We start from the raw sequence: 72089 nt of genomic DNA, 5'->3' as shown, positions 1-72089 counted from the left end.
TGGGCCTATTTTGTTTCATTTCTTGGCCCAAACCGATTTTCCCTACTCTTTTGCTTTTGTTTTCTTTCTTATTATTTTTTCTTTTCTTTTAAACAAAATAAAAATAACAAATAATAAGGTAACGGAATTAAACAACAATGCAACATTTTAACACAATTATCACAAAAATATTTACGTAGGTTAGCTAAGAGCCTAGGGCGAACGGTGCACATATTTTTTGAATTTTCTTTTACTGACCGAATTATGGTTTAACCATCCTAATACATATATTTTGTATTTTGTTTGTTAATGATTAAATGCAAAAAAAAAAGAATGGACAGATCCACAAGTGACTAACAACACATGAAAACTCGAACAATTGTACAACGAAGCCATTTGTCACTATTTTTATTTTCTTTTGGAGCGAATGTCCGTAAAGCAAAAATCACGTGCTTACAGCTGCCCCTCTTTGCACGGAGACACGAAGGGTTTTCGCGCAAAGATAAAGCGAGCGATTTTTGCCCGTCCGAATACTCCGTGTGAAGCATTTTTGAAAAAGATTTGACCGAACCTTTGCTTCGGAGGTTTCCTACATATCCTGGGCTGAACAGGAATCAGGTCAATGTAGTTCGGGAAATTTTGGTAGCTGGGACTACCATGTGACTGTATTGCTTGCTGTTGTTGTGCGCTGTTGCATGCTGCTGTAGGATGCTACTGCTCAACCGATCTCCCTATTACATTGCTCTAAAAGGAAAAACAAGAAGTTAAGCTAGAGTATGAGGTCTCATCTATCTCCCACTTGTTCTTGTTGTCTTGCTTTCTTGTCGGCTAATGCTTTCCTCTGACGCCTGTATTTTGTGAACTTGGAGATGATGCTGATCCTTCGCTGACGTTTGAATGCCAGTTTTCGTCACTTTGCTTGACCCGCTGGGGATACGACTTTCTTCTTTAAATCTTTCAATGGTTTCCTCAGTGGTATGGCTTTTCATCAGAATTGTTATGTTGGGCATGCCATAGCGTTCCCAAACTGCTCTTTTGAGACGCGTTCCTTCTTCCCTTTGAATGTGCGCTTGCTTTTGCAGTTGTCTGCTTCTTGGTGCTGAGGATTTTATTGTTTCCCGTTTGGGGATCTCTGTCGTAACCTTCCGTCTTCAGGTGGGGTGACTGATTCCAAAATCTAGAGCTGAATGTATTCCCGCATTATACTGGTGGGCGACCTAGAACTTAAATGTATTCCCGCATTATACTGGTGGGCGACCTAGAAAAAGTATTCCCGCATTATACTGGTGGGCGACCTAGAACTTAAATGTATTCCCGCATTATACTGGTGGGCGACCTAGAACTTAAATGTATTCCCGCATTATACTGGTGGGCGACCTAGAACTTAAATGTATTCCCGCATTATACTGGTGGGCGACCTAGAACTTAAAAGTATTCCCGCATTATACTGGTGGGCGACCTAGAACTTAAAAGTATTCCCGCATTATACTGGTGGGCGACCTAGAACTTAAATGTATTCCCGCATTATACTGGTGGGCGACCTAGAACTTAAAAGTATTCCCGCATTATACTGGTGGGCGACCTAGAACTTAAAAGTATTCCCGCATTATACTGGTGGGCGACCTAGAACTTAAATGTATTCCCGCATTATACTGGTGGGCGACCTAGAACTTAAAAGTATTCCCGCATTATACTGGTGGGCGACCTAGAACTTAAATGTATTCCCGCATTATACTGGTGGGCGACCTAGAACTTAAAAGTATTCCCGCATTATACTGGTGGGCGACCTAGAACTTAAAAGTATTCCCGCATTATACTGGTGGGCGACCTAGAACTTAAATGTATTCCCGCATTATACTGGTGGGCGACCTAGAACTTAAAAGTATTCCCGCATTATACTGGTGGGCGACCTAGAACTTAAAAGTATTCCCGCATTATACTGGTGGGCGACCTAGAACTTAAATGTATTCCCGCATTATACTGGTGGGCGACCTAGAACTTAAAAGTATTCCCGCATTATACTGGTGGGCGACCTAGAACTTAAATGTATTCCCGCATTATACTGGTGGGCGACCTAGAAAAAGTATTCCCGCATTATACTGGTGGGCGACCTAGAACTTAAATGTATTCCCGCATTATACTGGTGGGCGACCTAGAACTTAAAAGTATTCCCGCATTATACTGGTGGGCGACCTAGAACTTAAATGTATTCCCGCATTATACTGGTGGGCGACCTAGAACTTAAAAGTATTCCCGCATTATACTGGTGGGCGACCTAGAACTTAAAAGTATTCCAATTGTTTCCCCGTTCTTCCGAGAAAATTTTCGACAATCGGCAGAAAATTTTCTGCCCCGGTTTTTGGTAACTTCCATGGCATTGCATCTTGTTGCCGTCATCAATTCTTTGCTCTCCTGCAAAAGACAAAAGGTTTTAGTCAGTTTTAATCGTGGGGGTAGAGGGTGCCTTTCTGGCGAGCCATTTTTCTCTCTCCCCTTTTCTTGCTCTTTGTCCCCATAATTGGTTGGCAGGCAAAGTTGCCTGTTGGGGATCTCTAGCCTGCTGGGGATATGGTTTTCAATTTATCCCCTTTTCTGCTTTCTTTTAAAACACATGATGTGGGAGTCTGCTTCTAACTCCCGAAACCACTCCCTTTGGAGCTTACTTCTTCCAACATTTCCGAGCACAGTCCCTGCATCGCCTGGGGCCGGCCTTTTAAGACTGTTTGTATTACCCTGCATTGGGTGAATTTCCCTTCGGTTTCTGGTAGTAAGCTTTGAAAAATCCTTTAAAGAACACTTTTTTAGGAAAAGAAAATAAAGATATGGAAAAGAGAAAATCTTTCTGAACCAATCTTTTGTGGGAGGAGACAATCAAAAGAACTTATCTGGATGACACAACTGGTCCCCGTGATCATGACATGCACCATAGATTCCCGACCCAGTCTATTTGTATCAATTGATTTGTCCGACGGGCTGACTTGCTGGGGATGATAAATGGATGTTCATCTTGTTGCGAATGTGGTAGGTTTCGCTGCTCTATCTTGTCGCCTCATAGTGCCCTTCGAGGGGTTTTCACTAATGAGACTCTCTCTTTTCTCTCATCTCCCGGCGCCTTATGGTGCCTGTGAAGGTTTTCACCAATAAGACTCTCTCATTTCATTTCCCTCATCTTACATCGCCTCTCGGTGCCTGTGAAGGTTTTCACCGATGAGACTCTCTCATTTTATTTCTTTTCGAGGAATCGGGGTGTTGTAGATATGATCCTCTCTTCTGGAGATTCTTTTGACTATCAACTCATTCCCAGTCTTACGATCCTTTTCTTTGCTGGGGATCGGTGTATCATTCTCGGCCTTATTTGCCGGATTTGGCATCTCTCGAACATTGATCGGGAGGTCTTTTGGATGTCGATGTTGGTTTTGGTGTGGGATTGAAGGAAGGCTAAAAAAATGAAAACAACTTGGAGGGTGATGTGCTACAACTTTTGGAATCAAACCTTTGTTGGAACTTAAAACATAACTTCTGCCCCAGTTTTCTTGCTTGGGGAATTTATTTATTTTTTACTTTTATGTTGTGCTACGTGCATTACGCACGCTGTGTCTATTATGCATACTATGCATCCTATATTTATTATGATGCATACTATGTACATTATGCATCCTATATTTATTATGATGCATACTATGTACATTATGCATCCTATATTTATTATGATGCATACTATGACCGAGCCGTGAGGCGCCTACGTATCCTCTTTGAGGAATCAGGTCAAACGTAGTTCCCACGGTTTTGTATTTCTTTATGATTTCATCTTCTTTTTCTTCTTCTTTTTCTTTTTTTTTTTTTTTTTTCATGTCCTTTCCATTAGTGATTCCAAAAGAGGGGTATGAAAGGATTACTTAAGGCTCAAAGGGGGAAGCAAGGGTTAAACAGTGTTTGGATAGAAGAAAGAATTGCCTCCGTCATCTCATTATCCATCAAATGCCAAATACAAACAAATAAACCAAAAATTGCCATAATTAAAGAAATTACGCATAATATCTCTTGACTGCATCTGAATTGATAGCCATGTCGACACATCTACCTTCGATATCTGTCAAACACAGAGCGCCGTTGGACAATACTCTGGTCACGATATAAGGCCCTTGCCAATTTGGGGCGAATTTGCCTTTTGCTTCGACCTGATGTGGGAGGATCTTCTTTAACACCTGCTGCCCTACCTCAAACTTCCTGGGGCGCACCTTCTTGTTATATGCTCTTGCCATTCTCTTCTGATACAGTTGACCATGGCACACTGCTGCCAATCTTTTCTCATCTATCAGGCTCAACTGTTCCAATCGAGCTTTTACCCATTCATCATCATCAATCCCGGCTTCAGCGACAATTCGGAGGGATGGAATTTCGACCTCCGTTGGTATCACGGCCTCAGTTCCATACACCAACAAATAAGGAGTTGTGCCTATGGAGGTCCGGACGGTAGTGCGGTACCCCAACAAAGCAAAGGGTAATTTCTCGTGCCATTGTCTGGACCCTTCCACCATTTTTCGTAGTATCTTCTTGATATTCTTATTGGCTGCTTCGACTGCTCCATTCGCCTTGGGACGATATGGGGTGGAATTGCGGTGTGTAATCTTGAATTGTTGGCACACCTCTCTCATCAGGCTGCTATTAAGATTCGCGCCGTTATCCGTAATGATCACTTTTGGGATCCCAAATCTGCAGATGATATGGGAGTGAACAAAGTCCACCACCGCCTTCTTGGTTACCGATTTGAAGGTTTTAGCCTCCACCCATTTGGTGAAGTAATCAATGGTCACTAGAATGAACCTATGACCGTTGGACGCTGCTGGCTCGATGGGCCCAATGACATCCATGCCCCATGCTACAAACGGCCAGGGTGCTGACATCGTATGTAACTCTGTTGGCGGAGAATGAATCAAATCTCCATGTATCTGGCACTTATGGCATTTCCTTACGAAAGTGATACAGTCGTGTTCCATGGTTAGCCAATAACACCCTGTTCGAAGGATCTTTCTTGCCAATACATATCCGCTCATGTGTGGCCCACAAACTCCGGCATGTACTTCCGCCATAACCGTCGTTGCCTGCCCGGCATCTATGCATCTCAACAACCCCAAATCCGGGGTTCTTTTGTACAATACTCCTCCACTGAGGAAGAAACCATTCGACAAACGCCGAAGGGCTCTTTTTTGGTCTCCAGAGGCATGTTCTGGATATATCCCCATTTTGAGATATTCCTTGATATCATGAAACCAGGGTTCGCCATCTGCTTCTTCTTCTATGGTATTGCAGTAGGCGTGCTGATCACGGACTTGGATATGCAGAGGATCAACATACATTTTGTCAGGGTGGTGCAGCATTGATGCTAAGGTGGCTAAAGCATCTGCAACCTCATTGTGAACTCTCGGGATGTGTTTGAACTTCACCGATCGAAATTGCTTGCTCAGATCATGCAAGCATTGTCGGTATGGTATGAGCTTCAGATCTCGTGTTTCCCATTCACCCTGAATTTGATGTACCAAGAGGTCCGAGTCTCCCAAGACCAAGACGTCTTGGACATCCATGTCAGCAGCCAAGCGCAGACCCAGAATGCAAGCCTCATATTCGGCCATATTGTTAGTGCAATAGAAGCGCAGTTGGGCCGTAACAGGATAATGCCGTCCTGTTTCAGAGATGAGTACTGCCCCTATTCCCACCCCTTTTGCATTTGCCGCTCCATCAAAGAAAAGCTTCCAACCCGGTTCCTCGGGTAATTCCAACTCATTTGTATGCATCACCTCTTCGTCAGGAAAATACGTTCTTAAAGGCTCGTATTTTTCGTCAACGGGATTCTCTGCCAAATGGTCTGCTAGTGCCTGGGCTTTCATGGCCGTCCTTGTTACGTAGATGATATCAAACTCTGTGAGCAGAATTTGCCACTTTGCCAACCTTCCCGTGGGCATAGGTTTCTGAAAGATATACTTCAATGGGTCCAAGCGGGATATGAGATAAGTAGTATATGAGGACAGGTAGTGCTTCAACTTCTGAGCTACCCAAGTCAGGGCGCAGCATGTTTTCTCGAGTTGAGTGTACTTGACCTCATGCACTGTGAATTTCTTGCTAAGATAGTAGATGGCCTGCTCCTTCCTTCCTGTGTCATCATGTTGCCCCAGTACACAACCAAATGAATTTTCCAAGACTGTCAGGTAAAGGATTAGGGGTTTCCCGGGCTTAGGCGGGACCAACACGGGTGGATTAGACAGATACCCTTTGATTTGGTCGAAAGCCTCTTGACACTCTGTCGTCCAACCTTCTGCAGCATCCTTTCTCAGTAGCCGAAATATGGGCTCACAAGTTGCTGTGAGTTGAGCGATGAACCTGCTGATGTAATTGAGTCTACCCAGCAAACTCATTACCTCTGTTTTGTTCCTTGGCGGTGGCAAATCTCGGATGGATTCAATTTTGGATGGGTCTAACTCAATCCCCCGTCGACTGACGATGAATCCTAGCAACTTTCCTGATGGAACCCCGAATGCGCATTTGGCCGGGTTAAGCTTGATATCATACCTCCGGAGTCTTTGGAAAAATCTCCTTAGGTCTGCCACATGGTCCTCCTGACGCCAAGATTTGATGATCACATCATCGACGTACACCTCTATTTCTTTGTGTATCATGTCATGAAACACAGCAGTCATTGCTCGCATGTACGTTGCCCCAGCGTTCTTTAAACCGAACGGCATTACCCGATAGCAGTAGGTTCCCCATGGCGTAATAAATGCTGTCTTCTCAGCATCCTCCTCATCCATTAGGATCTGATGATAACCCGCATAGCAATCCACAAAGGATCCGATCTCGCGCCCAGCGCAATTATCGATCAGGATATGAATGTTGGGTAACGGGAAATTGTCCTTGGGACTTGCTTTGTTGAGGTTGCGGTAGTCGACGCACACCCTGATTTTTCCATCCTTCTTTGGGACTGGTACCACATTGGCCAACCATTCGGGATACCGAGTGACCCGAATGACCTTCGATTGTAATTGCTTGATCACTTCTTCTTTGATCTTTACACTCATTTCTGTTTTAAATTTCCTTAGTTTTTGCTTGACCGGAGGGCATGCCGGGTCAGTGGGCAATTTGTGAACCACTAAATTGGTGCTCAATCCAGGCATATCATCATATGACCATGCAAAAACATCTTTGAATTCCCTGAGAGTTTCGATCAATTCTGCTTTGACATTTGGCTCAATGTGGATGCTAATTTTGGTCTCTTGGATGATATCAGCGTCTCCTAGGTTCACAGCCTCAGTGTCATTTAGGTTAGGCTTGGGTTTCTCTTCAAATTGGCACAGTTCTCGATTTATTTCTTCGAAGGCTTCTCCTTCGTCACATTCGGATTCATTATCACAAACGACCTCTTGCATTGTTGAGTCAGATTCAGATTGATTTATTAGACTAGGTCGAAGATCCGCTGTGCATGCCATGTCATTAGGACCAGTAAAAAGAGAACTGTTCAGAAAGAAAAAGAACAAAACCAGAAATTAAAATGGGACAAAAGAAAAGAACTTTATTAAATTTGCAGGATAAAAAGGGTTCACACTTTTACAAAACGAAAGTAAAATTGGGATTACACCCTTGAATAATCCGATCAAACAAACAAACAAACAAAACATTAATCAAAGCCTACTACCAAGACTCCCCTCGGACAGGAAGAGGAGTAACCGTCCAATTGTTGGTCTTGGCCTCAGGCCCCACAAATTGTATCTCTGCCCTGCTGGAACCCTCTCCAGCTTCCACCACACTGACATCCGCGAATAGTCTCTCAAAACTCTGATTCAGGTCTTCATTTATGCCGATCAAAGGTCCTTGAATCTTTGGGATCGCTGACCCCTTGGCACTAGCTTTAACAAAAGACCTCGAGAGTCGTGGTACTGGTTTAGGCAGAAACCAGACCCTCTTCTTCATTTTTCGCGCTTGCTTCCTGTCTGCTGGGGTTGGTTTGAACCCCAACCCGAAAGTTTCCAGATTCTTAGGAAGGGAGACAGGTTGGACTATCCCTTGAAGTTCAACTCCCAGGCCTTTTCCCGGCACAAACCCATTACCCAGCATCTCCGATACCATCATGACTGTCGCGGCAGCTACCCTAGGGTGCGGGATGATTTCTCCTTCAGAGATTTTGTTGGCCGACCCTGTATCGAGAATCTGGTAGACCCAAGGACCCTTGTCATCAGTGGTCTCTATGAAAGGCACAATGGTTCCGCCCATGGTGCATGTTGTATCCTCACCGTGCAACACGACCTCTTGTCTTTCCCACTCGAACTTCACTGCCTGATGTAGGGTGGAAGGCACCGCTTTAGCTGCATGAATCCAAGGTCGTCCTAACAGCAAATTGTAAGATACCGTGGCGTCCAATACCTGGAATTCCATGGTAAACAAGACCGGGCCAATGGTTAGTTCAAGTACAACATCCCCCACAGTGGCTGTTCCGTTTCCGTCAAACCCTCGGACACAGATGCTATTCTCCCGGATTCTTCCATGGTCAATCTTTAACTGGTCCAGGGTGGATAATGGACAAATATTGGCGCTTGAGCCGTTATCCACTAATACTCGGGTTACCACCGAGTCTTCACATTTGACAGCTAGGTATAGAGCTTTGTTGTGCTCTGTACCTTCCACCGGCAGGTCATCATCTGAGAATGTCACTCTGTTCACCTCGAAAATCTTGCTGGCAATGGTTTCCAGGTGGTTTACAGAAATCTCACTGGGTACATGGGCCTCGTTCAATATTTTTAACAGGGCTCGGCGATGTTCCTCGGAATGGAGGAGTAATGACAATAGTGAGATCTGGGCAGGTGTTTTTCTCAGCTGCTCAACCACAGAATAGTCTTGCACTTTCATCTTCCTCAGGAAGTCTTCGGCCTCTTCTTCTGACACTGGCTTCTTGGTTGCCACTGGGTTGGTTTTCCTTAACTCCATCGGAGCAAAACATCGACCTGATCGAGTCAGCCCTTGCGCTTCACAACTGACTTCTTCCACCTGTTTTCCTTGGTACGTTACCACTGCTTTTTCATATTTCCAGGGGACAGCCCTGCTGTCAAGCATTGGCAGTTGGACCACCGGCTTTATGGTTACCCGTTCTCTACATACCCCTATCAACACGACCGCCGGTGTGGGCAGGATCCCTGGTATTACCAACTTGCTTGGCTCGGGTTTGCTTGCTATGACGGACGGGTTCTTCCCCCATAATACTACCGGCTTGACACCTTCTCCCTGCGACTGTGCATTTGTTCCTCCCCTGGTTAAGACTTCTTTTGGGGCAGCTTGGATCATCATCACTGTTTGTGAGGGTTTTCTTAATTCACCTCCCTCACATACCAACTCAATCATGTGAGCTTCGTGGTGCGCTGGCAGTGGATTTTGGTTGATGTTAGGAGTCTCCGGTGTCTGGACCTCGATCTTATTGGTGTCAATAAGATCCTGTATGGCATGCCTTAACTTCCAACACTTCTCGGTATCGTGCCCGAGCATCCCTGAACAGTATTCACAACTGATTGAACGATCCAAATTCTGAGGCGGGGGATTTGGTTCCCGAGTATGGACGGGACTAACCAAACCCAATTGCCGCAGCTTGTGGAACACAGCGGTGTAGGTTTCTCCCAGTTCGGTGAAGGTTCTTTGCTTCCGCAACCTGTCATTTCTGGCATCTGGATTTCCCCGGAAACCTGCCCCTGAAGGATTTCTATATGCCCTTGGTGGAGGGTAAGTGTTTTGTGGTGGTGCATATATGTTCTGGGGAGCCGGTGCGCGCCATTGTGGGCGAACCGGAGGCTGAGTGTATACCTGGGCTTGGTGTACGGAACAATGTGGTTCTCGAGGTGGATAGAAATTTTGTGGTGGGTTGTATGGATAGTTTGACCTGTGAGGCCTGGGTTGGTTGTAGTGTGGCCTGCCAGCCCTGGACCAACTGCCTGCCTCGATCGTGGCAACCTCTTCTTTCTTTCTTCTTAGCGCACCTCCCGTGCCGCTTTGAATAGCCTGGGTCGTGGCCTTAAGTGCCGAATAGTTTAAGATCTTGTCCGACCTCAAACCTTCTTCTATCATGACCCCTATTTTGACTACCTCGTTGAAAGATTTTCCAACCGTTGTCACCAAGTGACCAAAGTAGGTTGGATCCAATGTCTGCAAAAAGTAGTCTACCATTTCTCCCTCTCTCATGGGAGGATCGACCCTAGCTGCTTGTTCTCTCCAACGGAACCCGAACTCGCGAAAACTTTCCCCGGGTTTCTTCCCAGTCCTCAATAACGTGAGACGGTCAGGGACTATCTCTAGATTGTACTGGAAATGACCTGCAAAAGCCTGTGCCAGATCATCCCACGTGTACCACCTGCTGAAATCCTGCCTGGTATACCATTCCAGCGCAGATCCGCTCAGACTTTGGCCGAAGTAAGCTATCAAAAGCTCATCCTTGCCTCCTGCCCCTCTCATTTTGCTACAGAACCCCCGCAAATGTGCCATGGGATCACCGTGCCCTTCATATAAATCAAACTTGGGCATCTTGAACCCAGCCGGGAGTTGGACATCTGGGAAAGGGCACAGATCTTTGTATGCCACGCTGACTTGATTGCCCAGCCCGTGCAAGTTTCTGAAGGATTGCTCCAGGCTTTTGAACTTTCTTAACACTTCATCCTGTTCTGGGGCCTTAACAGGCTTCTCAACCTCTGCCGGTACTTCCAAATGGGGATTGTAAACCTGTGGTTCCGGTGCGTGGAATGTAGGCTCAGGGGGATAGTACTGTGTATCGTGAGCCTGAAACAATGGCTCACTGGTCGTTCGCTGCAAAGGGGCTGATGCAGGTCCCACAAAAATGGGAATATTGGATGTTGGGAGAGGTTGGTGGGGTGGTGGAGCTTGGGAATCATGAGGGCTTCTCTCTTGATGATAGAGGGGGTTTGGGCGGCTTGTGGAAGGGCCAGAGTGAGGGTACTCCGGTACGTGTCCCAGTGTCTCAGGGCTCTTTTGCGTTTTGGCCAGGGCTAGCTGCATGGCATGCATCTCCAGTCCCATCCTCTCAATCTTTTCCATTGCCTCTTTTAGCAACTGGCTCATCGGCCTTTCTTCCTCATTACTATTCTCAGAAGTGGTCATGCTTGTTGCTACCGGTCCTTTGGATCTGGTTTGGTATGAATGTGTTGCCAGAATTCTTTAACAACTAACTGTCTGGTATCAGACAACAACAAACTTTGTTAGTGTTAGAGCTTAACAGATTTGATCATAACACATAGAGGATGCAATGCACCTAGGCAGTTGACCGTTTCTACATGCTTTGCTTCAAACCACATGCGTCATCCCGGTTTGTTCATTCGTCTCTTTTTTAGAGTATTATGCGAAACCCCGCGTTTTTATTTTATTTACATTTTCTTTTCTTTATTTAAAAAGCGGTCGAATCTTATGGGGATTGCCTACGTATCACGTCCCCGCGTGAATCAGACCAGGCGTAGTTCTGCCTTAAAGTAAAGACACATAGAAATTCTTCCGGAGTCACTTAATTTCATTATCAAAATTTGCTATTACACATTGCTTCAAACAACATAGCAACAGTACAGACTCCATGGTTCTTTGACCCTATTTGATTGAAGAAAAAATGGAAAACAACATATGGGAAAACATCAAAGCTTAACTAAAACAAGACTCGGCCAGAGGTTAATTTTCCAACTTAGGGACTCGCGAGGCATCGTTCGGCCTTTTCGCGGTTCTAGGTGCGAGATCCCTTTCGAGCTGCTCCAACTCGTGCATGGTCTGTTTGACATAACCCATCACTACTGGGAGAACGGTAACACAGGTCATGTTTTCACACCGTCGACACCTTCTGATGATGGCATGGGCAATGGCCCTGATCTTGTCTCTGGTTTTTTTCTTCTCTATGAGTAGGTGTCTTATCTGATCACTGCACGTCTTGAATACCTGTGAGTCCTGTATATGCTGATCCCTCAGCTGTCGCACTTCTTCCTTCATTTGGGCCAACAAGTCGTAACAGTATCTACTCTCCGATTGGAAATCCCCGGCCTGCTTAACTGCTTTAAACTCGAGTGTAGCCATCTCCCTCTTTATTTTGGCCACAGTCTTCTCGTGGTCACGTTTCAATTGGTTCAAACACCGGCGATGCTTATCTACTCTTGTTCCCCACCGTGCCTTGAACTCTGTCATGACCTTTTCGGATTCTTCTAACCTGTCTCGCCATTCCGCGATCTCCCTTTTCAAACCCTTTATCAACCGCTGGTCTGATCGACTTCTGGGCTGCTCGTCGAGAGACAATCTCAATTTTTGGATTTGGGCCTTAAGCTCTTCGTTCTCTTGGATCAATCTATTCTTTTCGCTTCGATCCGCCGCGACTTGTACGCTATTATCGAATTTCAGACTATCCATTTGTAGCTTCAAATCGCCAATCTCTGCCCGATAACCCTTCTCTTTTGCTAACCAGTTCCATTGCCCTTGGGATGATTCTACGAAATCTTTGAGATGCGGCCTCTTAGCCGGTCTTTCGTAGGACAGGCTACCTCTAAACCAAGCGTGATATTCTGGGGCGACTTCCCCTTGTGCCGTATTAATCACACAAGTGTTTGCTGTCAGATGTTGGCATTCACTCCATATTTGGCGGACTTCTTCTTCAGGGAAATGACCGTTCGGACTGATTTCAATCACTTGGGTACTCAAATCTTCATCTTTCGGTACCACTTGGTACCTCCCAAGTTGCCTCAAAACCCGATATGGTGCATAGGGTTGGATACTTTTCAGTCCCATTAACAGAAAGTGAGGCCGGGTTGCCGGCATGTATATGATTTCCTCGATAGGTGACCATCCGAGCGTCCACTGGACTTGGCTGGCAGTGAGAGTTCGGAGAAATGCGGTCCATGATGTGACTCCCTTAGGTAAATTGAGCCCTTTGATTCTCGTGTAGAATTCTCCAATACAAGTTTTTTCTGGCGAACCATAACCCAAAAGTGAGGAGCGATGGCATAAATGATCGGTCATCCACATTTGCAACAGTAGGTTACATCCTTCGAAAAAGTCGCCCCTGGCTCGACAAGCAGTGAGAGCCCGGAAAATGTCAGCCATAATCATAGGCGCCAGAGTACTTTTATCTTGGGTAAGCAAAGTATTGACAGCCCCGGCTATCCTTAGATCAATGTTTCCATCTTTCCTAGGGAACACTATAAGTCCCAGAAAGGCTGTCATAAAAGCCACTAGCCTGTGTTCGTCCCACTTTTGTCGGTTGCCTCTACTGCATAGCTTGAAATCCGGCTTATTGAACCCGCCCATGTGACCGTATCTAGCATATATGAGGTGGAGACTGCAGAATCCTTTGGCAAGATCTGGATGGTGGAATGTCCGAGGTATTTTTAGGAAATCCAGAAACCTGTGTACCGTGACAGCTCTAGGTGCAATTAAGTATTTGAATCTAAAAGGGGCTTCATCAATCCCGATGTACCCTGCTATTTCTTCCAACGTCGGGGTGAGCTCGAAGTCCGAAAAATGGAACACGTTGTGTGCGGAATCCCAACAAGTGACCAATGATCTGATGATATCACCCCGAGGCTGAATGTTTAGTAGGTCCGGGAGACCTTTCAGATATTTCCTTACTTTGTCTTGCCCTTCTTTGCCTAAGTCGTTCCACCATAACCGCAACTCAAACGGGATCCTGGTCATTATTGAAAAGGGTTCGTTTTGTACCGTGCTCATCCTGCACATTTATTGGGGTGATTATGCCTAAGTGAATAATAAAAAATAATAAAAAAAAAATAATAAAACTTTATTTAGACGTCTACTTTTATAAAACTTTATGAAAAACCCTGCACATTTATTACTTTCATGACTTTTGGCAAAACCAGTAATTTTGCCACAAATAAAGGCGTATTTTTATATTTGTATATATATATGTAGAGATATATATATATATCAAAAATAAGACTCTTTTCCATCTTCATTTTTGCGACAGGACAAACCATATATATATATATTTAAAAGTATATAAAAGTAGAACGACGACCCCTTTTTTTCTTCTTTTCTATTTTTCCTTTGCAATTAATTAAAATAAAACTAATAAGACATTTTCCTTTCATTTTCTCAAAATTTCAGCAGAGTTTTGACTGTATTTTGGCATTGGCTTTTTTTTTCAAAAATAAACAATTAACTCCTTAACCGCTATTCCTTCCCCTTTTTTTCGATTTCCATTATTCAAACACTGGTCAGCATGCGGGCTTGAGACAAATAGATGCACGGAAAACAAATGGGATGCATTAGGATGGTCCTTTCATACCAGGTTGCTAGTCCTAGACGGACCCAACCCCTGTGTTGAGTCCCCTAAGTCATATGCAACATGATGCAAATAAGCGCTCCTACTAGGGATCCGGCATGAAGTCACGTTATTCTATGTTCAAAACCTGGGTCAGTGTTCTAGACAGTGTACCCGAGCAGACAACTCGGGCCGAGGAGGGGCAACTTACCGGGAACCAAAAGGCCGTCCGGCTTCGTAACTTATCCGTCCTCTTTCTTATTTCGGGTATTGACACTAACAGAATAGGGAGTCTCGACCAGCGAGCTTCTCCCCGGAGGTAAGAAGAGAAGGGTTTCGGCACAGTTTATATATACAGTCCAAATAATATCAAAGCAGTAAAAGCAGCATTTAGCACATTAGGCTCAAACACGTAAAAAACCAGATAATAAATAAAGCCAAATAATAACAATTATTTTAAGCTCGAATTCTTAACCCTGAACCAGTGGTTCTGGGTTACAGATCCCCAGCAGAGTCGCCAGAGCTGTCACACCTCCTTTTTACGCGCCCGCGGGGGCGCAGGGGAGTTTTTTCCAATTAAAGGACAATCGAAACGGGATTGGTTTAATTATTCAGAGTCGCCACTTGGGAGATTTAGGGTGTCCCAAGTCACCAATTTTAATCCCGAATCGAGGAAAAGAATGACTCTATATTATGGTCTGCGTACCAGAAATCCGGATAAGGAATTCTGTTAACCCGGGAGAAGGTGTTAGGCATTCCCGAGTTCCGTGGTTCTAGCACGGTCGCTCAACTGTTATATTCGGCTTGATTATCTGATTTTATACAAGTGTGAACTTATGTGCAAAATTTAACTTTTAACCGCTTTTATCATTTACTGTTTTTATCAAGAATTGCAACGTTGTGAAAATGTATCTCGAACCGCGTTACAATCAATGTACCCGTGGTCGTCGACACACTTTGACTCCGTTGAGATTTGGATTTGGGTCACATCAATGTGCACCCGAGTTTAAGGAAATTAAATTATTAAAGGCGCGCCTAAAGCGACTAGCGTATTTATTTTGGGTAGGACCGTGGAATTTTACTAAACGGTCCATCCCGAAGCCTAAACAATTTTTAAAGCAATATTTATTGAGGGCCCCGCAATTTGTATTTTTATTTGGCGAGGCTCACCTCGTTCTTTATTTCTAATGAATTTGCAACGTCATGGACATGCATCTCGAACCACGTCACAGTCAATGTACCCGTGATTAGAGAGGCATTTCGAATCCGTCGAGATTTGGATTTGGGTCACATAAATGTGCACCCGAGTTTAAGAAGGTAAAGTTTATTAAAGCGTATCCTAAAGAGACTAACGTGTTGTCATTTTAGGAAGGTTGTGAGATTTGCTAAACAACCCGTCCGGGAAACTAAATGCTTCAATGATTTACATTTAACAAGGGCCCCGCATCTGCGTGTTTTGTTTATTTTCATCGAGGCTCATCTCGTTCTTATTTTAAAAGGATATCCTATAGCAACTACGTTTCTTGTCGTGTTCGTCTCTATCAATTGAAAACGGTAGACAGTCCTAATTAATTACATGATTGCGAGTTTACTTATAACAGGATTTAAAATGCTTTTACAGAATAATAAAATGTGACTGCGATTATGGATAACTAGCCGAAAATTATGGGCCCAAACCTAGCTCATGCGAGATGGCCAGACTTAGGCCCCCTTTTTCGATATGGGCCTAACTGATTTGTTTCGATTTGGGCTCGGCCTTCATGAGATTGAGGCCTAGGACTGATTCTTTGTTCTGTGAAATGAGTTTATCAATTTATATGGGACAATCTGGCAAAAGGAGAAAGAATTTTAACTAAAGTGGATAGTTTTCCTATTTGGCTTACATTAGAGAATATATTACACCCTCAGACTAAGTCTAAAGGTACAACTTATTACACTGGAAATGTTTTTTTCACCTAACAGCACACATACATGACTAGCATGCATTAACCTGCATTGATACACTAAGCATGTAGGCTACTTCTATTATCCAAACAAAAATGTAACTACTATATACTACATGACATTTAACACAACAGTCCACGTGTATATAAACAATCTGCAGGTCCTCTCTTTTGCATTTATGTTCAAACTCTCAGTTACATTAGTGGTATCGATTGTGTACCTGGTAAGGAGGACAAAGAAGAAAGGAATGATCAGCTAAGCAATATGCAGTGAATACAGCAACAGCAGATAACACCAACAACACAGCAACAACAACCAGCCACAATGATGAAGCTCACAAGTGGTCGAGCAACAAACAAGCAGTCCCAGGAACAGAATGATGAACCAACAGAAAACCAGAGTATTCAATATAACAGCACCAGCAGTTCAACAATCACAAACAGCTCGGCAAATAACCAACAACAATTAGCAAAGACAGCTTGGCTAACTTGAACTCCTAAGCAGTTTTCAGACAGTGTTTTGTTACAATATTCTGAAATTTTCTTTTTTTTTTTTTTTCTTTCTCTCCAGACTCAAAAATGTCCAGCCTAAGACCCTTAAACTTCAGCCCCTGTTTTAGTTATCAAATGGCCTATTTATAGGCCAAATGCACCATTACAGCTGAGCTGCCCTGCCTGCCAATTGGCAGAATGCCCATACTCTTTTAAGCCCATGCTCAGCATGCTTGGTGTCAGCTCCCTTTATTCCCCACGCCTGGTTTTGTTTAATCCAGAATTATGGGCTCATTTGTTTATTCATTTTGAGCCCCCATACCCTTGTGTCTTGTTCCCCCATTGGTATTAGTTTAATCCTAAGTTAGTACCCTTTTTGTCAGCTCACTTAAACTAATTACTTCTGTTCTTTTTAAACACCCCAGAATACCCCCGTTAACCTTGATTATTACTGCCCCTGCCTATTGCAGCATTAGGGCATTTTTGCACTGATGAAAACTCGAACTCAGGACTGCCTAGACTGAACCCTTTTAGTCATTTTTATAATGCCAACAGACCATTTCAAACATTACTAGGTCATCCAGCCAGTGTCCGAGTTTAATTAGTTATGTGAAACTCCTAGCTCCTTCGATCCATTAGTTATAGAAAACTAATCGACGACATTTATCGAGTCGACTATACTAATTATAGCAGGTAATAATCAGTCGCTCATATAAACAACACGTTCGGGGACCTAAAGGGTATCAGACAACTTTTATTAAATTACTGGGCCTATATGAATTAGTTCCTTTGACGATTAATCTAACTGACGATCATGTTTATCACAGAGTGTATTCAGAACAAACAGAAGACAATCGACCAAATAAAGGGTCTTTAACAGAGATGAAAGAAATCTGGAAGAAGTAACAAAATAACAAACAAACACAAAGAGATATGCTGACAACTTATTTGGAAATAAAACAAAAGAACGGAAAACTTACCAAAATGTTTAAACCAAACAGACCCAAATCAAACTCGACTTCGAACCTTTGAGGCCGAACAAACCTTAATCAGGGTGTTCTCACATGAGAACACCTTGGTTAAGGTCTATTAGACCTCAAACCTATGTCAAAACTGGCCGGGTTCCCCAGGTGCATGTGCTTCAGAAGTCTGGATTTCCAGATCTGGATTTTTGGGAGTTGTGGGTGGATTCGGACCAAACCAAGCTTGGTTTGGTCACGAGGAAGGTCAGGAGAGTGTCTAGCATGAAGATGGGGTGGTTTGGCATAGGTCCAGGTTCGACTCAAATCTTCAAACGAAGATTCGAGACGAACGGAAGTGATTCGAGGCTTGTGGTTAGTGGATTCGTGTTCAGGATGGTCGGGTGCATCGGGGGTGTTATTTTGGTGGTCATCGGAACTGTGGTTGCCAGGCTTATGGTGGGAAACCTAGGCTGCTAGGGTTTGAGAGGAAAGGGAGCCTGGGGAAGATGGTGAATAGTGGCCGAGGGGGGGGTGTGGCTTGGGGCGTGGGGTAAGGGGGTTAGGTTTATATATGTATTGAGGGTTTAGATCCTGGCCATTGGATCAATTGAGATCAAGGGCCAGGATCTAACCATTGAGGAGGGACGACGTCGTTCGGGAGATGATAGTGGGTTATGACCGGGTAGGGGATTGGATCGGGTCATGTTGACGGGTTTAGAGGAAGGCCTGGATCCGTTGGATCAATGGGAATGAACGGCCCAGATTAACTTGCCTGAAACGACGTCGTTTCGACTTAGCAGGGGCTGTATTGGACCGTTTGATTGCCATGAATCAACGGCTCAGATTGAGGCGCTGATACGACGTCGTTTGGGACGTGTCCGGGCAGCCTGTGTTTGGACTGGATCTGTGTCCTGGTCTTGGGCCTATTTTGTTTCATTTCTTGGCCCAAACCGATTTTCCCTACTCTTTTGCTTTTGTTTTCTTTCTTATTATTTTTTCTTTTCTTTTAAACAAAATAAAAATAACAAATAATAAGGTAACGGAATTAAACAACAATGCAACATTTTAACACAATTATCACAAAAATATTTACGTAGGTTAGCTAAGAGCCTAGGGCGAACGGTGCACATATTTTTTGAATTTTCTTTTACTGACCGAATTATGGTTTAACCATCCTAATACATATATTTTGTATTTTGTTTGTTAATGATTAAATGCAAAAAAAAAAGAATGGACAGATCCACAAGTGACTAACAACACATGAAAACTCGAACAATTGTACAACGAAGCCATTTGTCACTATTTTTATTTTCTTTTGGAGCGAATGTCCGTAAAGCAAAAATCACGTGCTTACAATCGCCACCTTCTGCATTTCATGGGCCGAAAGATCGCCAAATTGTCCAAAGGCATCATTGTTCGGAGGCACCATTTTCATAGCCCGAGAACGTCATGCCATGGCCGGAGGACCCCATTTTATCTTTTGCATATCATTATTCAAAGGCATCATGGTTCAGAGGCACCATTCTCATAGCCCGGGAACATCATTTCATAGCCTGCGAATCCTTTACCATACGCCTCATGGCCCAGGACGTCATGGTTCGAGGACGTCATCCTAACCGTCCGAGGACAACATTCATGGTCCAATGGGAATTTGCATCACGTTTAAATTTACGCACAATATGCGCTCGTATTGCTTACTTGCAGGTGTACCGGCTGGCAACGGCCATCTCAGCAGGAGCGATCCCGCTCCGGTTCCTGCAGCCTATCGATTTTTCAGAAAACCTCTCTCAATCTAAACATCGCGTTCGTCCGCTTCAAATCTCCATCGGTATATTCCGTCAATGGTTCCGGAACTACATATGACCTGATTCCTGTAAGACCATGGATATGTAGGCGGCTCAAAAACCATAGCTCGGTCAAAACTCCTTTCAAATCGCCACTTCCGGTCAAAATTGGCCATCTTATCTTTACCCGACAACTCTTTCATCCTTCCCGGTTAAAGAGGGGCAGCTGTTGATACCCAATTTTTTCCTATATATTTTTATACTCAAAATACTTTCAAAATAGCATGTGTATGCATATATAAGCATGCCCAAGTATTTTGGTATTTTTCCCAAATTTTTAAAGATTTTCAAAACCAATTTATAGTCTATTTTAACAGTACAAAATCCAATAATTATTTCCAAAATTATCATTTTGGTGAATAATTTGTTTCCATCCTCATAGTTACACCAAAATATAATTAACGTGGTTTTTGCATATTTTTACAAATTCATTTGATATTTTAAAGCTAAATTACATAAAATCGCAATTACGGCCTATATTACTATTAATAGCGTTTTGTAACCATAAAATCATTTACAACATTTTTAGATTAATGTTTATATATTATTAATTAGCTCAGTGCTTTTAATTTGTTTTTAAAATCATTTTACTATTTTTTATAAATAAAAAAGGGTAAAACTGGCTATTTAACATGTAGCCTCAGTTCATTTCAATTATAGCCCCATTACATTTCAATTTTAGCCTAAAAGTTACCCAATTTCAAACTCAAATTCGGACGACCCAATTCTTACTTTTACCCGACCCCTTAACACGTTTTCAAACCCGTCCGGATTTTCTTTTAAATCCTGGTCGTTGATCATTTTGATCAACGGCCCTGATTCACCCTTTCCTTTTCTAATCCCCTAACCCCTCTAACCCTAACCCCATTTTCACAATGACGCCGCCTCTGAATCCCAAAACTCTCTCAGACTCTCTCAAGGCTCTTCGGAACCCTAGCCTCCTCCCACCTTGTTCCACCGTGTTTTCACCGGAGTCTATGGCTTCTCAGGCCATGGACAGCCTATACTCACCTCCTCCAGCTCTTGCATGCCTGATGCTCGAAGGTTTGAGGCCAGACCTCGAAGGTCTTTACTCATACCTTCACCGATTCGAAGTTTCCGGCCATCTCCGGCCTTGCTCCGGCATACCATGGTGTTTTGAGCCTGATTCTGACCTCTCTAACTCAGATCGGTGACCTTTTCAAAGCTTTTTCTAGGGTTCTTCTGAAACCCTAACCCGTCGAGGTTTTCCCTGATTTTTCTTTTAGATCTGTTGTGTATCTATGCTCTAGTTGAGTGTTCAAACGATTTCCCTAACTTTTCTTTCAAAAATTACTTTCCGAAGCCTCTTTTACCATCTAGGGTTTTTTGAAAATGCGTAAGTGTTTATCTGATTTTCTTCTCCTTTTATTTTGTATGTATTTGACTCTACTATGTTCTTATGTTTTCCTTCTACCACGTATGTTCCTATACCGTACTTTCTATATTCCGTTCTTGTATGTTCTGCTATTGTGTTTTCTACACTATGTCCTTGCATGTTTTTCTACTATGTTCTACTATTTTCTTCTACCATGTTCTGGTACGTTTCACCTACTGTATTCTTCTATCATGTTCTTAAGTGCTCTTACTGTTGTTTCCTTCTACTGAACTTTGTTTAAGCCTCTTCTAAAAGGATCTTTTTAAGCATGCTTCCTTCTACTGTTCTTATCAGTTTTTTTCTCATCATGCTTCGAATTAGTTCCTTTACTCTGTTGCTTTGAACTCTTCTATTGTATTTACATGCTCTTCATGAGTTCTGTTGCTGCGAGAAGCATGTTAGAAGTTTCAGTTCTTTTCAAAAACCTCTGAACATGTTTCGATTCAACTGTTGGCCCTCTCATCTTTGCTTTATGGTTTGCCCGAACTGGGGTTCTTATTTCAAAACCCCCAACTCTTTTAGATCAATTTCAAAGTTTCATATGATTCTGACCTTTTGATAAACTCTTCTAAACTCTGTTACTGGATTTTCCACTAATTTTACGATGGCATGACAATTTTTCTTTCATACTTAACGTGTCTGTATGCTCTTTATATGTGATGAACCTTTCTGTAAAAGGGCTTTCCAACTTGTGATTGATTCATAATCCCTTTTAATAGGTCTAATTGATTGCTACTGATTTTCCTTAAGTTAAAATCTTTCCTCTCTTTCCGACTTGGTTCATTGGTAATGTCGAATCCTTGATTCCTTGATTTACTAGGTACTAATTGATTTACTGTGTTCTTGCCTTATTTGGGCTAACCGTATATTTTAAAATTTTCTTTCCTTAGTTAAACCCCTATGTATTTGCCCCTAATTTCCTACTTTACACAAGATGTTTACTTGATTCTCTTTCCTTAACTGATTGCTGTCCATTACCGTTTGAGTTTGAACTCCTTAATTAAAGGAAGTTCTTATGTTGATTGATTATAATTTATACATAGTTCCATAATTACTATGATTCTTCCCTTACTCTCTACCTATTTTTCAAGCTATAAATACTCGACTCTTTTTCTTTTCACCTTAACGGAATACACTTCAAAGCTTCACTTAATTCTCACAGCCCCTTCGAAAAATTTCTGCACTTTGGCTTTCTCAAGACTTCTGCTTTCATTTGTTTTTCCTGAAACTGGTATGTCCTAGTTTTGATTCTAGCATCAACCCCAATGTGTTTACTTACAAGTTTTTATGTCTATGCCTACTTTACTACTCTGTAGAATTCAACTTCTATGATAGTATGCTTATGTCTTGCTATCTGTTACTGCAATGAATCCCATTCCCCATACCCCTTTATGTGCTTGAGCTGTGGTTTAAGACATGGCAATACACAAAGTTATTGTCCATGGATTAAAATTGGATCCTTTGGATCCTAGACTCTTTCAATCTCCCATACCCCATTCCCTTAGGTGTATTGAGTTGAGGTATAGCCCGGCAGCATCCAAGTTGTTGTCTAGGGCTAAACCTGACCTTCAATAGGTCCTAAATCTCTAATTTTTAGCTGACAGCTGGTCAGGGGTGTGCCAGCACTCCTAATTGCTGGGCATGCCCACCAGCCTGCCTTGGCATTCCCTAATTCCCCTCTATTGCACCTACACCTATTCCTAGAACCTTAAGTTCTGCCCCTCTCTTTTGAGCCATGCTTTGGGACCTTGAGTTCCCTCTAAACTTGGACATTCGAAGGCTGGCCCTTCCACACTGCACTATAATCTAATTCTGCAATATATTTGGTATGTAAGCACTTCCTGGAGTTCCTGAAACTCCTTGGAACTCTGAAACACCCCGGATGAGAGAAGGCTTTGGAATCTGATCTTTGGAAGTTGGTTTATTTCATATTTCAAACCTGGGGTCTGAATTAGGCTCTCCTTGGTTGGAATCTTTAATTTCTGATATATTTTTCTTATTCATTCTGATCTGTAATAATCTTGTAATAAACATTTAGGGTCGGCTAGTGGAAAAGGGTAGGGGACTATACATGCAAGGGGTAGATACCATGTTCATAGGGAATTACCATACTTCTGAAATTCTGCACTCATGTAGATACCATGTTCATAGGGATTACTATTTTTCTAAAGTTCTGCATTTTATAAATCATTGAAACTCTGCATTCTCATATAGATACTATGTCTATAGGGTTTTCTGCAATTTCATAACAGATGCCATGCCTGTAAGCCGATTCTAAAATTCTGCATCTTCATATAGACACCATGTTTATAGGACTTTCTGCATTCTACATCCGTCATTAGGCAAACCTATTATAGGATTTAAATACCTAATCAATTGCATGTAGACAACCTGCCTATGGAATTCCTGCATAAGCAATAACAGTGTTCAAATCAGTAACACCTAGAAAGCATGTCTATAGGAGCTGTTAACTAAACCTGAATCGTCAACTCGCTTATAAGCCTAAAATCAGTAGCAATAATGTTTAACGCTTGCAGATCTTATGTCCCCATAATTGACAATTCTTTTTCTACAATCCGTTTACTTCTTTATTTCTGAAACTAATAGATATCATGCCTATAGGTTCTGTTTAACGCCTAGGCAAGCCTTAGGGTAAAATTTTATAATTGCATCAGTTTTGATAATTACAACCAGCAGGCAGGCCTAATTCGGACTTCTTATTTGAAAAATATGTGATAAATTATCCACCCTTCCTACGTTAAGTTTAATACAGACCAAACCAGTATTTGTAAGTCATGCTAAATAGTCTGTTGCTTTGAATGAGGAGGCCAACTTGAGCCTTAATTGCTATTTGTTTCCTTTTAACTGCTATTTGTTATTGCTTGTCGCCTAGATTTTTATCCTTTTGAAAACTCCGCAAAAGCCCCAACTCCCTCCCCTTTAGGATTAGTAGTCCCATATGCCTCCGGGACTGATAGGATTGGGACGGGTAATAGCATGCAATAAGTAACGATACCATTTTGCGCTTTAACACCTTAACGGGGTGGGAAGGGTAGATATGGATATGATGACCGATGCGTTAATATCACGTGTGACCCCTCTTCTGAGGAGTGATTGTTGGGTATTGCATTGAAGTGATCCATATTAATTATAAACTTAGGACTCCCTCCCTTTATTTGCTTTCATCTCTTCTTGTAAAACTATTCAAATCTTTTTTTCATAAATTTCTGCCCTCTCTACTTACCTTCAAAAGTTTTCAACCTAATTGCAATGTTATATGTAAGTCCTTATTTGAGTCTTGATTGTTTACTTGTAAAGTCACAATTGTAACATGGCCGAGAACCACACTAGTGGATCTTGAGGGGTGCCTAACACCTTCCTCTCGAGATAATTTCTAGCCCTTACCCGAACTCTGGTTTTCCAACTCAAACTCTTCTAAAAAGTGTCCTAATGCACTATAATCATTAGGTGGTGACTCTTCAACTTCTAAACCCAATTCTCGAAAGGGAATAGAGTTGTCCTCCCAATGTCGTATACCCGATTTCTGACCCCATGGTTAGAGGAAAAGGGGGAATCGACAAGGAGGACTAATAAAGCTTACTCGTGGGGCTAGGAAAGCCCTTTTTTCGAGCATTGATGAAGGATGGCAGGGATGATTCGTTCGGGTAAAGACCAAAGACTTAATTCTTCCCGAGTTTATGCCATTCCCTGAGAATTGGAATGAATCTTGTAAGTCCAGTATCTCCTTAAGCATCAATTTTTTCTTCATTTTCTTTCTTCCCATCCACACTTGTGGTTGTGTAGTTGTTGCCCGGGTTCCAAATGTGGTTCCTCGGCTAAAGGAGTGGATCGAGGGCATTTGCACACAGATGACGTATTCCGAGCGTGCATGGTGCAAGCTTTCTAAGGGGCGATGGGAGGCCCATTCTCATGGTAAGGTCTTTCCTATAATCGTTAATACCGTGCTTTTTGACTTACTTCATACTGCTTTTTCTTCCCCTCTTTTTTTTTGTAGGTTTTCCTAAGACCACCGAACTTAGGCCTTTGGAAGGGGACGAGGACGTGTCCTTGTCTATTGATCCCTCTGCTACAGGACAGCTTGGGACTACCGCAGAGGAAATAAAGAAGAAGAAAAGGAAGGCTTCGGGCTCCCTGAGCTCTGAGACGAAGCCAAAGAAAGAGTAGCCCATAAGCCAAAGAAGAGCTCTGGTTCCCGAGCACCGGACTTTGATTCGCTTCTTCGGCTTAGGGATGAGTCCGAAGAAGATGATATTATTGTGGCCCATAGATTGACCCCTCCCGGTGAAAGGCGGAGGCCAAGGGGGAGATTTGTGAGGCCGACCTCCATCAGACTCGGGAGATCAATGTGAAGATACCCCCCGAGACATCGACTCTGCTCTAAAGGAAGCACTCGGTATAATAAAAATTTCGAGGATTCCCTCATACACCTAGTCTATGCTCAAAGAGGCCCAAGCAGGGAAGGAGAGGTCCAAGGGGTCCATGGCACGAACGATCCCCTTCATTTTTTTTGATGATGTGGACTCGTCCTCTTTGGAAGATTTTTTTGGGCTGGGCGACCTGGAAGTTCCAAAGAAGGACACGCCCTCAGATGATGGTGGGCCAAGTTTGAGCCCCAAATTGATCAATCAGTTCCCTGCTCCGAGTGTGGACCCCGGTCGTAAGAGATAGATTATATTTACCTTCCCGCGGGGTGCCTGGGTTTTGTCTGTGTTACGCCCCGCAATATTACGTCGATATTATGCTTTGCAGTATTAAGTTACGACAGTGTTGCACCTATCAGTATTACATTACGGTGGATTTATGCTTTGCAATATTAAGTTATGACGATGTTGCACCCTGTAGTATTGTACATTGGATTTGTTGTAAGGTAATTGACATCGGTCCAAGTAAAAGATTATTTGGATATTATAAGGATTACACTATTTATACAAGCGATAAATAAGTGTTATGAAGGATAAAGGGGTACACGGATTAAAGAAATTGAGTTTCGTTGAAAGTGGACAATTTGGAATAAAATACGGGTTGAGCGATAATACCCGATAATTATGAACTAGCACCTTGCAAGGTGCCATATAACCACGGTAGTATAATATATAAAGTATATATGAAGTATTTTAATAATAAATAGAATTTTAAGTAATTTGTGATAATCTTTAAATTATGCGGGTAATTGATTAATTACCGGGTAACAAAATATTACCCGATTAACTAATAAGTGGATAAAACTTAATTAATTATATCCAAAATGAAACGTGGCAGTAGACCACCATTTAAGCATATGACTAAGAGTCATATCTGCTTAGTATGCTAAAACGTGTAAGTTAGTTATCTAACCCATAAGAATGAGTTATTCTAAATTAATTTTAGAAGGCATCAGTCATGTGAATTATCAAAACAGAAAGAACACACTCTTTCTTGGTTTGAAAAATCCAAGACGAAAAGCTTAACAAAATCTTTATTATGAAGCATTTTCCATTTCGTCCAAACTTGTCAAATTAAGCAAAAATTTTGTTCAAAGAAGCAGGAGCTTTATTCTTGTGCGTTCAACATAGTTCATATAAGCAGAACTTCTTTTCATTCAAACTAATTCAAGGAACAAGTATGTTAAGGTTATCCCTTCTTTCTTTTGGCATGATCCATACGATACGAACGGAACGTGCAAATGCACAAATTCCATGAATGACTCTATTCATAGAAGTATTAGAGATATCTGTATTCTTGAATTTTCGCGTGTTATAATATCTTATCATCTGTTCATGGGTCTCAGAAAAATATGAAAGTTGAAAAGAGTTTACTTTATAATATTACTCAGAGGCAAAATGGTCTTATGACATTTCGAATGATTTTATTGACGTATTTTTATGTACTGCATTCATATGCATTGACCCATGACCAGATGGCGTTATATACGCGTATATATATAAATATATGTATATGGGATATGGGAAAAGGTTACAGCATTATATACGCATCACCACCTGATCAGCTGGTATATGATGATGATGTTGCCCGCAGTGGCTGAAATATGATTCAAACAGCGTTATATACTCATATGTATGTATGTACTCAAACGGCGTTATATACGCGTATATATGTAAATATATGTATATGGGATATGGGAAAAGGTTACAGCATTATATACGCATCACCACCTGATCAGCTGGTATATGATAATGATGTTGCCTACAGTGGCTGAAATATGATTCAAATGGCGTTATATACGCATATATATGTATGTACTCAAACGGCGTTATATACGCGTATATATGTAAATATATGTATATGGGATATGAGAAAGGTTATGGCGTTATATATGCACTACCACCTGATCAGCTAGTATACGATGATGAGTTTACCCACAGTGGCCGGTATGATATAATGGAATGCCCTCAGAGGCTGATGATGTTATGAAACATGTACCTACGCACGACATGACATTCATACGCACATGCATGATGCTAAAAGTAATTTATGATTTACAAAGTTATTCATACTTGCAGGTTGAGTCATGTACTCTATATTTCTTCCATGTCTCTGATGTACTTACTTATATGCCTTACATACTCAAGACATTATTCGTACTGACGTCCCTTTTGCCTGGGGACGCTGTGTTTCATGATTGCAGGTCCGGATAGACAGGTCGAGAGCCCTCCAAGTATACTATCAGCTCAGCAAAAGATGTTGGTACGCTCCATTTGCTTCGGAGTTGCTCGTTTGGTTAGTATAATTTAGACATGTATTGTTTGGTATGGCGGGACTCTATCCCAACCTTTATTACATTTATGTATTCTTAGAGGCTTGTAGATATATGTCTTGTACGTGAAAGATTGCACGGCCTTGTCGGCCTATGTTTTAAGTTTATAAAGGATCATGTTGGCCTATTAGGCCCATATGTCATGTGTATATGATGATGTAATAAGAACGATACGTTATGTTGGTACTCGGTCGAGTAAGGTACCGGGTGCCCATCGTGGCCCATCGGTTTGGGTTATGACAAAAGTGGTATCAGAGCAGTTTTATCCTAGGGAGTCTACAAGCCGTGTCTAGTAGAGTCTTGTTTATGGGTGTGTCGTGCACCACACTTATAAGCAGGAGGCTACAGGGCATTTAGGATTGTCACTCTTTCTTCTTACTCTAGATCGTGTGGTAGAGGTCACTTATAAGAATTCAAGTTCCAAAATTCTATTTTATTCGTTATAAGACGATGCCTACATCCGAAAAGAAGGATTGGAAAGAGAGATACTTGTGGAAGAGCTGAGTCAGAGGAATTGGATTTTTGTGTGATGCCTACGATAAGTAAATATGAGTTCTTTAGCAGATTATGGGTGTACTAGAAGGTGTAAGCTTCCTGATAAGAAGCCTTAAGGCAAGAATGTCTATCCACCTTTATGGTGAAAGACAATGAGAGATTAAAAAGATAAATACAAGTTTCAACTAGCAAGAGAAGCAAGATGAAGAAGGGTACGAGGCGCCCAGTTAATGAAGGTTAACAGCGTTTATAATTGAGGCAGAGAAACATAAGCTTTTTGAGTTATATTCAATAGTAACAGAGGTATGTAAAATTGGTCACACCCATTTCAGTCATGCCCTATGGGGGCTAACATGTATAGTTAAGAGAAGGATGGGATATCAAGATCCGGCTAGGGTTAGAGTAACCCAAATTGGTAAATGGATTACTTTCATTTGTTGGCATTTCCGAAGGGTATTATAAATGTGCCAATAGATCTTCTTGTGAGACACCCAGATGGTGCACCCTAGAATATTACGATTAGATGTGAATACTAGTATTCAGAAGATAGGCACCGAAAGCTTGGATGGGATGAATATTACCTTAAGTGTGGCTCTCATCCCTAGTAGAGCGAGGATGTTGAGCAACCCAAAGAACCATAGGATGGAGCAAAGGGAAGCTAAAAGCGAAAGAATGTCGTATTGAAGTTTTCACAAGAAATGGGATATGCAGAAATATTAGCAGAGTAATGAGAAGAGATATAAGGAAGCAATATGAATAAGGTGTGATACATGGATAAAAACGGTTGAGTGTTATAGAACCTATAGTCAAATGAAGGAAGAGATGAATGGTGATGGGCCTTAAGACAACGAAAGAGTATAGGCCATAAGGCTATATCATCATTCTGAGAAATAAGTTCGTGACTCCAACATGACTACCAGAGGGGAGGGTTAACCCCAGAGTAACAGAATCAGTATGGACTGGTAAACAAGATAAACTAAATATGAATTAGGGACTGAATAATTGGGAAGTACTCAGCATCATGGGAATTTTAGATTTTGTTATGATGGTAATAGAAGGGACCACAGAAGAAGATTCACGATGAATTCAGAAAATAGTCATTCGGGAAGACGCTTACCTAAAGCAAGTAATGTGAGCAGAGTTAAGCTTAAGGGATTGTATGTGGCAGTTACACTAAGTATCGCCCTCGTGAGTAAGGAATTTTGTTATCCTTGGTACAGAAGGATTGCAGCAAGGCGAGTAAGGGTCATTGATGATGTGAAAAGACGCCAAAGATGAAGAGGTAAAATATCTATAGGTAGAGCCTCGTGGCTTCAGCTTTTAGTACACCCCTTAAGGGGGGAATATGGAGTGATGTGACATTAAGTCAGAATTAAGTGGTTCTAGTGACTATGGAATGATAAAGGAAGAACGCGATAAGAATGAGAAAGGCATTAAATTGTACTTATTCAAATGTTACAGATATGCTATGATTCTAAAACATTATGTAAGCACGACACCAAGAAAAGAAAGTAAGGGTTCCTGCCCGGGATATTTTTGATAAATAAGGAGCCAGTGTGAGATGTAAGTTAAGACAAAGGAAATAAACCCAAGAAAGATTACGAGGAATATCGATATGAGAATGGGCCAATGAGTAGTTAGTAATTGGTCAGGAACATCCCAGTTATGGCTAAACAAGAAGTTACGAACAAATCAATAGATCATGCAAGATAAATGTAGTGAACCCCAACATGAAGAATTCAGCCTCGCAGTAATGTCATTATAATACTTGAGATATATTCAAGGAGGAGTCGGGGTGGTTAAAGGTACCGTATGTGTGTTACGAGGATAAAGAAAGTGCCACTGGGAAGGCAATCAAAATGTCAGTTTAGAAGCAACCCTACAAGCACAAGGGCACAGAGGTACGCAACTACGGATAATTTTAGGCAAGAAAGGACATCAAAAGTCTATAATAAGCTCATAGCTTTACGAGGGTCAAGGGTTCTTCCTAAATACCAGAAAGAGAGACTAGCTGAGGAAATAAGAAAGAAGGATTCAACCTAAGCACAACGACCTAAAGAGGAAATGGTCATGTAACAACAATCTCGTAACAACAACCATAATCAATAATGTCTTTACAAGGAAGCCAGTTAGAAAAAGTACCAGCCTCATAAGAAGTCAGTACGAAGCTCCCACCGGATTGTGTATGTACCAGAGGTGCAAGTATTATAATAAAGCTTCAAGTTATGAACGTGAATTACACCTAGGTGGAAGGGAGGTTACGAAAGAGATAGAAGATATGATATGGGATTTTAAGTAAGTAAGGTAAAAGTGAACAACGTATGAAATACTAAAATGCAGAAAGTTGTGAATAGTCCATACTTCGTATAGAAGGTTACAAGTACAGGGATTCAATATCCAGGAATGATAGCGGCATCGTTAGTGGCATATCTTCCAGCCTATGGTTTCTACATATCTAGAGGTGTAGTTAAAAGAGTATAGAAGAGTTAGAGACGATGTGACGTCTCGCTTGATATTCCAAAATAACATAAGGAAATCTATGGTGCAAGCAAGTTGAAGAAAGGTTGCAAGTAGTATAAATGGATATGTGTAGGTTGCAAGATAAATAGAGCGACAAGGTTTTAGGAAGACAGGAGTAAGGATAAGAAAAGGCGAGTGAGAATGTGATGAGAATGGATAAGTCCTCGGGATTAAGCCCATGAAAACAAGAAGAGCTTATGGTTTCTCTAAGTTATAGAAAGCTCAGTATAGCCTGAATGAACTCAAAGGGGTCTAAGACTAGTAGCATTTAGAAAAGATGGAATGCTGCCCTGATAGTACAATGAGGGTGTAATTGTGATGGATAAAGGATGACGTTTAGGCCTTCGAATGAGTAATGATTTGAAGAGGATTTCACGGATTGTATGAGATTAAAATACCCACGTAAGTGAATAACATTGGGATGCTATAAAATACGGTCATTAAAGTATAGTATCACCCCTAAGTGGATCAGGAAAATCACTTCAAAAATTCCTCGATGGAATGTAAGCCCTAGCGGCAAGATATGACGTAAGAAGTTTCAAAGCTATCAGTGGTATATTGTAGATTAATATTGAGGCGAATCAACAATGGATGGATAAAAGTCACAAAGTATGAGATGAGATTAGGCTGCCATTCTTAGGATGAACGGTAATGAAGGAGCATTGAAGGACTAAGATTTATACCTAAAGAATAGGCAACAAACGTAACTGGGAGCTTGGTAAGCATACCTCAGTAAAGGTAGATTGAAGCAAAAATTATGGTATAGTATAACCCATATAAATGTAGTAAAGTTATATGAATAGGTAACCAGATCTATGAAATGAGATATGGCCATATTCGGAAGTTCTACAAAGTATTGAGCAAAGGACTTCAATACACCTATAGAGGCCTAGAGAGGCATCCTATTAAGCCTTGTATATACAAAGTAAGGCCTATATATTGACTAAAAGATAAAGGAAAAAGGAAAGATGAATTGCATAAGTGCACTTACAAAGCCAGGGTCATATAGGTTGCATGACAGGAGGTAACAACAGTTGCAAGATTAGGAAGATTTTGACTACATGTCATGGTATGAGCAAAAAGACTAAAGGGGGGAATACCCTAGACTTTGGATTTATTCACAGAGCAACTGCTTAAATGGCAAGAGGAGTATTAAGGTATTCACAAAAGCTATAAGTTACGAAAATGATAAGAGCATCAGCCAACATTCGAGGACGAATGTTCAAAAGGGGGGAATGATGTTACGCCCCGCAATATTACGTCGATATTATGCTTTGCAGTATTAAGTTACGACAGTGTTGCACCTAGCAGTATTACATTACGGTGGATTTATGTTTTGCAATATTAAGTTACGACGATGTTGCACCCTGTAGTATTGTACATTGGATTTGTTGTAAGGTAATTGACATCAGTCCAAGTAAAAGATTATTTGGATATTATAAGGATTACACTATTTATACAAGCGATAAATAAGTGTTATGAAGGATAAAGGGGTACACGGATTAAAGAAATTGAGTTTCGTTGAAAGTGGACAATTTGGAATAAAATACGGGTCGAGCGATAATACCCGATAATTATGAACTAGCACCTTGCAAGGTGCCATATGACCACGGTAGTATAATATATAAAGTATATATGAAGTATTTTAATAATAAATAGAATTTTAAGTAATTTGTGATAATCTTTAAATTATGCGGGTAATTGATTAATTACCGGGTAACAAAATATTACCCGATTAACTAATAAGTGGATAAAACTTAATTAATTATATCCAAAATGAAACGTGGCAGTAGACCACCATTTAAGCATATGACTAAGAGTCATATCTGCTTAGTATGCTAAAACGTGTAAGTTAGTTATCTAACCCATAAGAATGAGTTATTCTAAATTAATTTTAGAAGGCATCAGTCATGTGAATTATCAAAACAGAAAGAACACACTCTTTCTTGGTTTGAAAAATCCAAGACGAAAAGCTTAACAAAAGCTTTATTATGAAGCATTTTCCATTTCGTCCAAACTTGTCAAATTAAGCAAAAATTTTGTTCAAAGAAGCAGGAGCTTTATTCTTGTGCGTTCAACATAGTTCATATAAGCAGAACTTCTTTTCATTCAAACTAATTCAAGGAACATGTATGTTAAGGCTATCCCTTCTTTCTTTTGGCATGATCCATACGATACGAACGGAACGTGCAAATGCACAAATTCCATGAATGACTCTATTCATAGAAGTATTAGAGATATCTGTGTTCTTGAATTTCCGCGTGTTATAATATCTTATCATTTGTTCATGGGTCTCAGAAAAATATGAAAGTTGAAAAGAGTTTACTTTATAATATTACTCAGAGGCAAAATGGTCTTATGACATTCCGAATGATTTTATTGACGTACTTTTTATGTACTGCATTCATATGCATTGACCCATGACCAGATGGCATTATATACGCGTATATATATAAATATATGTATATGGGATATGGGAAAAGGTTACAGCATTATATACGCATCACCACCTGATCAGCTGGTATATGATGATGATGTTGCCCGCAGTGGCTGAAATATGATTCAAACGGCATTATATACGCATATATATGTATGTACTCAAACGGCATTATATACGTGTATATATAAATATATGTATATGGGATATGGAAAGGTTATGGCGTTATATACGCACTACCACCTGATCAGCTGGTATATGATGATGTTGCCTACAGTGGCAGAAATATGATTCAAATGGCGTTATATACGCATATATATGTATGTACTCAAACGGTGTTATATACGCGTATATATGTAAATATATGTATATGGGATATGAGAAAGGTTATGGCGTTATATACGCACTACCACCTGATCAGCTGGTATACGATGATGATTTTGCCCACAGTGGCCGGTATGATATAATGGAATGCCCTCAGAGGTTGATGATGTTATGAAACATGTACCTACGCACGACATGACATTCATACGCACATGCATGACGCTAAAAGTAATTTATGATTTACAAAGTTATTCATACTTGCAGGTTGAGTCATGTACTCTATATTTCTTCCATGTCTCTGATGTACTTACTTATGTGCCTTACATACTCGGTACATTATTCGTACTGACGTCCCTTTTGCTTGGGGACGCTGTGTTTCATGATCGCAGGTCCCGATAGACAGGTCGAGAGCCCTCCAAGTATACTATCAGCTCAGCAAAAGATGTTGGTACGCTCCATTTGCTTCGGAGTTGCTCGTTTGGTTAGTATAATTTAGACATGTATTGTTTGGTATGGCGGTACTCTATCCCGACCTTTATTACATTTATGTATTCTTAGAGGCTTGTAGATATATGTCTTGTACGTGAAAGATTGCATGGCCTTGTCGGCCTATGTTTGAGTTTATAAAGGATCGTGTTGGCCTATTAGGCCCATATGTCATGTGTATATGATGATGCAATAAGAACGATACGTTATGTTGGTACTCGGTCGAGTAAGGTACCGGGTGCCCGTCGCGGCCCATCGGTTTGGGTCGTGACAGTCTACTCCTGTGGGAGTAGCCATCCTGGTCCAGTAGAAGAACGACCTGATCGACCAACTTCGAGTTGAAATGAACGAGGTCCAAGCCATGGCTGATGGTTAGAAGAGCAAAATGGATCGGCTGGCTTTGGAGAAGAAAACTGCCCAGCCAAAGCTGGCATTGGTGGAGGTTCAACTTTGGGTTGCGAAGGACAAAGCCGACAAGCGGTCCTAGCTGAATATGATGTCATGATCCGGATTTTCCACCATCGAGAGCCGTAATGGTGCCTACTGGTGAAAGCTAGGCAAGCTAAATTATTCTAATTACTTAACCTTTTCCAGTTTTAAACCATTATCAGTGATGAGTAGATATTATGAAAATAGCAAAAATAATTAAGTGGAAGATAAAATCTGATAATTAATCTTAATACAAACTGCGGAAGTCTAAATACAACTCTACCCAGAATTTGGTGTCACAACTTCACAAACGGTCTAAGAATACTACATACAAAGTCTGAAAGATAAAATACATATTGTTTCTGAAATGAGTAAAGGAAACAGGATAAAGGAAAGATAGGAGGTGACGCCAAGGCCCGCGGACACCTGCAGGACTACCTCGGGTCGCATGTTGGACTGAAGGCAGCAACCTCACTGCGGTCCAAAGTCTACAACACTGGAATCTGCACAAAAGAGTGCAGAGTGTAGTATCAGCACAACCAACCACATGTGCTGGTAAATGTTTAGCCTAACCTCGGCGAAGTAGTGCGAGGCTAGGACCAGACTACCAAATAAACCTATGCAGTTATATCATAAACAACGGAAATAGAAGCAGATAATTGCAATTAAAATTGGTCAGGGGAAACATGTTTCGGGGAATAACAGATAACAATAGAATATCAAGAGAATATAAAGAAACCAAAATCTAATTACTAACACGGATAGGGAAAACAAATGCAGAGTTCACTTTCATTTCACATCTCGTTGCAGGCGTGCAACCCGATCCCATTTCATGTATCTCGTTGCAGGCATGCAACCCGATCCCATTTCATATATCCCATTGCAGGCGTGCAACCCGATCCTATTTCACATATCTCGTTGCAAGCATGCAACCCGCTCCCATTTCACATATCTCGTTGCAGGCGTGCAACCCGATCCTATTTCATCTATCTCGTTGCAGGCGTGCAACCCGCTCCTATTTCACATATCTTGTTGCAAGCGTGCAACCCGCTCCCATTTCATATATTTCCATGGCTGCGTGCCACCCGATCCTATATACAAATCAGCAACAATCACAAAAGAATCCCGGCAAGGGAACAATTATATTTCAATAACATCCCGGCAAAGAACAATAATATCAAGACAACATCCCGGAAAGGGAACAATAATATCAAGACAACATCCCGGAAAGGGAACAATAATGATAATAACATCCCGGAAAGGGAACAATAATGATAATAACAGGTGAAGTGTAATAAGACACAACAGAGTCATAACAATTACAATACAAGACTCACGGGCATGCTTGACACCGATGTATAGATACTCGTCACCATGCCTATACGCCATACTCCACAATTAACATGTAGCAAATAAGACACGACTCCTACTCCCTCAAGCTAAGGTTAGACCAAACACTTACCTCGATGTCATGAACACAATTCAAGCCTCTACTATCGCTTTACCTCGTGATTCCACCACCAATTCGCTCGTATCTAGCCACAAGTTACTTAATTACATCAATAAATGCTAAATAATCAATCCTAATGCATGAAAATGCGTTTTCTAAAGTTTTTTTCCCAAAAGTCAAAAATTGCCCCCAGGCCCACATGGTCAAAACTCGAGGTTCAAACCAACACCTTATTACCCATTCCCCCACGAACCCAAATATATAATTTATTTTGAAATTGGACCTCAAATCGAGGTCCAAATCCCCATTTTTGAAAAACCTAGGTTCTACCCAAAACGCCCAATTTCCCCCATGAAAATAATTGATTTTGAGTTGAAATCATGTGAAAAGATGTTAATGATTGAAGAAAACGAGTTAGAATTGACTTACAATTGATTAGGAAGAGAAGTTGTCATTGAAAAATCGCCCAAGAGTGTTTTGGTTTTGAAAGAGTGTGAAAAATGGGAGATTTTCGGCTATGTTATAAAATTGCAGGTTACAGATATGGGAATCGCGACCAGGGTTTACAATTGCGAACCCAGACTTCTGCTAAGTTGGGAATTGCGAACAACTTCTCGCATTTGCGAGTTGGGAATTGCAAAGAATGCGTCGCATTTGCGACGACTGGCTAAGAGGGGAGGCATCGCATTTGCGATAGATTTACTCGCAATTGTGAGGTAGCTGGCCTGGGCCATTGTTCGCATTTGCGACAAGGCCTTCGCATTTGTGAGCCAGGCTTCACAAATGCGAAGCCTATAAGCCTGCAATGCAACAGCTGAATGTCTGCAATTCCTCAAGTCCAAAATCCACTCTGTGGTCTATCCAAAACTCACTCGAGCCCTCGGGGCTCCAACCAAAACATGCACACCAACCTAAAAACATCATACGGACTCGCTCGTGCATTCAAATCACTAAAATAACATCAACAACTATGAATTTAACATCAAAATCATGAAATTTCTCAAGAACTTTAAATGTTCCAATTTTCTCAAATACGATCCGATTCACGTCGTTTCAAGTCCGTTTCCTACCAAATTTCACAGACTTATCTTAAATCACATATAAGACCTGTATCGGGCACCAGAACCAAAATACGGGCCCGATACCATCAAGTTTTAATCACATTTCATTTCTAAAACTCATAAATAATTTCAGAAAATAATTTTCTTTAAAAATTAATTTCTCGGGCTTGGGACCTCGGAATTCGATTCCGGGCATACACCCAAGTCCCATATTTTCCTACGGACCCTCTGGGACCGTCAAATCATGGGTCCGGGTCCATTTACCCAAAATGTTGACCGAAGTCAAATGAATTCATTTTAAAGTCAAAATTCATCATTTTTCACAGATTTTCACATATTGGCTTTTCGGCTACGTGCCCGGACTGCGCATGCAAATCGAGGTGATGCTAAAAGAGGTTTTTAAGGCCTCGAAACATAGAATTCATTTCTAAAATAAGTGATGACATTTTCATAGGCAAACTCCGAGCACAACTGAGCTCAGCTCTAGCAGAAAGGGACGCCCTCGGTAAGGAATACGAGGTGATAAAGTCCAAGTTGGACATGACTTCTGTCGATGCCAAAGAGATGGTGGCCTAGGATAAGGCCGATATCGAAGCAACCAAGGCCTACCTAAAGACCAATGTTGAATATATGAGGCAGTTGTCCCGAAGGGAGACCCTCGAAGAGATCCATGCTTGAGGCCTCGACCTGTCGGCCGAGATCGAGAAGGCTAAAAAGCTTCAGGCCGAGGGAAAGAAACTTTCTGAGGTTCCATTATACTTCAGAATATCGGGCATATGGAACTTCTTCGGGATAGGCTTCGGTGTTGCGCTCGGAGGGAAGTGTTTTTGGACAAATTTCTTAGAGTCCAGGCCTTTCAATATCGGAGGTGCTCCTGGGATTTGATCAACTCTGGAGTTATAGGTCTCCACTTTTTTGTTGTTGGCCTTAATTTTCTTCTCCCCCAATTCCACCTGCTTTATCAGTTCCTCAAGCATTTTGTTTATCTCGGGGTTGGTCCCAGATTCAGCTTCACTCGGCCTTTCCATGACTTGCTCATTTCTTTGGGTGTTTTCCCTGGATGGTTAAGGCTCAACTCTGCTGGGGGTGCGGCTTCGATTCTGTAGCAGTGTTATCACTGCTTGTTGGGCCTGTAACATTTCGAAGATCAGCCACATATTGATCCCGTCGCTTTCACCTTCGGGTGTACCTCGAGTCGTTGGTCGGGCTCCTCCATGAACGTTGTTCTCAGGGTCGGTCGGAAGGTTGGCATCTATGGCCACATGTGAGTTGGCATCGATTGGGTCTGCAACTCGGACTCCGTTAGGATCAGCAGGAGGCACCTCGTTGCTAGGTGCTACAAAGTTGTTTTTGCCATGTTGGCTAGACTCAATAACAATGTTGAAGTGAGTAGATTGGGAATTTGACATCCTTAGGTAGATCTGAAACTAAAATCTTAAAGAACAATGTAAAATATAGTATGTTATGAAAATTTGTAGCAAACTACCACTATTATCCTTAGCCCCACGATTGGCGCCAAACTGTTCACCCTTAAAAATGGATAACAATTGAATTTACACACGGTTTTAAGAATATGTGGACTAATTCGATACAAGTGATTAATGACGTTAGATAAGCAAATAAAAGATAGAATAAATAGCCAAACCAATAATGATAATGAATCCGAGCTCGATTGAAAGCTTAACAAGAAGCTTGCATTCGGTTCCGAGCCAACACTTACGAAGAACTTATGAACAAAAGCAAGAACTTTGAAAACTTTTAGAAACAGAAAAAATAGATGTATATTGCCTTGGTATGCGTGTTACAGAGTCTGTATTGAATAATAAACCTCCCATTTATATAGTAGGGGAGTTTTACCCTAAGTATAATTCTAAGAAAGATAAAGATATTCCTTTTCACAAATCACTGATCAACTACTGATACGGGCCGAGATTCATGCCGTGATATCTAGTCTGACACGGATAATACGGTCCTTTGTTAATCGTGTGTAGACATTTGGCAATGCTCTCTGAGATCTTGTTATTCGAATCGGGTCCGGAGGCATGGTCTCGATGGCTCTGGGGGCCAGTGTTTAGTCCGAGCTTTGACACGGGCGGCTCCTGGCTTCGATTTCGATTACGTGCAATTATGCCCTCACTTTGTTTGCCCTACCGAGAAATCGGGATGCTCATTACCCCCAGCTTTACCTGTATACAAATATATGTCAAGTGATATGAGAAAGCTATGGTGAAAATAATAGGTTTAAGAAGCCACAAACTCAAGAGACAAACGTTCTTGATAAGAACAGTTCTTGTCGTGCAACTTTGGGCTGACGTTTTTGAGAAAAATTTCAACACAAGTTTTCCATTCAATTTGTTCGCGGATTTCATTGATAAAAGAGTTGATAGCAAGGATTGGTCTCGTGTGGATACGCATAAAGTCTTCGTACTATCAAAGAAATTTTGAAACGAGACTTACTTCACCAGGTATGTCTTAGATCCGATCTTTGACATGTAAATAAGTTTTAAACACAAAATAATCTTCCTAAAATTATTATTGTCTTTCACTGCGCGTTACGAACATCTATATGCAATCCTTCAGTTTTAACTTGTGTGTAACGTTTAATCCAAATATAGTCTCTCAATTTTAGATTTCAACACAATGTTTAGCTGTATTTACTGCTGTTCAACTTGTGATAACCATGTAAGTCAAGTATAAAGTGACCGACATAAAAAGGTATGAAGAACTTGGAAATAAACTAATGAATGTCCACACCAAAATAATTGAACCCCCTTCACAAACATATATATATATATATATATATATATATATATATATATATATATATATATATATATATATATATTCAGCATGCTTCACACATTCTACCAATTATTGGCTGGTACAAGCGAAGATGCCATTACAAAGTTGCAATTTTTGTCATAAACCTCTCCACAATCAAACTATCGATGGTTCTAATTTTTATTTGCACATATATACCAATTTATGTACGAAAGCAAATGCTTGGTTATTCAGTAATATGCCATGTAGCAATTGCAAAACAGAGGGTTTTAAATGTTAGGTCAACTTGAACAGTGGAGTTATGTGTAGCAAAGTTCAAGTAAATCATTCTTAGACTTGACTTACGTGAAGCATGAAGTTGTACAATATTTGGGAGCATGCACGTTGCAGAATCCGAAATATTCTGCGACTTACGGCGGTGTAAGTCAAAATTTAGATTTCGTAGTTGGTATTGTTAGTTTTTCCACCTACTAAAGCTGACTTGCATGTTCAATGGTTCATAACAAAAGAAATTGCTTGTATATTCATAGCATATAAAATGCCAAATTGCATGCTATAGAATATAGGAACAAGAAAAATTTCGTAGCCTTCACTTTCTTTTCATACGATTCCAAAAAGTCTAGCTAGTTTTTCCTCCTTCAAGCTTTACAAGGAAATTAATTTGGATCAACAAGACGTTAATCTTGAAATTTGAGTCACTCTAAGTACATAATTGGGTTTACCTTTGGACTAATAGTGCCTTTAGCCTTTGACTTATTTGTTAAGCACATATCAAGTGGATTTTTGAGTAAATTAAAAAGGGTCCTTGGTTGCAGGCTTGCAGCTTTTGCATGCTGTGTAATACTTGGCCAATGCAACTGTGAAATTATATTTTCAAAAATGTCCAAGTCTCATGGACCTTTGTCAGCCAAATGACGGTAATTATAGTTACAGTCCCGTCTGCATTAAATATGCCATACATAAAGCTTGAACTCGGTATATATGTGTCATATCTGCCACGTATACATTCATATAACTGTTAAGTTAATTCCATTCGTCTAATAGTCAATGGTTCCTAACCACGCAGAACAAGATGGAGGATAAGACCACTTTGAATCCTAAGAGCCAACTGGAAAGGTAGAAAATCTACTGATGAGGCTGGAATTACTAATGAAGCCAAGCCTGGGAAAAGTAAGATCAACGCATAGTCATAGACAGGTTACGTTGTGAAATGAGTTCCCTTTTTCAACATGAAATTCCACAAAGATATGCTTTGTCTTCATGAGAAATCGTGTCTTGAGTGAATTTCAAAGTATGAAAAAGTATAGTCATCATCCTTGTGCCGACGGGCTTTCCTAATACGGCCTCTTGTAAGGTGAGCAGTAGCTATCGTTTGCAAAAGTTAAAGAAAATTCTAATATTGTCTTTGCCACAATCAGCTATTCTCATAAGGCAATATAAGGTTCCGCATTAATAACAAAAATTGACTAGGTAATAATGCCACAGATAATAGCCATCCTCGCGGTAAACATGACAATTTTCACTCTGCTACTTGTTCGTGTCAATTCTATGTAATTTGAGTTCTCTAGTACTTGGGAGGGCATGATTCTCATGTTAAAAGTAAAGAAAACTCGAGTGATTAAATCTAAAATTTCCTTCCTACATTTTTTTTTTGAACACACAAACTGAAAGAGAAGAGGAAATAAAGGGGGTTGGAATTTGGAGGGGGATATTTAAAACCTTCGGGAGAAGGGTCAAATATACTCCTCATTATACTTGGTCCAAACATATCCTTATTGTTATACTCTCTCCAGTTCACAATAAGTGATCAATTTACTTGTTATTTTGGTCCAAAATAAGTGTCCATTTATATAATCAAGAAAAAATTCAATTTCTTTTTTTCAAAATTATCCTTATGTATGTATCCCTAAAAGGTTTTTTTACTCCTCACATTAAATTATGCTACAATATTTAATTAAGGGTAGTTTAGTCACACTAACTATTTTTGTCTAGAATTTAGTATTTCCTTAATGGGTGTGCCAAAAGCAAATTGGTTATTTATTGTGGATCGGAGGGAGTACTTTGGATCTGAATATACCCTGCTTTGACACATATATACTTCTCATTTTAACAAAGGGACACATGTCATCATCTTATTAGTCTATTTTAAACTATCTCCTAATTAATTAAAATCCAACTTACAACCTGATGTCCAATTAAAAAACGGGGTATTATCACTTTTAGACCGCACCAAAAACTATTTATATTTGGTAGTCGAAAAAGTATATAAAATTTGTACAATTATTGTATATAACATACAAAATGTGTATGTGTATGTGTGTATATATAAATTTTATACATTTTTTGGCTATTATTTTTACAACAGCTATATAGTTGTATTTTCCTTAAAAGACTCGTACCCGATACCCAAAAATTACTCTACTTTATTGACATAAACATTAAAAAAATAAAAAAATAAATACTAAGCTGCCGCCATAACAACAAGTAATTGACATATGTTGGATTATAAATGTAAAGTAATTAAAAGTGAAATCTTAGTTGATGACGTTGACTGATTTCCTTCTTTGCTATGAATATCAAGCTGAACTTTCTTTCATATGTTTATAGCATGCAAGTCAGCTAAAAGGACATATTTTAGTCATTTTGATGGTTTCATTTTGGAATTTTTACCTTTCTATGCACTATTTGAAACTTTATTATTTTTCCCTACTCAAATTTCAATTTAATTACATAGACATATACAATTTACTAATTACATAATCTTAAAGAATTAAATGAGTATCCATTTATATTATAAATGAGTATCCATTTATAATGAGTATCCGAAGACATGGCACTTGATAGGAATATGGAGGTCGAGTATTAAGGTTGTAGGCTAGGAGGTAGCTGAGTATTGTCTTATGTCATAACTTTGGGAGACTAGTTTGGTAAGGATACTATTTTGTTTTTGCTTGGTATCATTCCTCTTGATTTCATGTTGTTCTTATTTTTCATATATATATATGTATTTCTTTCATATTGTTTCTGTGGTATTACTAATATTGTTTTCTTTTGTCCTTTTGTCTTATTGAGCCGAGGGTCTTTCGGAAACAGCCTCTCTACTCCTTCGGGGTAGGGGTAAGGTCTGCGTACACACTACCCTCCCCAGACCCCACTAGTGGGATTACACTGGGTTGTTGTTGTTGTTGTTGTTGAATAAGGAATCAATTATTTCTCATCCTTATTCTTTCTCCTTCATGCGCTCTCTCTCTCTCTCTCTCTCCGTCTCTCTCTATCTCTCTCTCCTACGCTCTCTCTCTGTCTCTCTCTGTTTCTTCCTCTAATGTCCTCTATTTTTTATCCTTTCATTGTTGTATAATTTTTAATGGAATTCATCAATGGATTTCAATAGTTTTACTATATAGTTTAACTTAGCAATTTTTTTTTTCATGTTGCACAATTGGTATTCAAATTAAAATTGTCAATTAATAAATTTTGAGGGTGTTTGACTCTCCACCATTGAGAGCCACTAAAAAGTTTTGAAGATTTGAATTCGAATTTGAGTTTTCAAAAACCATTATTTGTTTGGATTGGGTGTTGTTGCAAATAATTGAGAATATTATTTGGAGTTTATATCTCAATTTTGAGGGTGTTTGGTGAAGATTAGACTTGATTTTGGCTGAATTTCAGATTGAAAGCTTTTTAATGGCTTAGAAGAAGAAGACATGGCATACAATATACTTCTAGAATTATAATAAAGTTGTAGTATAATTGTATGTAAATTGTATTCTGTTGGTTATATATATTTTTTATTTGAATGTTGTATGAAAGTTGAACACGATTGTATAATATATGAATCATTGTATAAAATTTGTATTTAAGTTATCAATACAATCTTTTTACATAAAGTTATTGATATTGTATTAAGAGAGTAAGTTTTGATTGGAATTTTAGAGAGGAAGAAGCACACACTACAGACAAAATATATACAAATCAGATACAAAATATATACAAAGACATATTGTATAAAAATTGTATTTAAGTTATATGATACTGTAGTTGTATATAACTGGGTAAAAATAATATATAAAAGTTGTAGATAAGTTGTAAAAAAGTTATAAAATATATAATTAGTTGGATGAAATTTATTTTTACTATGTATAAATCAAATACAAAATATACAAAAGACATTGTATAATACCCGATAATTAAGTTGTATGATATTGTAGTTGTATTTAACTGAATAGAAATAATGTATGAAAATTGTAGATAAATTGCATAATATATAGTTACTGTGTATAAATCAAATACAAAATATACAAAAGACAATATGTCTTTTGTATACAAAATCTTTCTTTGGTGATAGCCCTTGTGTTTTGGAGAATGATACAGTTACCCACAAAAATAAAACTATTTACTCTTGTCTACCCATTTATTTTTCTACCCATAAACTAATTACATTTCCAACCCATAGTAGTTTTTGTGGGGAAATTTTTCTTTATTCTCCAATTCTTTTTTATTTCTATGCTTTTTTTCTTTTCTCCTTTTCTTTTTTCTCGTTTTCTTCTTATTTTTTTATTTTTTCCTTTTCTAATTTCATTTAACTTCTTTTTTTTTTATATTTTTTTTCTCTTCATAATCTAATTTCATTTACCGTTTTCACTAATTTTTATTATTCTTTTTTTATACAATAAGAAAAAATAATTGATATAGTAAATATTTGTTTACCTTTTTTAATATAACTAGTACAATATACCTTTTGTTTTTTTTTTCTTTCTCATTTTTTAAATTCAATTATTAAACTGAAATAATATCTGTTGTCACTTGATCTAATTCACTGAATATCACATTGACTGTTGTTGAGTACCATAAATTACATAATCAGATTCTAAGAATCAACATGTGTTTGTCATGCAAACCTTGATCTTCTTCCCTATAAATATCAGTACACACTCTACCATTAGCAGTAATACAACCAGCTATCGAGCAAGAAAACATAATCTACAGCAACCAAATCTCCATATATACTAGTTAGAATAAAAATGATAATAAAATATTGAAAAATGCAACAAAAGTATAAGTAGAAAAAAGACTTATAGTACCATGTGATACCAATATGGTATATATGTACACCAACAGAGCATATGATTTCTCTAGAATATTGTTACAACTATCTGCAACTATACTACTGTACCAAAACATTAAAGGACGCAACAAAAGTATAAAAAAATTACATGCTCGTATTACAAGCTAAATATTCGCAAAATAACTTGCTCATTTCGTATACTAAGAGGGTGTATAGTTGTATGGGATCGTTCCAACAATTGCCTATAACTATAAAAACTATTATATAATACACATAATTTATGTCCATCGGCACACAAAAATTCCAGCATTGCAACTCATGCTCATATAAGTAATTTCATAATAGAATTCACTTAAAATGCAGCTAAAACAACCAAAACAATGTTCAAAATACCATATGATACCAATATGGCATATAACTATACCAATATGGTATATAGTTTTATTAGTTAATTCCCGACAATTATATGACTATACTACTATTACATAACACACATGCATAAAGAGAAAAATAAAAAAATAGTGTACCACATATTAATACAATAAGGTATTTCAAGATATTGTACTATATTACTATTATTAAAAGAAAATCAAATATTATACCAATTAAATGCAGCTTACAACCAAAAAATGATTCAACTAGCATATGATATCAATATAGTATATAGCTATACTAATATAGTATATAGTTGGAATGAATTGTATACTAAATTGGTATATTTGTATACTATTTGGGTATACAATACAAATTTGTCTTCTTCTCTGGTTCAACTATATTTCAACCAAAATTTCTTTAAGGTGGAGAAAAAAGAAAAGGGGTATAACTAAATCCCTTAATTGAAAGCATTAATAATGGATTGAAAGCCTTTTAAGGTGAATTGTATATATTTTGTAGCTAAAACATGTTCAGGTTGGGTAAAAACAAAAACTTGAATATTTTTCGTAATAAAATTTCAAATAGTGTGTAGGAACGAAAAAATCCCTTTCATTTTACTACAACAAGAAAGATCAAAAATCAAAGTAATGTTTATTTTCTATTACGGAGTATTCTTTAGACGTGAAAGAGGACGAGAGGGAAAAAGTGAAAGTAGCGATATTGCCCGGAGGAAAAAAGAAAGGAGTCAACGAAGAAGAAGGCAGCAAAACTTTCATTTTAATTGGATATCGGGTTATGAGTTGGATTTTAATAAATTAGAGATAGTAAAAAATAAACCAATAGGATGATGACATGTGTTCCTCCGTTAAAATGAGGGGTATATTTAGGCCAAAGTATAACGGGAGGAATATATTTGAACCAAAAGTATAACAAGGAATATATTTGGCCATTTTCCGATAGTTAAGGGGTATATTTGGCTCTTTTCCATAAAACCTTTAGGAAAGAGAGAACATACAAGGAAGATGATAAGGCCAACGCTCCTTCGCTGCTACAATTCAACCTGCACCCCTTTCTCGGCTACTCCATAAGCATAGCAAATTCTTGAGCAAATCAACCATGCCAAGCCTAATAAGTCTAGATAAGATGAGCAACAATGTTGCAGATCCACATTTGCAATATCAGCAACAACTCATTATGCCAAATCTTGAGCCTCATTCTATTCCGCTTTACTTGGTAAAGAAGTTCATCAAATTCTCCCTGACGTGCATGAAGTTAAATATGAGCACACACTACATTTCAAGCAGACGACGAGGAGTACCTTCCACATCACATTAATAAGTTGGTCCCCAAGTTCATCAGATTCTCCATAACATCCGTGAAGTTAAAAACGATAATACATTGTACTCAGAAATTTCTATGAGAATCACAATAATCATGTCTCAGCAATACTTATCGCACCAGTAACAGGGAGGAAATTAAACATAGCTGATACAAACTCATAATTGTGTATATGTAACAGCTGTATATGAATACCACACAACTTGGCAAAACTATAAGCAAATGAACAAGTGCAGCAGTGACTATACACTTCCTGGAACTGAAATGACAAAGTCCCGACGTAAAATCAGGCTGGACAATCCAAACAAACTTAAAACATATATCAGAGCTGAAATTCTTCCATCATACAATTTACTACCCTTTCCTGCATTTCACACGTATATGACAATACTAATAAACTTGATGGGTCAAGAAACCCTGACCTGTTATAAAATAGAAGAGAAAGAACAATAACACAAAGAGAATTGACAAGAATATGAAAGAATGAGAGATCTCTTCTTATTTCCACAAGTGAGTCCTTGTTGGACTTGAAACATCCAATTATATGGGGTGCAATTCCATGGAAAGTTACAAGATACATTAATGAAGTTTAATTAACACATTCATGTATAATGTCAAATGAACATCCACTTAATTAATACGCAACAAGCAATGAGTATTACAAAGAACTATGTACTCTTTTTCCTTCACTAGGATTTCCTCCAATAAGTTTTTTCCTAACAAGGTTTTGACGAGGCATATTCTTTGTGCTATGAATTCAATGCATTCAATTAAATGGATGTCCTTTTGACATTGTAGATGAATATATTACTCCACCAATGTACCATATAATTTTCGATAGAATTGCACCCAATATAAATGGGTGTTTCTTTTTGTTATTGTTCTTTTCTCTTCTTTTCTTTTCCAAAAAGGTTCTTTTTTCTTTTATGTTATAGAATGACCGGTATTTATTTAAACTGTGGATTTGAAGAAAGACTAGCTTGTTTTGCTTCCTTACAGTTATAGATGCAAGCTGCACTTATTCTTTGACATGACACTTCTCAGAATTCTAGCCCAAATTCTAAGAAAGAGTTGATTCTTTCTATTAATCAAGGCCATAACCGTATACAAGTCATACAAAAGCAACATACCACTTTAAAGGTTATTATTGCTTGCTGGGTATTATTACTCATGGATTTGAGCTATATGCTGTAATCTATAACAGACACCATCCTAACAATTATCAAGGATTAGCTATGTTAGTCTGGGTTACACGATTTATAAGCAAGAAACCTTCTACTTCTCAGCAAAGTTCTCTACGATTCAAGCTGGTCAAAGCACTACTACCAAGATAAGCAGAAAATTTAGATTCGTGAAGCTATGAAAAAGATAAAACTGAAAGACCCATCCAATGAGATTAAAAGTTACACTGAAAGCGAACAACCATTACCTTTCATTCTCAGGCTCCTCGTAACAAGTTCCGTGAACTGAAATCCTTTTTCACATAATAATGATTTCACATAATAATGAAAGACCCATCCAATGCTTTCACATAATAATTCTTTGGCACTAACTCACCTAAAATATTGAGCTTCATAATAAAATTTGAAGCCAAACAATGTAACTTTAATCCTAGATAAAAAGATGAATGAAACTCCAATAAGGAGGACCCGAACTACCACCATTGCTCACGCAACTACTCCTTGTGACAATTTGGAGTTTATCCAGATCAAGTTTTCTGGGTTCCAAAATTTATAAGATTCTCTAGAACGTGCATGGAGTTGAAAAATGAGTATAGATTGCAGCCCATACAAATTCAGAATAGAGGTACTCTTTCACCATCCTAATTGGACCTCAACATCTAACAAAATACAGGGAAGCAAACAAATCATACCAGCCTCATAAAAGGAAAAAATGAAATGCATGTCTAGGTTCCTATACTCTAGCTATAAAGTAAATACTAATGAACAAAAAGCTACTGATAACTCACTATCTATAACTGAAACAACAGAATTCTCCCTGAAAAGAATGTTTCATTTGTCTTATCATCTCCAGAATCTACTGCTTCGATAGGACATCTAGTGATTTCCTCAGCTGGCTTTGTCCTCCCTATTCATCTAATTTCTTGAATGGATATTTAGGAATTTCTCTTATTCATAGATCTTGAAACCAAATTAACATCAATTTCTAGATATCTTTTCCGATAGATAGATCTAGAACTATACATGGACTTCATACCTAGATATAGAAGGAACGACTTTATTGTAACCAACAAAAGGCTTACTCTGTCCCTATGTTGCTATCAGACTATACCCTGAGTAGAAGGAAATTCACTGTCAGAAAACTTCAAGTCATTTACATATGTTTCCTATCATTTCTCATAGACTTACAATCTCTTCATCAGCAGTAAGCAATTTCATATAAATTCATTCTGCAAAAAACTTAACATAAAACCGAGAGTTCACACAGTCCACCTACCCAGGATTTCCAAAATTATGGAGGTCTAAGCACAACCGACAGAAGAACAAAAATGACTAAATGAACTACTATGAAACATATAATAAATGAAGTACACAATAACAAAAGGCATTGATATATAAGCAGAAACCGTCAATAGCATGCAAATCAAAAGGCATTAAAAGGAAATTTCCAAGATAACATCACATCAAAATCCAAACTTTATCCATCAACCACCTTTAGATAGCAATTTCCAAGATATCTAACATTACATTTAACCACTTTAATAATCCATAGACAGCATAAAGATGATCTCACGGTAAAACGCAGCTTGTAAATTGTAGATTAGCGGAACCCTAGAAATTTTCTCACAACAGAGACATATACTTAAGAAAACATGACCTCGGTGCATTTTCAGGATTCGGTTTCAACGGATGAGTTTTCCCCCGTGACAGCCGAATCAGAGATAGGCTCCGATGACGGTTTACTCTCAGTCTCCGTTAAAGCGGCAGAATCATCAGCAGACGGAGCAGATCTGGACTTAACGGCGTCAAGCATGCGTTTACTGATCTCCTTCGAATAAACCTGAAGTATCTCAATGCCATCGTCATCACCTATAGCTGTGGATCCAGCGGCGGTAAAAGCCTCCTCCTCAATCAGCTTAGCAATATCGGAAGCCTCGTCGTGGGGGATAGTGCCGTACCGTTTTGAGAGTATGGACGGTGTTGATAGAGACTCGATGAGACGGCTAGTGACGGCGTCACGAGTACGTTGAGTCGGTGGCCAAATGCTAAATGAAACGGTCGTCGGCTTGTTTTGGGTCTCGTGAGTAACGGTTTCTTGGGCTTGAGCTGAATCGGTGTCCGCCATTGATGGTGGTTCTGTGGTGGTGGTAGAGGTTGGGGTTTTGGGTTGTGTTGGGTCTTCTGGAACTTTCTGTTGTTGCTCGTTGTTATCTGTGTAGCTTTGTTCCTCGTCCAAGTTATCGGCCATTTTGAAAGTTGGAAATTGGGATCAATAAAAAAAGGAAAAAGGAGGAGTTAATGGAGCTATTAAAGACGAAATTAATTTACCAATAATGTTTTGCGGAGAAAGACGAATCTCTGTGACTTTGGTGGAATTCATGGAAGATAGGTTCGTGGGCTAATTGTGGGCCGATCGATAGTGGCCCAAAATATGTTGGACCTAAAATGGTGCTTCACCACTTGAGAGGGCGATTTGCGGTCGTAACCTATTTTTATGTCACCTTTTAACATATACCCTATTTTTAAAAATTATTGATTTCGTATCCAACTAATAAAAAATTCGTAATAATATGACAATTATACCCCTTCCAAAACATATAAAAGTTGCATCAAGCATACTCATATTCAAATTCCAGATCTCCTTCGTATCTCCTCCATCAATCCGTTTCTCCTGAGATCGCCTCTCGTAACCAGATTCAAATTCCAAATTCAAATTCAAATACATTGTAAGTATTCAAATTCATATCGAGAATTCAAAATAGTTTTTGAATTATATGTTTTCTGATTGATTGATTGATTGAAGTTGTTTGACGAACTTCGCTGATATGCTGAATTTGCATTCTAAATCTGTTTGACGGTGAATTCTAACATTCTAATCCAACAAATATGCCGAAACAAACTGAAGTTATTTAGTTCATATCTAAAAAATTCAGCAAAACGAGTTGGCAAATAACACAACGAAGAAAAAATTATATTAAAACATTATATGAGTGTTTTAATATTTAAAACACCTATGCACAAAAAATTTCAGCATAGGTCCTAAAGTTTTTTTGTTAATATTTAAAAGCTGAAGTTTGCATATTACACTGGGTAAAAAAATAAAACATAAATTAAAATTTCATATTGCACAAAAAACTTCGGCATAAGTGCTGAAATATTTTAGTTAATATTTGAAAACTTCAGCTCTTCCTGCTGAAGTTTTCCTATTACACTGGGTAAAAAATAATAAAACATCAAATTAAATTTCATATTGCACAAAAAACTTCAGCACAGGTGCTGAAGTTCTTTAGTTAATCTGTAAAACCTTCGGCTAATGGAGCTGAAGTTTTCCTCCCGCACTATGTATTTTATTATCATTTTTTGGAAAAACTTCATACCAAAAAATGCTTATGTTTTCAGGAATATGTAAAACATTTTTCATATAATTTTTTGTTTGCTGAAGTTTTTTTAGTTCATCTGCTAAAAATACTTAATATTTTGTCGTGCAATATGTAATTTTCGGATAAGTTTTTGTTAATTGCTCTGTTATTTTCTAAGTTTAAAAATAATTTTTAGTTCATGCTTGAAGTTTTCATCAAACACTATGTATTTTATTATGAATTTTTGAAAAAACTTCATACCAAAAAATGCTTAATATTCGGATTAGTTTTTGTTAATTCCTGCTGAAGTTATATAGTTCATTTCCTCTGCTATTTTTCGAGTTTGAATAGAATTAATATTAAAAAAACGCAAAAAAAAAAACTTAAAACAAAAACTAAATATTTCATTAAACATCAAAAAAGATAAATTAAATTACATAAATAACATAAATAACAAAATGAAAAACTAATCGTCCATATCATCATCGTCGTCGTCGTCGTCGTCACTACCAGATGGACGAGCATCTTCATCAGCAAGATTATCAAATCTTGCATACATCACAAGCGTATCAAGCTTGTTGTTAATTTCTTCCAACTCCCTGTCGTACTTCTCTATGAGCTCATCCAGTTTCAGCTCAAAAGCCTCTATAATGTCTTGTTTGATTTCTTCCACTATTTGCCTGATGACAGCATTCATTTTTCTCCTTTTTGTATTTTATGTCTGCTAAAATATATGTGTTTGAGTGAATAAACTCACAAGGAATAGCATGCTTATATAGGAAAAATATAATTATTACACTAACACATACCCCTAACACAAATATAATTACTACTTTAATTGTGTAGGTTACTCCTGTATACTATGCAATTAATGCTGAAACATGCTCAAGTTTGTTGAATTCATTTGCTAAAACTTCAGCCCAATGTGCTAAAGTTATTTAGTTCATTTCTAAAAACTTCAACACTTAATGAGCTGAAGTTTTTTTCCCTGCATTTATGAATCCCTGTCATATAGCTTTTTCAAAAAAAAAACTTCAGTTGATATGCTGAAGTTATTAAGCTTATTTCTAAAAACTTCTGCACTTAATAAGCTAAAGGTTTCTGTGCACGATTCATTAATTATGTCATACATCTTTTTCCAAAAAATTTCAACAGAAGATGCCTAAAAATTCGTTTGTTCACTTTCCTAATACTTGCCACTAAACATGGATCTGCAGGATGAATACTTGGATCATGATACAAAACTTGTTCTACTTAATAAGCACATACCATTCATTACTTTCCTGAAGAAAATTAGTGAAGTTGCAAATATTGATTCAACCAGATATGCACTAAAAGTATGGTTTGATATCAAACTAAATACAAGCAAAGGAATGCTTGTAACTTCTAATGAAGAACTCAGTATCTGTATACATTTGCTTACAACTGATTCATCCTACAAGAATTGCCATTTCATCATCGAAAAAATACAACCTTCAGAATCTGTAGCATTCAAACAATCTCTTGCATATGCGATAGATTCAGAACCTTTTGCTGATTATCAACATGAAGTAGGACAACCAATAATGGAAGTAGACAACGAGCAACAACCTTCTAACATTACAGCTGCTTCAGAATATATAATGCTGCAACAATTACCCCTCCTCCAATAAATTCAAACCAGTTTGTCGATGACCAAGAAGAAGAAGGACAACTAATAATGCAAATTGACAACCAACACACAATCCAACAAAGCTTTTTGTTACCTTCTGCAATGATAAGCAACAACGAAGATGAAGTAAACATGGAGCTTATACCGATAACATCAGATAGAATTGAAGAAATTGCTGAAAGTTCTTCTGCTTCTCAGAAATCAAGAAAAAGAGTAAGGAGAAAGCTGAAAGAATCTCCACCATGTAAAATACTTAGGCACGATGCGTTGCCTAAGGAAGTAAGAGTTGGATCAATTTTTTAGAACAAACAAAACATGACTAAATTTTTCTGCAGCTTGGAGATAAACCAAAAAGTTGAATTCACTGTTGTTAGATCATGTTCAAAGAGATACTAGCTGAAATGCATCGTGGACAAATGTGGTTGGAATGTACGTGCTACCAGAATAAAAAATTCCACACTATTCAGGGTGATAAAATATCATAACATCCATGAATGCTCGGTTGATGCAAGAAAATCATATCAGAATCATGCTACATCAAATTTTATAAGTGAACAAATTATAGAACTTGTTCGAGACAAAAATATAGAGGTTACACCATCCTTTGTAGAAAATGAAATGAAAAAGAAATTTGGAATTGACATTGGTTATCACAAGGCATGACGTGCTATTCAAAAAGTTGTTGCTTGCATAAGGGGAACACCTGAAGAGAACTACCAGATTCTTCCTTCATACCTACACATGATGGTGTGCAAAAATCCAGGAACGTACACAAGCATAAAAAGAGATACACATAATAGGTAAGCAAAACAATACTAACCATCAGCCTGAAGTTTCAAATGTTCCTATTTGAAAAACTTCATACCTTATGATTTGTTTTTTTGTGTTTTACTGTACAGATTTGCTTACATGTTCTTTGCTCATGCGGCATCAGTAGCTGGTTGGTCCTACTGTAGACCCGTTATTGCAGTAGATGCAATGTTTTTAAAGTCCAAATATCGTGGTGTTCTATTTGTTGATGTATCAAAGGATGCAAACAATCAAATCTTTCCTCTATGTTTTGGTGTAGCAGAATCAGAAAACAATGAGGAATACATTTGGTTCTTCGAGGAAATGAGAAAATCAATTCAAGTCCGTCGTGAATTGGTTTTCTTGTCAGATAGAAACCAATCGATTGCAAATGGGATTAGAAAAAAATTTCCTGAAACTCACCATGGTATCTACCTCTATCACTTTGAGAAAAATTTAAAGCAAAGACATGCAAAAGCTACGGTAATAAATCTTTTTCAAAGTGCTGCAAGGTCATACAAATGTGAAGATTTTAATCAGTTAATGTCCCAACTCAAAAGTATTGACAAGGAAACATACAATTACATAATGGAAGAGCCTCCAGAAAGATGGGCTCGATCGTGGTTCCCACGGCGACGTTATGATATGCTAACAACAAATATGGTAGAATCAATGAATTCCATTTTACTAAAAGAGAGAGAAATGTCTATTTTAAGAATGTTAGATTTCATCCAAGAAAAGTTGGGAGAGTGGTTTTACGAACGGAGAAAAAAGGCAAATGAAACTTTTCACAGAGTATCAATATGGACAGAAGAAGAGATGACTAAGAAGATGGACTTGGCTTGTAAAATATTTGTGAGTATATTTATTAATTTCAGCCTTTTATATCTGTTGCAGTGATTTACTGCTTACATTTAAAAAATTTCATACTTTTTCTTTTTGAAGCAACAATACACTAATATAGTTTGTCTTAATTTTTATTCCTTGTTAGGTATTCAACCTTGATTCCATGTTGTTCAGAATAAATAGTGAAGGAATCGAATTCATTGTGGACTTAAAGAGAACTTATGACTGTCTGGAATTCCAACTTGATGAATTGCCTTGTCCACATGCAATTGTTGTTATTAATAAGAGATATCTGCAGAAATCTGATTACTGCTCAAACTGGTATTCAAAGGAAACATGGTTGAAAATATATGAAGGACATGTGAATACCGTGGGAGATCAAAAATCATGGGATATACCACAAAATGTACAATCTGAGATCACAAAACCTCCCGATGTAGAGATTTTACAAGGAAGAAGACAAAAGAAGAGGCATATACTTGTGACTGAATCAGTACCATTCAAGTCTACCAAATGCAGTCGGTGTAAACAAATTGGGCATAACAGAACAACTTGCTTGTCTTCTCCAGCAGCTCACCATATTCAAAGAAACACATTGAAAAATACTTCAACCTTCAATAATCCTAGGTCTGAATTTAGACTTTCATTATTGTATGACATATTTGAAATGTGATTTTTTTCATAGGACTCTTGGACTATTTTATATACTACTAAAGTACAAATCACTCATTTTTGTTGAGCAGGCTTACAGGTTTAGTTACATTTTAAAAAAGTACTCAATGACTTCTGCGAGAAAAAACTTCAGGTTACAGTATGTGAAATACATATCCTTAACACAAGCACACACACTCAGACACACACACATACGCGTACAACACACAAAAGAAAGACATGTACAAACAAAATCTTCAGCATCTCTAAGCTGAAGTTATAGAAAATGAACTTAATAACTTCAGCATATTCATTACAAAAAAGCACAACATAAAAACATAAAAAAGAATTACAAAAACTAAACATAAAAACCAACTAAGAAGTATAAAGCAAATACCAACAAATAACAAGGATAATACAATATAAAGCTAAGAAGAAAGAGGATGAGAATTACATTGATACAAAAAGAGATGAGAACAACACACAAAGTACAAACAAAAACATCAACTCTCTGGGCTGAAGTTATACAAAATGAACCTAAAAACTTCAGCTCTCTGGGCTGAAGTGTAACGACCCCACCAGTCGTTTTGAGCTTTTGCACTTTGATCGTCAGTTCTCGGGAATGACTTGCCCTGTGTAAGGTATTATGACTAAAGTAGATCGTTCGTTTTGGTTTTTAGAAAAATCGGAATGAATTTGAAAGAACAGTCTCAAATGAAAGCTTTGAATTTGAAAGGTTTGACCAACAGTTGACTTATTTGTATATGAGCTCAGAACGGAATTTTTATTATTTGGTTAGCTTCGTTGGGTGATTTATGACTTAGAGCGTGATCAGAATTGGTTTTGGAGGTCCGGAATAGAACTAGGCTTGAATTGGCAAAGTTGAGATTTTGGCAATTTCCGGTTGGTAGGTGAGATTTTGATCTGGGAGTCGGAATGGAATTCCGAGAGTTGCAGTAGCTTTGCTATGTCATTTGGGATGTGTGTGCAAAATTCCAGATCATTCGGATGTAGTTTGGTTGGGTTTTTGATCGAAAAAGTATTTCGGAAGTTTTTAGAAAACTTAGGCTTGAATTCGATGAGTTTCGGGAAATTTGATGTAGTTTGAGGTGTTTTGATGACTGGAACAAGTTCGAATGATGTTATGGGTTATTTTGGTAGGTTTAGTTGAGGTCCAGAGGGCCTAGGGGTGTGTTTCGGGAGGTTAAACGGATCAATTTCATGTTTTGAGAACTTCAGAAATTGCAGGTTTCAGTTGCAGGCATTTTGGCCATGCCGCATTCACTAAGGTATGTGAGAGGACCGCATCACGTTCGCGAGGGTGTATAGGCGAACGCGTAGGAGGAATTGGGTCTGATGGTCAGTTAGTCATTGCGTTCGCGATAGAGCAAACGTGTTCGCGAAGGTCAAGGCTATGGAAGCACTGCGTTCGCGACTGGCATGTCGCGCTCGCGTAGGGTAAAGTTGGTCAACGCAATTTTTGTGCTACGCGTTCGCGGGTGGTTGACCGCATCCGGGAAGAAGGTAAGTCAGGCCTGGGCATAATGTTTTTAAGTCGTCTTGTCCGCGATTTTGGGTCTATTTTCACACATGGCCGCTCGTTTTTGGAGATTTTTGAAGAAAATTAAAGAGGGATTCAAGAGGAATCGATTTGAGGTAAGAATCTTGATCTTAAAACTCGATTATATTGTGAAATCCACCTAGAAATTCATGGAAAACTAAGCCTAGAATTGAAGAACTAGGGCTTGAGAAATTGGACTTTTGATTTGAGATTTGAAGGACCATTTGGGGTCGAATTTGAGAACTTTTGTTATGTATGCACTCGTGAGGAGATAAGGAATCTAATGATATGAAAATTTCTGAGTTTCGAGAAGTGGTCCCGGGGCTCGGGTTTTGCAAATTTCGAGATTTTTGATATTTTTCGATCGTTTTCGCTTGGGCTCTGTTCCCTTAGAATATTGTGATGTATTCGTTCTAATTTTGGATAGATTCGACGCGCGTGGAGCTCGATTCGAGGGCAAAGGTATCGCGAGCTAGAGTTGTAGCCGGTTCGAGGTAAGTAATGATTGTAAATGTTGTTCTAAGGGTTTGAAACCCCGAATTACACATCGTTGTGCTATATTGAGGTGACTTACATGCTAGATGACAAGCGTGGAGTAGAGCACCGCTGGGGATTGTGACTTAGTCCATTCCGAACGATTATTTTAATGTGTAACTGATAGTTACTTGTTTGATGTTATTATATTTTGGGTTGTATGCCATGTTTGGGGCCTTGTGCCGACCTGCTGAAACCCTTAGGGGCATTTTCACTATTTTTCCTCACTCTATTTGTTTTGAAAGCATATCCTCAGTCGTGTTTTACCTGTTTATTGTTTAAATCTGGTTTATCACTTTATTTCTTAAAAATATGAAAACTGTTTGGGCCAAGTTCCCTATTTTACTGATGGTCCGAGTGATCGTGAGGTTGATGACTGAGATAGACCGAGAGTCTGATTGTGAGTTTAATGACTGAGAGAGGCCGAGAGCCTGGTTATGAGGATTACATAGTTATGGATCGGGCTGCACGCCGCAGCAATATATATGTGTATATGGATCGGATTGCATGCCGCAGCGATACTTATATGGATCAGGCTGCAGCGATATGTTGGATTGGGCTGCACGCCACAGCGATATAGCGCTTGGGCTGTAAGAGCCCCTCCGGAGTCTGCACACCCTAGTGAGCGCCGTCGACGAGATATATGGATCGGGTTGCACGCCGCAACGGTTACTATATGGTATCTATTGAGTGTGAGGGCTGAGTGTGAGCGCTGATTGGTAAGAGTTGAGTCACGAGTGACTGAGAGGCTTGCCCGAGGGGCGATAGATATATACATGCACATGAGTGATGCTTTGCCTGAGGGGTCTGTTTATGAACTTATTGATTTTCGCTCCTCTTTAAAAATGAGTTTCTATCGAATATGTTGATTTATTGACTGTCTTCGCTCATCTTATATTGAGCCTCTATCGAAAGTGTTGAACAAATGTTTTAAAACAACTTTCATTTAATCTAGGGTTTATGAGATGTTCAGAATTTTAATCACTGATTTGACTTTGTTATTTCCACTGAGATTTTCATGTTATGAGGTGTTTATGATTCATGTTTTGCCCGAGGGGCTGTTTACGAACTATGTTTTGCCCGAGGAGCCGATTATGGCTTTTCATCTCTTTAATTATAAATGGTATTGAACCCCTATTGAAACTGTCGGAAAGCATTTTCAAATGATTTTTACCAAAAGGCTGGATTTTAATAAGACGATTGACTCGTATTCTGAATTAGCAGCCTGTGTGCTTATTGAGTTATCATGAATGTGGATTCATCATTTCCTACTAATGCTCAGTCTTTATTTAGTCTTATTACTTACTGGGTTGGAGTACTCACATTACTCCCTGCACCTCGTGTGCAGATTCAGGTATTTCAGAACCCAGTAGCGGGTATTGATTACTCAGATGTGGAGTCATCAGAGTTAGCAAGGTGGCTGCATGACGTTCGTAGCATTGTTTCTTCACGAGAGGTGCCATCACGACCGGGCCGGTTTGGGGTCGTGACAAGTTAGTATCAGAGCCTAGGTTACATAGGTCTCACGAGTCATAAGCAGGTTTGGTAGAGTCTCGCGGATCGGTACAAAGACGTCTGTATTTATCCTCGAGAGGCTGCAGAACCTTTTGGAAAACTTCACGTTCTTGAATTCTTATCGTACGTCCTTGATTCAGCTTGAAATGTAACTCTTTGAATTCCTTCCACGCGTTCATATGCACGCATAAGCGCTCAGTATTAGATATGCCTTGATGGCTTGTGATTCCCCGATCGGTGGGCGAGATGTGATCTCTGTGAGTTGATGTTGGGCCAGTCTGGAGGACTTGAGGCTGGATATTTGCCTATGGCTTGAGCACCGAGGTGCTGATTGTGTGAGCAAGTATTTTTGAACTTATATGTTCAGTATTGTCCCTATTAGAGGGAGCGACGGCTGGATGGCTATGTGATGAGTATGTTAGTATTGCGAGACATATCCATATAATTTAGAAGCGATGAGAAAGGTCCACTGGAGGATAGAAGAACTATTAGGTGTTTGAATTCCATCTTGATTCGAGGTATAGCCCCGAGTTGTGGGTGTGTGAAGAATCTTTTCATGTTTCTTAGTTGGAGTGAAATAAATTTCATGTTACGGTATGGGTTTAGACTCAAAAAGACTAAGTGACTGCGTAAAGTTTACGACAGTGGAAGGTATGCGGGAATGTTAGTTGAGGCAAATCTGGTGGGTTATCTCCTGCGAAGTGTTCAGAAGTTGTGTGATCCTTATGCTTTCTATTAGCAGATCTCATCTGCAAGTGAAAGATATGTGTCGTAATTTAAATGGGTTGCTTAAGAGAGGGGGGCCTAACTGTTGTGAGAGTGAATGCGAGATTTGCATAAGAGTTAAAGTACTAGATGATTTGTGTTTTCGCAAGCTTACAAAAGATTTGAGTTTAATCTCACTATGGTATTATGGCATCAATAGAGTATATGTGTTACAAGAAATTGAGTGTGTTTTGATCTATGATTTCGAGCCAAGTGGGGGAGTCTGCTGTTGATTTGTTGATTGCATGGTTATGTACTATATTGGTTCCAGTTTGAGGCGCACTGGTGAATCAGTTATGGCTTACGGGGACTGAGACCGAGGATGTCTCGAGTAAAGGAAAATTTTTGACAGAGGTTATGTCATGCTTCATAGGTGTATGGGAATCTCAGAGTGTCTTGAGCTGTTGTGGTAATGGATGCTCGGTGCATAGAGCAGGAAGTGGTTTGGTTGTTCTAGGATGAGGTTACACCCGGAGATCTCGGAGTACTATTGAGGTACGGGTGGTTCTGTTCATTTGATCAGGCTAATTGTAGTTTGAATAGAGTGAATGACTCTCGAGAATGGTTCTAATGTGTTCAAGATTTTACGTATAACAATTGGGTATTTTAAAGTTGTATCTGTGGTTAGAAACTGAGTTTTCATTGGAAGATGTTGATACTTGTGGTATTTTCTTTATAAATTAAGAAATTCTATGTAGCAGTACCAGGAAGGTAAAGGTAACAGATTTAGATTTGCAGGAAGTCTCTTCAGAGCAAAGTACTTTGATCGTGGTGCTCGTGGGAATATCTGAGAAAGTATTCAACGGCTTATGAGCCTTAGACGGTGCGACTTTATGCTTGGGTCCCGTGTGGTAAGTCTGGGTTGAGGAATTGTGATGTTATAGTAAGAATGAGTACCAAGTTGAAGGTAAATCAGAAGGAAATTCGGATAGATGGGATAGCTTGGAAGTAGGCCGAGTTGGTATGGTAAGGATACGATTAGCTCTTTGGATGCTTGCGAGGTAATGATTTTCTACAGGTGTTTCTCGGCACTTCTCTTGGGTTTTAGTAATCTGCGTAGCTCGGTTGAGTTCGAAGGATTCAGTCCTGGCAGGTCTGGTTTGTGCAAGGGAACTCGGAGAGTTCTTGATGGTTTTTACCGAGGTTTGGAGATGTATATCTTCTATGGACATGCGATGTATAGTGATTTTTCTTCTAGATGGGGCCAATGGAAAGTTTTGACTAGTGGAGTACGTAGTTGTCTGTGGCTCGGAAGGGAGATGAAGTTATCATGTTATCCTAGGACGGTATGGTATATGCGGTATGTTGTGAGGATCGAGATTTGCATGTGTAAAGTTACAGTTAATTCTGAAAGGAAGTTCATGAAACCCTTAAGCAACAGGTAGCCTCAGATGATTAAGGAAATGGTACGGCTAATTGGAAGTTATTTGACGAGAGTATATGTTTCAGTAGAAGTGCAATGTGATTAAGTTAATGGCACATCGGTAGTATTACGACACTTTCTGGCTAGATTGGCTACTGATATTCGAGTTGCTTGGTGGCACAGAAGAATTTTAGAGTATCTCTCATGATATGATTGGGTATTAAAGGTGTGGCATGTATTCGGATGACAAAATTGGGATCGGGAATGGTGATTCATGTGCTGTGTGGATTTAGAGATAGAAATTCCCATATTCAGGCTATGTTGTGGTGGTAGATCGTGTGTATCGGCACTGCTTAGTGACTATCGAGGTTTGGAGACCCGAGCGGATCTTTCGTTGCTTGGTATGTTAGATATTGGATGTGATATTGGGGTTTAGACTGGTTGTCTCTATGTTGGGCTATTCTGGACTATTGCGCTACGGGCAATGCTGAAAATGCCACGGGTTGAGTGGCGAGATGCGTCGGAGTATGTCCTAGTAGAGTGGTTTTATATTTCAAAGAACCAGCGGACGGCTGGGAAGGATTTGTCTTTCTTATTTGGGCTCTTGTGATGGGCGCCAGTGCTGAGGCTCCTCATATTTATTCAGTTCCAGTGGTGAGAGACTTTTCGGATGTGTTTCTTGTGGCCGAGCATGCCGCCGGGCAGGGTTGTCGATTTCGGTATTGATTTGGTGTCGGGCACCGTATCGTATGGCACCGGCATGAGTTATAGTAGTGGAAGGAACAGCTTCAGGATTTCCTTGATAAAGAGTTCATTGGTGGGCCGATGTGGGTGCGTGTTCTAACTTGAGTCGGCTTGGTTGGCTCCGAATTGCATTGTTGAGGGATGTGTCGATTCGACTGTTATTAAGTCTATTGGTGATCCGGGGAGATCTATGAGTTGCCTTTCTGTGTTGCGAGACGTTACGATTTGTTGGTTATGGGCACATATGGTGCGGTTCTATTGGGGTTCATAGTCGAAGTCGAGCGGGAAGAGTAATTGGGTGTTGCTCGGTGAATGGCGTAGCGGTTATGTCCTATCGGGTTTGCGTGGTATATGTTGCTTGTTTCACCGTAGGTGTAATGAATTGCTTTGGTTCTAGACATCAAATTGTGTGTGGTTGTCAATTTCAAGCACAGTGACTTGAGGTGTTTCATGTGGAGCAGTGTTGGGTAGGATCATGCATTTCAGCGAAGCTATGTGGAGATATGACCTTGCAGGTTAGATTCATGTGTTCTATTTCTATGATGAGAGACAGGTTCTCAGCCTTGTATTGTGATGGTACTGGTGAGCTTGAGGGACAACTCTTTCATTTGGGTTATTTTTATGAATTGAGTATATTCGGACCGTTGCTTATTGGTGCGCGTATTATGCTAGTTATGGCTTAGGACTCTATTGATGTGTCATGTCACCCGCGTGGTGTGTTGGATTAGAGAAGATCGTTTGGATCATTAATGAATACGAACGGATTTGATTTCAGCATGTTGGAAGGATAATATCGAGGTTCGACTCAGAAATTGCTATGGTTTTTGCCAAAGGAGAAGTGGCTTCATGAATGGTTGATCTGAGGAATGGTTATGGATTACTATATGGTTTATTTATTATTGGCAGCATATGAAAGTGTTGGGAATGAGACTTTGGTTGATAAGAGGTTTTCTACCGGTATTCGGTTGTTGTGTGCAGCTATTGTGATTAGAAGTTATCACTACAAGTGGTTGAGGTATATGGTATACCATGTAATTGCACCTGAGGTTGCAAGTATGGGTTATTACAGCCAGTTAGGGCTTATTCGGAGTATAGATGTGAGATTTTGATCTTGTGGATGATCTCAGGAGTGGAAATGTGGTTCTAAGGTTTATGGGCTAGGTCGGATTGTGAAATTTCAGTTGCATTATGTTATCAAACCTATATGAGATAGGGTGATGTGGGATCACCCCCGGGTATATGCATGGTAAAGTTATTCAGTTATTGGTTGGCTTCTAGAACCACTCTGGGTACGCTCGAGGACGAACATGTGTTTAAGTGGGGGAGGATGTAACGAACCGACGGGTCGTTTTGAGCTTTTGCCCTTTGATCGCCAGTTCCCAAGCATGACTTGCCCTATGTAAGGTATTATGACTGATGTAGATCGTTGGTTTTGGTTTTCAGGAAAATCAGAATGAATTTGAAAGAACAGTCTCAGATGAAAGCTTTGAATTTGAAAGGTTTGACCAACAGTTGACATATTTGTATATGAGCTCGGAACAGAATTTTTATGATTTGGTTAGCTTCGTTGGGTGATTTATGACTTAGGAGCATGATCGGAATTAGTTTTGGAGGTCCGGAATAGAACTAGGCTTGAATTGGCAAAGTTGAGATTTTGGCGATTTTCGGTTGGTAGGTGAGATTTTGATCCGAGAGTCAGAATGGAATTCCGAGAGTTGTAGTAGTTTCGTTATGTCATTTGGGATGTGTGTGCAAACTTTCAGGTCATTCGGACGTGGTTTGGTTAGGTTTTTGATCGAAAACGTATTTCAGAAGTTTTTAGAAAACGTAGGCTTGAATTCGATGAGTTTCAGGAAATTTGATATAGGTTGAGGTGTTTTGATGACTGGAACAAGTTCGAATGATGTTATGGGTTATGCTGGTAGGTTTGGTTGAGGTCCCGAGGGCCTCGGGTGTGTTTCGGGAGGTTAAACGGATCAATTTCATGTTTTGAGAACTTCAGAAATTGTAGGTTTCAGCTGCAGGCATTTTGGCATTCGTGTTCGCGAAGGGGATCTCGCATTCGCGAAGGGTCAGGATTCATAAGCATCGCGTTCGTGAGGGTCCATGCTGCATTCGCGAAGGTATGAGAGAGGACCGCATCGCATTCGCGAGGGTGTATAGGCGATCGCGTAGGAGGAATTGGGTCTGATGGTCAGTTAGTCATCGCGTTCGCGATAGAGCAAACGTGTTCGCAAAGGTCAAGGCTATGGAAGTACTGCGTTCACGAATGGCATGTTGCGTTCGCGTAGGGTAAAGTTGGTCAACACAATTTTTGTTCTACGCGTTCGCGGGTGGTTGACAGCATCCGCGAAGAAGGTAAGGCAGTCCTGGGCATAATGTTTTTAAGTCGTCTTGTCCGCGATTTTGGGTCTATTTTCACCCATGGTTGCTCGTTTTTGGAGATTTTTGAAGGAAATTAAAGAGGGATTCAAGAGGAATCGACTTGAGGTAAGAATCTTGATTTTAAAACTCGATTATATTGTGAAATCCACCTAGAAATTCATGGAAAACTAAGCCTAGAATTGAAGAACTAGGGCTTGAGAAATTGGACTTTTGATTTGGGATATGAAGGACCATTTGGGGTCGAATTTGAGAACTTTTGTTATGTATGCACTGGTGAGGAGATAAGGAATCTAATGATATGAAAATTTTTGAGTTTCGAGAAGTGGGCCCGGGGCTCGGGTTTTGCAAATTTCGAGATTTTTGATATTTTTCGATCGTTTTCGCTTGGGCTCTGTTCCCTTAGAATATTGTGATGTATTCGTTCTAATTTTGGATAAATTCTACGTGCGTGGAGCCCGATTCGAGGGCAAAGGCATCGCGAGCTAGAGTTGTAGCCGGTTCGAGGTAAGTAATGATTGTAAATGTTGTTCTGAGGGTTTGAAACCCCGAATTACACATCATTGTGCTATGTTAAGGTGACTTACACGCTAGATGACGAGCGTGGAGTAGATCACCGCTGGGGATTGTGACTTAGTCCATTCTGAACGATTATTTTAATGCGTAACTGATAGTTAATTGTTTGATGTTATTATATTTTGGGTTGTATGCCATGTTTGGGGCCTTGTGCCGACCTGCTGAGACCCTTAGGGGCACTTCCACTATTTTTCCTTACTCTATTTGTTTTGAGAGCATATCCTCAGTCGTGTTTTACCTGTTTATTGTTTAAATTTGGTTTATCACTTTATTTCTTAAAAATATGAAAATTGTTTCGGTCGAGTTCCCTGTTTTACTGATGGTCTGAGTGATCGTGAGGTTGATGACTGAGATAGACCGAGAGTCTGATTGTGAGATCAATGACTGAGAGAGGCCGAGAGCCTGGTTGTGAGGATTATATAGTTATGGATTGGGCTGCACGCAGCAGCAATATATATATATATATATATGAGGTTGATGATTGAGATAGACCGAGAGTCTGATTGTGAGGTTAATGACTGAGAGAGGCCGAGAGCCTGGTTGTGAGGATAATATAGTTATGGATCGGGATGCACGCAGCAGAAATATATATATATATATATATATATATATACTGCATGCCGCAGCGATATGTTGGATTGGGATGCACGCCGCAGCGATATAGCGCTTGGGCTGTAGGAGCCCCTCCGGAGTTTGCACACCCCAGTGAGCACCATCGACGAGATATATGGATCGGGCTGCGCGCCGCAACGGTTACTATATGGTACCTATTGAGTGTGAGTGTTGAGTATGAGCGCTGATTGGTAAGAGTTGAGTCACGAGTGACTGAGAGGCTTGCCCGAGGGGCGATATATATATATATGCATGCACATGAGTGATGCTTTGCCTGAGGGGTCTGTTTATGAACTTATTGATTTTCACTCCTCTTTAAAAATAAGTTTCTATCGAATATGTTGATTTATTGACTGTCTTCACTTATCTTTATATTGAGCCTCTGTCGAAAGTGTTGAACAAATGTTTTAAAACAACTTTCATTTAAGCTGGGGTTTATGAGATGTTCAGAATTTTAATCACTGATTTGGCTTTGTTATTTCCACTGAAATTTTCATGTTATGAGGTGTTTATGATTCCTTTTTTACCCGAGGGGTTGTTTACGAACTATGTTTTGCCCGAGGGGCCGATTATGGTTTTTCATCTCTTTAATTATAAATGGTATTGAACCCCTACTGAAACTATCCGAAAGCATTTTCAAATGATTTTTACCAAAAGGCTGGATTTTAATAAGACGATCGACTTGTATTCTGAATTAGCAGCCTGTGTGCTTATTGAGTTATCATGAATGTGGATTCATTGTTTCCTACTGCTCGGTCTTTATTTACTCTTATTACTTACTGGGTTGGAGTACTCACATTACTCCCTGCACCTCGTGTGCAGATTCAGGTATTTCAGAACCCGGTAGTGGGTATTGATTGCTCATACGCGGAGTCATCAGAGTTAGCAAGGTGGTTGCACGACGTTCGCAGCACTGTTTCTTCATCTCATTTCCATTTTTGTACTTAGTACACTTGACTGTTTTTGTTGTATCCAGACCTTGGTAGATGCTCATGGCTAGTGACACCCCGATGTCAGGCTTGTATGTTATTCCGCACTGTTCATTCAGACGTATTATGAAATATTGTTTAATTAAAGGCTTAAAACGACTCTAGATGATTAAAGGGTTATATGAGTGTTGTGTTGGCTGGCCTTGTCTTCACGAGAGGCGCCATCACGACCGGGCCAGTTTGGGGTCGTGACATGAAGTAAACAAAAAAGCACAGCATTAAAACATAAATAAAGGATAAGAAACACTAACAATCATCATCACCACCACCATCATCATCATCCCAGTACTCCTCAATTTCTCTAAATATCTCATCATCATCAGTATCGGAGATAACTATAGGATAGTCGAGCAAAAGACCACTGAATCCAAGGAGATCAATCTTCAACTTGTCGAATTCATCACGCAGCTGACTTTGTTCGACGATTACTCTGTCCATAAGAGGAAGAAGAGTCTTCAGGTTGTTTTGCAGCTTGGAATAGTCGTTCCAGCTGGGAAACTGAAAACTATCAAACTGCTGCACAACCTTGTCGAACTAGGTTGAATAACCTCCACAACTACGTTCCAGGTTAAGCCTGTTCTAGAATGATTCATTGGCAAAGAGCTTTGGTCTGATTCTCTCCCAATCATCCTTTATTTGATCTCACAAAAGCATAAGATTAGCCATCAGTTTGTTATTGTACCACTCACACTTCAAAGTCTCCCACTTCTGCATGATTTCATCAAAATTAGGCTTCCTACTTCCACTTCCACCAGACATTCTTTCTTTAACAAAAGCTGAAAGACTAAGGATGAATATAAATTTAAAGAAATATGATGAAAATCTATGAATGACTATGAAATTTTCAAGTGAAGAGATTGTTAATATAGACAAAGTGTTCACATAATCAATTAAATATCTATAAATGTAAAAGTAACTTTTCAGGTGTTTTTACTGTTTTACATTCAGAGAAATTGAATGAAACAAGATAAGTAGGTGGTAAAACAAGTATGTGGCAAATGCAAAAGGAAATGTAACTTCAGCCCTAATAAGCCCATAGTTTTTCTATAGTAAAAAAATAACTTCAGCCTGAAAAATAACTTTTCGGATCATTTACTATATGGTCAAACAAATTTAAATGAAAAATGAAGTAGGTGACAAAAGACAAAAAGTAGATAGTAAATGCAAAAAAGATAAGTATCAACTTAAAAAAATACCAAAACATGCTGAAGTTTTTGTCATAAGTTTTTTCAAAAACTTCAGCCCAATGTGCTGAAGTTTTTTAATTCATTTCTAAAACCTCAGCACATAATAAGCTGAAGTTTTTCATCGTGCATTCAATAGTTTTGTTGTAAATGCTTTTTCAAAAACTTTAGCTCAATATGCTGAAATTAGTTAGTTCATTTCTGAAAACTTCAGTACTTGATGAGCTGAAGTTTTTCTCCTAGACTCGATAGTTTTTGTCGTAAAGCTTTTTCAAATAATATCAGCTCCATGTATTGAAGTTATTTAGTTCATTTCTAAAACCTTCAGCACTTGATAAGCTGAAGTTTTTGTCCTGGACTCGATATTTTTTGTCGTAAAGCTTTTTCAAATAACTTACGCAGAAAAAGCTTAAGTTTTTGTCCTACATTTGATACTTTTGTTATGACTTTTAACCAAAACTTTAGCTTAAAAAGCAGAAGTTATTTACTTCATACTGAAGTTTAGCATATTTGAATCAATCCAAGTATACTAAAAAACTGTAATGTGAATAGAACAAAAATTTAAAAGACATCACATAAATCACACAAAATAATGTATATTCACACAATCCAATTTTGTTTTCGCTTACATCCTTGAAAAAAAGAAGAAAAATTTAGTTTTTTGTTTACAAGTTATTCTCTATTCAAAAAATTGATAGAGTGTCTTCATATTCTCCATAGTCATGTCCTAGTTGCTCTTCTTGGGTTTCTTAACAAAACTCCATGAACCTTCACTATGTCTTCAACTGATTCACAAAAGCGGCAATACGAGCACCTTTCTTTACCACCTTGTACGGACCTCTTAATTACATTTGTCATATTATTGCATTTTCCACATATGTGCATCTAGGAGGACCCACTAAATGTGAAAAGGCGTTCATGCAAATTCGCTGCAGCACCATGAGCTATAAGACAGTCACCCTCCATTTCACCAAATTTAATTCCACCAAAGCGTTTTCTGTCAGACACAGGTTGACAAAGTTTAGTACTATGATTTTTTTAGCAACTCCTGTCTTCTTTCATAAGGAAAAAACAAGAAAATGTTGGCAAAGACATGCTTACTGGTGTGAATCTGGAAATTCATGGGAAGCAAAGATAATGAAGGAGAAGTCCAAAAAACTTCATATGTGACGGAGAGTGGCCACATCAAATACTCGAGCCCCAAGACAATTTTACTAAAACTTAGATTTATCAACTAGTAAAAAGAGCAAATTGTCCTGGAGCTCGAGTGTTTGATCTAGCCACTCTCCTTCACATATGAAGTATTTAGACATTTTCTTCATTATCTTTGCTTCTCATGAACTCCCTGCTACACCCAATAAGCATGTCTCTGTCAGCATTTTCTTGTTTTTCTTTGAATATAAATTTAAAGAAATATAATAGAAGTCTATGGATGACTATGAAAATTTTTAAGTGAAGAGATCATTAATATAGACAAAGAGTGCACCTAATCAATTTAATATCTATAAATGCTGAAGAGATTGTTAACTGTTTTTTGTTTAGAGAAATTGAATGTAAGAAGATAAGTAGTTGGCAAAACAAGTAAGAGGTAAATGCTAGTAGTTGGTAAATGCAATAAAAAATAGTAAAAAATAAGGCCACAAAAAGTAGGTGATATAGGTGATAAATGACAAAAAATAGCTAGAAAATGCAAAAAAGATAAGTATCAAATTAAAAAAATACCAAAACATGCTAAAGTTTTTGTCGTAAAGCTTTTTCAAAAAACTTCAACCCAATGTGCTGAAGTTTTGTAGTGTATTTCTAAAGACTTTAGCTCTTGTTAAGCTGAAGTTTTTGTATTGCATTCAATAGTTTTTTCGTATAACTTTTTCAAAAAAAACTTCAGCCCAATGTGCTGAAGTTTTTAGTGTATTTCTAAAAACTTCAGCTCTTGATAAGCTGAAGTTTTTGTGTTGGATTCAATAGTTTTTTCGTACAGCTTTTTCAAATAACTTCAGCCCAATGTGCTGAAGCTTTTTAGTTTATTTCTAAAAACTTCAACTCTTGATAAGCTGAAGTTTTTATGTTGGATTCAATAGTTTTTTCGTACAGCTTTTTCAAAAAACTTCAGCCCAATGTGCTGAAGTTTTTTAGTGTATTTCTAAAAACTTCAACATTTGATAAGCTGAAGTTTTTGTGTTGGATTCAATAGTTTTTGTCGTAAAGCATTTTCAAAAAACTTCAGCCCAATGTGCTGAAGTTTTTTAGTGTATTTTTAAAATCTTTAGCTCTTGATAAGCTGAAATTTTTGTGTTGGATTCAATAGTTTTTTCGTATAGCTTTTTCAAAAAAAACTTCAGCCCAACGTGCTGAAGTTTTTTAGTGTATCTATAAAAACTTCAGCATTTGATAAGCTGAAGTTTTTGTCTTACAGTCGACACTTTTGTTATGACTTTTAACCAAAACTTCAGCTTAAAAGGCAGAAGTCATTTACTTCATGCTTAAGGTTTTTCAACAAAAATGTACTTAAAATTTATAATAAAAGACACAAACATATTTGTATGAACAAAAGTGAAATAAAAAAATACTTAATGTATATTCACAAAATATAAATTATGTGCAGCCAATCCTCTAATCAAAAAATTCACACACAGTCTCTTCAAAATCTCCATAATCATGTCCTTGTTGTTCTTCTGGAGTTTCATAGCCGCTATCTTGTTTCCACTTTCTATGAGCCCAAAGATTGGCAGCCAATTCTCTCCTGAAGGTCAATGACTGACTTTGATCGAAATTGAAGACATCTTCTTTATTCAACCGCATATCAATTAACTTAAGAGCAAATACACCACAACCAACACTACAAAAAGAACATGAAAAATAGTTAACACAAGGGCAAAAAATAATAAACATAAGATGCATGATAAAACATATGCAAAACACGTACTTGTAAGTCAGCTGCGGTGAGGTCATCCACTTAATTTGAAAATTTTCCACAGGACTAACCCCATAAAATTTATTGTGTGGCCCAAATTCCAAGCATTTGAGATAGTGTGGGATCAATCGGGCATAATTTCTGAAATGTTCAACCGCACGCTCATATGTTACACTGCCCATGGAATCATACACATATATAATTTTATCTTTAAAGTCCAGAATTCCAAAAAAGTAGTGCGTAGATCTCTGGCCCGTCATTGGTTTAAGTCAAAATTGAAAGAATACTTTTCTGGCAGATGCCCATGAAATACCACAGGAAAGGTCGAGGCCTTTTACGTAGTTGGCTACCTTTTCATTCGTTGATTCTTCCTCAAACCAACTAAAGTCCGTAAGTGGCTGAATAACCGCTTCTTCTTCTTCTTGAGCTTGTTGTTTGGATATCCTCTTTCTCTTTGATTTGATATTTTTTTGATCCTCCATTCTCTTTTGCTTCCTTTTTTTAATTTTATCCATCTATTCTTCTGAAGGATGAATACCAGCCAGCTTAGTCATATACTGATCAAAAATTAAATCTGTTACTGCAAATCTTGATTTTGGATAAGTTGGAAGGTGATAGCAATATTTTTTGCGCAAGTAATATATGCCCACATCCATATGCTGCAAATGAACAACAACAAATGATAACATGTAAAAAACTACAAACACCATGACAAAAACTTAAGCATATTCAGTTTGAAGTGTTAGAAAATAATCTAAAAAACTTCAGCATGTTTGATTTAAAAGTTTTGAAAAAAACTAGAGAATGCATGTCAAAAACTTCAGCACGGTTAGGCTGAAATTTTAGCAAATAAGCTAAAAAACTTCAGCATTTTAGTATGAATAAAGTTGAAGTTTTCCAAATTACAGTACAAAAACTTTACTATAAAAAATAAGCTGAAGTTTTGGGAAATACAGTTAAAAACCAATTCAAAAAACAAACTTAATAACTTACTTCATCCGCAAGATCAGAGTTAGGATCCATAAGCTCGGTAAAGAATGATTTTCGAATATCAATTCCAGCTAATCTGAATGGATTGGAATCATATTCACTGGCATCCATCTTCAACCACTCTGTAAATCTTTGCATCAATCCATTGTCTTGATTAACATAATGGAAGGGACACCTTCGTATATTCTTTCCTACTTTCCAATCTTGCCCCCTTTCCTTTCGTTTATGAACTACGTAAGGAGATCTCAACCAAATACTCTCCATACGAATCCTTTTCCATTTTTTATCTGGTTTTCCTTTTGCTTGCTCTTCCTGCTGTTCCGTCACAACTAACTGCTGCTGTTCAGCAGTAGGGGGAAAAACCACAGCCATCGTGGCAGATGCTTGACCAACTCCCTGCTGTTCACGACGTTCTTGTGTCTCTTCACGAACAACAACAACAGTAGAATTACCTTCTAAATTAGTCCTTTGTGTACTACCAAGTGAAAATGAACATAAAGTGAAGTTAGGGATATCACTGGTATCACACATAGGAGAACTGGAAATCTTCCTTCTCTTAGGTTTTGGAAGAAGTTTCGATGCATCAGATGAGATCTGCAAAAGCAAGAAAAATATAAACATAAATAAAATTGATAGAAAACATACATTAGGCAAAAAAACAGATTGTAATCGAATTGCAGAAAATAACTACCCGGTCTAAGTGTTGCGACACAGATGGTGTTTGCATTCCAACAGATCATGTATCTTCATGCAAAAAATAAATAAATAAATAAATAAATACTGACTAAACTTTATAAAATAATACCAGCACACTTCACACCTGTCTGTGAGGCAACAGGTGTGAATATATGTATTTCTCCTTTTTCATATAGCTGCATAAGCTCACCAAATTCTTTTTGAGCTGCCTCGAGTCTTTCTGAAAAATCATTCAAAAACATAAAAAAGAAAATAAAGTATGTAAAATTTCAAACTATAAAAAATATACTTCGATTAAATATAATAAATTCATGATCTATAGAATACCTTGACATTTGTGTTTCGCTATGGTTT

The 72089-nt window shown here is 38.9% G+C and overlaps 2 protein-coding genes across 2 annotated transcripts; one reads left to right on the top strand and one right to left on the bottom strand.

Annotated features, from left to right (window-relative positions):
• Positions 1-49286: 49286 nt before the first annotated feature.
• Positions 49287-49865, bottom strand: LOC104236919 (MFP1 attachment factor 1-like). The gene has a single exon (XM_009790965.2). The coding sequence runs from the start codon at positions 49863-49865 to the stop codon at positions 49287-49289; it is 579 nt and encodes a 192-aa protein (XP_009789267.1).
• A 2810-nt stretch (positions 49866-52675) lies between these two features.
• Positions 52676-54935, top strand: LOC138890372 (uncharacterized). The gene is made up of 5 exons (XM_070173754.1): positions 52676-52906; positions 53002-53056; positions 53307-53427; positions 53527-54271; positions 54408-54935. The coding sequence occupies exons 1-5, from the start codon at positions 52676-52678 to the stop codon at positions 54933-54935; spliced, it is 1680 nt and encodes a 559-aa protein (XP_070029855.1).
• Positions 54936-72089: the final 17154 nt, after the last annotated feature.

This window comes from Nicotiana sylvestris, chromosome 4, assembly GCF_000393655.2.
Source record: "Nicotiana sylvestris chromosome 4, ASM39365v2, whole genome shotgun sequence".
Taxonomy (NCBI): domain Eukaryota; kingdom Viridiplantae; phylum Streptophyta; class Magnoliopsida; order Solanales; family Solanaceae; genus Nicotiana; species Nicotiana sylvestris.
This window is presented reverse-complemented; position numbering and strand designations above follow the sequence as displayed.

Bases quoted from the DNA above. Each gene is read 5' to 3' on its own strand.
- LOC104236919 (XM_009790965.2), bottom strand. From the start codon at position 49,865: ATGGCCGATAACTTGGACGAGGAACAAAGCTACACAGATAACAACGAG.
- LOC138890372 (XM_070173754.1), top strand. From the start codon at position 52,676: ATGCAAATTGACAACCAACACACAATCCAACAAAGCTTTTTGTTACCT. The intron at 52,907-53,001 runs GTAAGAGTTGGA...CACTGTTGTTAG, and splicing joins ACGATGCGTTGCCTAAGGAA to ATCATGTTCAAAGAGATACT. The intron at 54,272-54,407 runs GTGAGTATATTT...ATTCCTTGTTAG, and splicing joins ACTTGGCTTGTAAAATATTT to GTATTCAACCTTGATTCCAT.